Source organism: Dendrobates tinctorius, unplaced genomic scaffold (assembly GCF_039654945.1).
Source record: "Dendrobates tinctorius isolate UK_male_01 unplaced genomic scaffold, ASM3965494v1 ptg000039l, whole genome shotgun sequence".
In the NCBI taxonomy this organism is placed as follows: Eukaryota; Metazoa; Chordata; class Amphibia; order Anura; family Dendrobatidae; genus Dendrobates; species Dendrobates tinctorius.
The window spans coordinates 1,640,813-1,712,901 of NW_027361707.1; the positions used below are offsets into that span (position 1 = coordinate 1,640,813).

At 43.1% G+C, this 72,089-nt stretch overlaps 1 long non-coding RNA gene across 1 annotated transcript; it reads right to left on the reverse strand.

The window, feature by feature from the left end:
- Window positions 1–20,706: 20,706 nt before the first annotated feature.
- On the reverse strand, window positions 20,707–55,247 carry LOC141088390 (uncharacterized). Its single transcript, XR_012231940.1, has 3 exons — window positions 54,971–55,247; window positions 21,729–21,801; window positions 20,707–21,639 (listed from the first exon to the last, which is right to left on the reverse strand). It is a non-coding gene; the product is annotated as an uncharacterized lncRNA (long non-coding RNA).
- Between the last annotated feature and the right edge of the window lie 16,842 nt (window positions 55,248–72,089).

Below are 72,089 nucleotides of genomic sequence, written 5' to 3' on the forward strand. Positions count from 1 at the left end.
CGTGGTCATTCTTTTGATTGGCGAACATCAAAGGAGATAAAACAGACACCCACAGAGAAGTTCTGTGGTAGACGCCCAGTTGGTAGGAGCTAAAATTTCCATCTTTGTTTCTACAGAGTAAAACTTTGGAATGGAGTGGCACAGAAGAAAAATAAAAACTATCCCGGTATCAGTGGCGCAGTACCAATTTGGAGGGAGTGCCATTTTAGAGGAGGTACTCAGTTTACATTTTAAAAAAATCATGTGAAAGGTCCCCTTTGAACAAATTTTGGTTTACCTTCAACAATATAGAGTGAAGGAAATAATTATTTGATCCCTTGCTGATTTTGTAAGTTTGCCCACTGACAAAGACATGAACAGTCTATAATTTTAAGGGTAGGTTAATTTTAACATAGAATATCACAAATAAAATCCAGAAAACCACATTGTATCAATTATATAAATTTATATGCATTTTGCAGTGAGAAATAAGTATTTGATCCCTCTGGCAAACAAGACTTAATACTTGGTGGCAAAACCCTTGTTGGCAAGCACAGCAGTCAGACGTTTTTTGTAGTTGATGTTAAGGTTTGCGCACATGTCAGGAGGAATTTTGGTCCACTCCTCTTTGCAGATCATCTCTAAATCATTAAGATTTTGAGGCTGTCGCTTGGCATCTCGGAGCTTCAACTCCCTCCATAAGTTTTCTATGGGATTAAGGTCTGGAGACTGGCTAGGCCACTCCATGACCTTAATGTGCTTCTTTTAAGCCACTCCTTTGTTGCTTTGGCTGTATGTTTTGGGTCTTTGCCGTGCTGGAAGACCCAGCCATGACCCTTTTTAATGTCCAGCGGAGGGAAGTAGGTTGTCACTCAGGATTTTACGGTAAATTGCTCCATCCATTCTCCCATTGATGTGGCAAAGTAGTTCTGTGCCCTTAGCAGAGAAACACCCCAAAAACATAATATTTCCACCTCCATGCTTGACAGTGGGATGGTGTTCTTTGGGTCATATGCAGCATTTCTCTTTCTGCAAACACAGTCACTTGAGTTAATGCCAAAGAGCTCAATTTTTGTCTCATCTGATCACAGCACCTTCTCCTAATCATTGGCAAACTTCAGATGGGCCTACACATGTGCCTTCTTGAGTAGTGAGACCTTGAGGGCAGGATTTTAAACCTTTACGTCGTAATGTGTTACCAATGGTTTTCTTGGTGACTGAGGTCCCAGCTGCCTTGAGATCATTAACAAGTTCCCTCCCATGTAGTTTTAGGCTGATCTCTTACCTTCCTCATGATCAAGGATACCCCACGAGGTGAGATTTTGCATGGTGGCCCAGATCGATATCGATTGACTGTCATTTTGTATTTCTTCCATTTTCTTACTAGTGCACCAACAGTTGTCTCCTTCTCACCCAGCGCCTTACTTATGGTTTTGTAGCCCATTCCAGCTTTGTGCAGGTCTATGATCTTGTCCCTGACATCCTTAGAAAGCTCTTAGATCTTGCCAGTGTTGTAGAGGTTAGAGTCTGACTGATTAATTTAGTCTGTGGACAGGAGTCTTTTATAAAGGTGACTATGTAAGACAGCTGTCCTTAATGCTGGTAACAAGTTGATTAGGAGCATCTAACTGGTCTGTAGGAGCCAAAACTCTTAATGGTTGGTAGTGGATCAAATACTTATTTCTCACTGCAAAATGAAAATAAATTTATACAATGTGATTTTCTGGATTTTATTTTTGATATTCTATCTCTCAATGTTAAAATTAACCTACCCTTAAAATTATAGACTGTTCATGTCTCTGTCAGTGGGCAAACTTACAAAATCAGCAAGGGATTAAGTAATTATTTCCTTCACTGTACAAGTTTTAGTATGTAGCAGAAAATGGATTATTAAGGTCTTGACATCCTTTCTCTATGTGTGGAGCCATGATGTCCTATAGATCAAGACTGATAACTAGAAAAGTTTTTGAGAGTTTATGATTACTACTGAAGGAAAAGTGGATCCCAGACTAATCCAGTTCAGCTTGCCTTCAAAAAAATTCAAAGGGTTCTGTTAAAATAGAAAATGCCAGCTCTTGGCATACTGAACCGTAGATCCATGGGGAAGCTGGACCTTCTAAGGTCGTAGCTCCAGCCAACTTCTTTTATCTAAAACCTTCACTAACTTTCATCCAGCCCTAAGCACAAATTAATTTGACCAATATACAGTAATTAATTCTTTATATTTTTAGAATTAGGGGGCTAAACCGCCTCATGAACCACCAGTTGTACCTACAAAATTAACAGCACCAAAACTACGCTGACGAGAGGTCCCAAGAGTAACACATCAAATAACCTAAAGAGGTGACTCTTCTCATCATAAAAATGACAATCACAAGGAAGACTCATATTTTACATATCAGGGATTCATGTGAAACAGACATATGCTTAATAGGGGCATGGAAGAACATCCGGTCAACTTTTTATTTATATATTTGGCCCCTTTGAATCCAGGGTTTGGGGGAACCACAGTAGGAGAAGGTGAGATAATATGAATAAATTTTTAGGCTAACTGTATTCTTCATCTGAAAACACCAAAGCCTTCTATATAGAACCTTTACTCATTAGTAGAGATAAGCAAATATTTCAATATTCGGTTCGGATTTCGATCGTATTTGCAATATTTGCCGAACATAGCCGAACGCCATTGGAGTCAATGAGAGATGAGTCAGATGAGCGAATATGTTCGGAAACGATCATCAAACATAACATCGGCACGAATATGGTACAAATATGGCACGAGTATGGCACATTCGGATTTGGCTATCGTTTTCCGAATATATTCGCTCATCTCTGCTCATTAGTAAGATACTATAACTCCGTCATTGCATCTCCCTATGGGAAACGCTCCACTAATACCTATGTAACAGATCTCAAGACAGAGAGATTCCCTCAACTCATAGAACAAGGAGCAATTTTCTATTTATTCCTATTGCAAAGTTAAAAAAAAAACATATTGGAGAAAAAAGTTTCACCAAATTACTACCAAAAGTTCAAAAAGTTTCTGTGATGTCCTCTACTCCCTTGTATGGGGAGAAGATGAGACATTTCCAGAACATGTTACTACTATTTATAGTCCTACATTAGATTATAGGTCAAGAGATGCCTCAAGTAATAACACAAGTATGAATGATAATCTGTAGCGGCGACTAGACAAGTCCAGATATACAAGATGGTAACACTACTCACAGGATGAATCTTACAGGATGCTTAGCTTATATTTATGTCATATGGATTGACATCAATTCAGACCAATGCTGACGGGAAGAAAATACACAAGTCATCATTTCCATCATTCTTTACATGCAGGGACCAGAAGTATGAGCTCTATCACCAAATCTGATAGATATGAAATAGATAAAAATGTATTAGTTAGATAAATTCATCTACATTGCTGTTTCACTGTGAACATGCCATGATAATGTGGACAGCTATGAGTAAGGGTGGTTTCAACCCCAAACGCGTAATTTTATGTATTCTAACCTTTGTTTTAACTTTGTGTATCTTTCCGCAATGTTTTTATTGCTTACAGTAAGTTATGTTTTACATTTTCTTTTCTTTTTGGTGCTGGGTTTTTGTCCTATTGGACCTCTGTATACATTATGACCTAGAAGCCAGGTCGGCGTGTTCTCTTTACTCCTTCCACCAGTGACCATCACACCCAGACCAAAGACTGTCTAGCTTGATGCGAGGGATTGGGTGCTATGAGCATTAAAGTGGTTGTCCAATGAAAACAAGTTATCACCTACCCATAAGGACAGGTGATAATTTGCTGAGCAGTGGCTGTCCCGCTGCTGAGATCCACGCCGATCGGCACATCAGGGAACGTTATCCATGATGGGGAACTTTTTTCCCTATTACAAGAGGGCGCAGCATGTTGGATGACAGACCACTGCATTATTCATTCTCTGTGGGGCTGAAAGAAAAAGCCAAGCATATAGTTCTACAGCCCCATAAGTAATGAATATAGCTTAAGTTGCACGTGTGCAGTGCCGCTCCATTCTAACATGGATTAAAGATCAATATTTTGCCGAACAGTGCATTCTCACCGAGGAACAACAATAGCAACAATCAATAACAAGTTATTACACCATCTTCTCTCCAAATCATACCTCACCACTTGTGCACTCAACCTGTCCCATCCAACCTCCTCCCCAACCTCACCACCAAAGACCTCGCCCTATCCTGTATCTCCTCATACCTCTCCAACCACACATTCAGCGTCTCCCACTCCCACACCACCTCCTCATCCTGCCCTCTCTCTGTTTGAGTCCCCCAAGGCTGTTTTAGGACCCCTACTCTTCTCAATCTATACACTTGGCCTGGGGCAACTCATAAAGTTCCACGGATTCCAGTACCACCTTTATGCTGATGAACTCAGATTTACTTCTCTGGCCCAAATGTCACCTCTCTGCTCTCCAGAATCCCGGAGTGTCTATCAGCCATATTCTCCTTCTTCTCCTCTCGCTTCCTCAAACTGAATGTGGACAAATCTGAACTCATCATCTTTCCCCCATCTCACAGATCTTCCTTACCTGACCTATCTATAACAATTGACGACATCACGCTTTCCCCTGTACCGGAGGTCCACTGCCTTGCAGTAAACCTTGACTCTGCCCTGTCCTTCAAACCGCACATCCAAGCCCTCTCCACCTCCTGCCGCCTCCAGCTCAAAAATATTTCCAGAATCCGTCCCTTCTTCAACCCTCATTCAACGAAATTGCTTGTGCATGTCCTCATCAACTCCCGTCTCGACTACTGCAACATCCTTTTCTTTGGTCTCCCTGCTAACACCCTCGCACCTCTCCAGTCCATCCTTAACTCCGCTGCCCGACTAATTCATCTCTCTCCTCGCTACTCCTCCGCTTCTCCTCTCTGCAAATCTCTTCACTGGCTTCCATTCCCTCAGCGTATCCAGTTCAAATTACTAATGCTGACCTACAAGGCCATCTATAACCTGTCTCCCCATATGTCTCTGAACTAATCTCCCGATACCTTCCCTCACGTAATCTCCAGTCCCCCCAAGACCTCCAGAATATCCCCCATCCTATGGAATTCCTTGCCTCAACACGTCCGAATATCAACCACACTTGGAGCCTTCAGATGGAACCTGAAAACCCATCTCTTCAGGAAAGCTTACAGCCTGCAATGACCCCGCTGCCTCCTAACCACTACTGGAGCTACTGCCTCACCATCACTGGAGCTGCTGCAACCCCCCAACCTACTGTCTCCTTCCCCACCATCCTGTACATGTAAGCCCATGTAAGCCCAAAAGGGCAGGGTCCTCTCCCCTCTGTATCAGTCTGTCATTGTTAGCTTGTTTACTGTAAGTGACATCTGTAATTTGTATGTAACCCCTTCTCATGTACAGCACCATGGAACCAATGGTGCTTTAAAAAGAAATAATAATAATAATTACCTATCCCGTGGTTTGGAAATGACTTGTTTTCACTGAACAATCCCTTTAATACATTTTGTGGGTGGTTACATGCCAAAACAGTATTCCACTCAGTAGCAGTGGGGAAATCTGGAATGTTCAATGCAAAACATAAAGAGGTAACACACTGAGCTTGCAGAGTGTATCTCTTAGACTACGTTCACATTAGCGTCTCTGTGCGTATCATCTGCATGAGCAAACGCATGCCAAAATGCATTTGAACGCATGGTTACGCTGCATTTTTTATCCGCATCAGCTTACACATGACGCCAACAAAAACACTGCATGTGCATGTGTTTTTGCATGCATTTGTGTTTTTTCAGCGCATGCGTTCGAATTTTCAACGAATTTTGTAATGCGGCAAATGATGTTCCAAGAGAATTTCCTTGACAACACCCACACACAAGATTTTGCAGGTGGTGAAATCATTTCCTGCACACGATTAGTGTAAAGAACGCATGCGTATCAAACGCTTGCGTACGCAAGTCCTTGCGTGCCAGTGCATTCCCATAGACAGTAATGCGTTGTTTTGATGCACTCATCCCCATGCGTATGCCTGCGCGAAATTAACGCCTCAAAAAATACAACATGTTGCGTTCACCACACACCACGAAATGACGCATTCGAACGCATATCCCTGCGTACACAATGTTAAAGATATGTACGCAAGACACATGCGGGATCAGTACGCAGGTATACGCTGCGCACACATACGCTAATGTGAACCCGGCCTTAGTCATGGGGAGTTTGAAGCTAGCATAAGCATGTCTGCCCTGCCCCAGCAATGGATTTAATGAGCTACATTCTACTGTGTTACTTTCTCAAAGCAAGCAGACACATGCACACCTACTGTCAAGAAATGGCTGGGAACAGAAACTTAGCAGACAGTGCAACCTTGAAAGCTAGCAAGTCAGGAGTGTGTAACACGTGGCAATTGGTATTATACCCTTCAGCTGACTTAAGGTACTGTCACACTAAGCGATATCGCTAGCAATATTGCTATAACTTGTGACGATATAGCGATATTGCTAGCGATACCGATGTGTCTGATACTTACCTCCGACCGGCTCCCCCGCTGGTTATCGCTGATCGCGCGAGAACGTCCTGGACCATTTCTCGTCGTCAGCTTCCTGCGGCGCTTCCTGTGGAGAGACAAGCGACGAGCGTGGAGCCGGGCGGGAGGACGTCAGGATCGCTTAGTGTGACAGGTAAGTAGCGACCCCCGTCCCCTGCGATGTCGCTGGTGAGATCTGCCTGTGTGGCAGCTCACTAGCGACCACTTAGCGATGTACCAGCGATCCTGACCGCGTCATATCGCTGGTCGGGATCGCTGGTACATCGCTAAGTGTGACAGTACCTTAAGAAAAAAAGAGAAGATCCAACTTTATCAAAGATTTATTCACCAGGCAAGCAACACTTCAAACTCCGGGGTACTTTGTCAAGGCTACGAAGGTTGGAACGATGCAAGCCCAGCGAATAAGCATGCCGCGAGTTTACCATGACATAGAGGGGCCAGAAGATCACGCTAACTAGATTTCCGTGAGCTTAATCGGATCACGGTCCGGGATCCTTTACCTCTCCCTCTCATCCCAGACCTCTTTAAACAGATTGTAGGAGCAAAATGATTTTCTAACCTGGATCTCAGGGGGCGTATAATCTCATTTGTGTTAAAGAGGGGGATGAGTGGAAAACAGCCTTCAATACACCTAAGGGGTACTATAAAAACCTTGTGATGCCATTTGGGTTAACTAACGTGTCCGCCATCTTTCAGCACTTAAAAAATTACATTTTTAGTCATATGGAAGGTAGATTTGCTGTGATCTATCTTGATGACATAATTTATTCGCCCGACCTCGAGTCACATAAGCTACATGTCAGGCAGGTCTTACAGATACTCAGAGGCATTAAATAATTTGTTAAACCAGATAAATGTATGTTATTGGTTCAGGAGATCCCTTTGCTGGGTTATTTCCTATCGTTCACCGGTTTCGTTTGGATCCAGTGAAAGTCCAGGCGATACTGGATTTGGATCGCCCTGAGGACTTAAAGGCATTACAAAAGTTTTTCGGTTTTGCTAACTACTACTGTAAGTTAAACGAAAACTTTTTGGTAGTAGCCAAACTTCTGACTGATATGACCATGAAAGGGATGAAGTTTTCCAAATGGACTATTTGATACTTTGAAAAGTGGTTTGCATCTAAGCCATTTATTGTAGAAGTTGTCAAGACTGAAGAGGGGGTGGGAGCTGTATTGTCGCAGGGTGCATCTCCTGGTAAATGTTGTCCGCTGAAAAAAACTATGACGTTGGTAACAGGGAATTCTTGACAATTAAGTGGGCTAACAAGGCAGTTAAGTGGGTTGTCCCCTCCATAAAATGAGTGGATGAACTGCCCCTCATTTTATGGAGGGGGCAGTTCATCTGTTCATGGTAATGATTGTTCATGAAAAAAAATTTAGAATTTGCGAAGTGTCTGACTTCTAGATAGGCAAGATGATCGTTGTTCGGTAAATTGTTCATGTCTGCGAATCTCCGTCTTAAAGTTTTAAGTGAATATCTTGATTCGGTCTTGGCTGTACATCCTGGCAGTAAAGCCACCACAGATCTTCTTATTCTGCGTTTTTGGTGGTCATGGGTACATCAAGATGTCCAGGAGTATGTAGCTACCTGCAGTTTTTGAGCGCTTTCTAAGACCCCCTCATACTTGTTCATTTGGGTCTCCTCAACCATTGGTGATTCCCAGTAGACCTTGGACTCATTTATCCATCAATTTCATCACTGATCTACCTGTGTCTGCAGGTAATACCGTGATTTTGGTGGTGGTGGACACCTTCAGCAAGATGTCTCATTTCATTGCGCTACTCACTTTTCCTAACGCCAAGATCTTGGCACAAATATTCATCAGAGAGATTGTAAAATTACATGGGATTCCTACTGATATTGCTTCTGACCGGGGGGGGTGTAATTTATTTCCAAATTTAGGAAAGTGTTTTGAGCTCATTTGTGGATCCATCTGTCGTTTTCTTCAGTCTTTCATCCAAAGTCTAATGGGCAAACTGAAAGTGTAAACAGAACCTTTAGACTTATCTTAGGTGTTTTGTGTCCGAGAATTAGGAGGATTGGGTTACTTACTTACCTCTAACTGAATTTGTGGTGAATAACTGTAGTCATGAGTCTACTGGTAAGTCCCCGTTCTTCGGGACATATGGGTTTCCTCCTCAGTTCTCCTAATTTAATATGAATCGTTCTTCAGGAATAATCATCTATTACATCTGCGTAGCAAGGTTTTTTTTAAAATAATTTGAAGAGGATGGTATACAAATATAAGGGTGTGGCTGATCGGAGACGTTTGGTTGGTCTGGACCTGTGTGTTGGTGATTTGGTGTGGTTGTCCTTGAAGAACATTAAGTTGAAGGTTCCTTCTTGGAAACTGGGACCCAGATTCATTGGTCCTTATAAGATTGTGTCCGTCGTCAATGCTGTAGAATTCCGCCTTGCTTTGCCACCCACCTTTAGGATTCATAATGTGTTTCACCAGTCTCTGCTCAAAAACTTCATTGCGCCCTCTGAACCACCTTCTCCATCCTTGGTCATTGTTGATGGGAATTTAGAATTGCTAAGATTGCTGATTTTCGTTTGGGTCATCAGTCGCTTCAGTATCTAGTATAATGGAAGGGTTACGGTCCTGAAAAGAGAATGTGGGTACCAGCATCTGATGTCCATGTGGTTAGTTTGATCAGTTCTTTTCACACAGTACACCATGATAAATGGGTTTCCCACGACAGAGAGGGGCCAGAAGACAGCGCCGTCTGATTTCTCATACTCCTGCACTGATTAGAAGCTCTTCACCTTCATATTAAACAGTGCAGGTTTCTGCTAGCAGTGCAGGGGTTAATCTATTCAGTTGAGAGCTCCTGGAGCTTTCCTGCTTTGATGGCCTCAGCTGTTCAGTGTTGGTGACTCCCCTCTGCTACATATACTTGCCTCTGGCAAGCAGGGACTGCCAGTGTTAGTTTGATGCGGCCTAGTTCTGGAGTTGGAGGTATTGGATGTTTGAGGAGGTGTTTGGAGAGTTGTTCAGGAGACTGTTGCTTGGTAATTTGTCTGTGTGCAAAATCCTCATCCTCTCCGATTTGGTTCTTTCTCCCTTTACTTCCTGGTGTTCTCTCTGCTGTTTGTGAGTGCATATTTGTATGATTCGTAGTTTAATTTATCCCTGTTTGCCTTCCATTTTTAGTCTGGTTTGTGTATTCTTACACTACAACTCCCTTACGTCCCTGGGTAGGGGAGGGGACAGACAAGGGTTGATTAAGGAGCTCAGTAAAGCTCAGGGCCCCAGCATCTTCACCATCAGAGTTAATCCAGTGAGCAGGGATAGCTAGGGCGCCCCAGCTTTAGGGATAGGGAAGCAGCCCCTAGCCGCAGGATATCTTGCTACTGTGCAATGACAAAGCATCTTGAATGAAGTTGGAGTGATGCGGATCTTTCTTTTTTCCTTGGATGCAAGTGTGCCATTGGACCATAATATTTTACTGATTGCAGCCGTCCTGTGGAGATTTAGTAAAAAAAAAATCCTTCCTTTCTCTTTCTTTCCTCTTAAAGGAATGGTTAGGACCAAAAAGGAGCATGTAAGAGACTCCATCCTGCCTTACAGTTGATGAAGTCTGTCCAAGATGGAAGAGATTAGTCAAACTGAATGGGAGAGCTGCCATTACAGAGAGGCAGATAGAGGTAAAAAGAAGAGACGCTTATAGGTTTGGTATGCATGAATGAAGTATTAACACAGCGATAAAAAGAAGAATGGAGTCTCACCTATTGAGGATGTACTGCAGGTACAACAGTATTAAGAACATCAAATATGAAGATGCAGATGAAGGCATGCTAAGAAGGCAGCCAGGTCTCAGTAGTAGATAGAGTTCTAGTTTATAACAAAATTAAACAAAACAGAACAATCACATCGCACTTTTCAAATGATATCACAGCAAAAAATAGAACATGTCAGTATCCAAGTAGAAACAATTAGTATGTTGCTTTATTAAGATCCCATTATGTCACAGTGATAGGTGACATAATGGGATCTCAATAAAGCAATGTACTAATTTTTTCTACTTTGATGCTGACGCGTTCCATTTTTTGCTAATCTATATTGTAGATATAGTTACTCTTAGCAACTAGCACATATTGTAGGACAATCTTCAGGCACAAAAACATCTACAAAGTCCAATCCAGTAGGGTACAATATTCAATATTTTATGGTCTGAGTAGAACACCTTTCTGCGCTCTGGGCCTCCTTTGTCAACTACATGAGACAGCATACAGGGACATAATTTAACATTAAAATTTATGCAAATTGATTTTCAGGATCTAGTCTATCGGCCACGGTCTATCCGTGGCTCCTCTTTTGATTAGCCATCACATGTGCGTCACACCACAATGATGATGTAGCTCCTGTATGGCTAATGAAAAGAGCAGCTGGGGATGCCACCAGCACCAGCCAGATAAGAGTCAGTCACCAGGGTACCACCCATTGGCCACAGATTACTGACACAGCCGATGGTCAAGTCCTTCAAATCGTTTCAAACCATCTCTACTTAACATACTTTAAATAGTGTACAAAATAGCGCTGAAGAAAGGAGATTGAAAGTAGAACCAAATGTAGCAGGGAACTCGGTCATGTTTGTTAACCAGGCACACCAGGTACATGCACAGTTCAACAATGCTTTCAGCGTATGCATGGTGGACTGGGTAGACAGGGTACACAGGGGTATTTCTAATTCTGAGAATTGCCACACATCTGAGTATCGAGTGCTTGTGTGTGAGGACTTGTGATGCGGTAACCGAGTGAATAGGCTGCAAGATGGAGCAAGTTTCCAGACAGATAAGACCTATTGCAGGGTACTGCAGCCAAGAAAGGTCGAGCGAAGCTTGTGACCACCAGCGTTGTCAATGTTTGCTGTGTTGTACTGTGAAGGAGACAAAGAAGCATTCTGAGATAAGGAGGTTCTGCTGAAGTGTTTGCCAGCACACTGATACAAGTACAAACAAATGTTTGCCTGTATTTTTACTAAATTAGCCACCTAACTCTGTTTAAGCCTGTTACTTGTTAAAGTAACCATCAAGCTTGTTGCCTGCCAATGGGTAAAACCCAGGAAAATGTTGTTGGCATTTATATTGTCATCCCTAAATGAGGAAACCAGTCTAATAAAGTCCAGCATATTAATATTACATTTTTATTCACAAAAAAGTTACCTAAATAAATAATCTGGTAACAAAAGGGGTACTTAATAAAAATATCTTTATTGAAAATTAATTTAAAAACAATAATTAAGAAAGAGGTTCTGAAAATACCAAACCAGAGACATAATGCTATAGAATGCCCCCAATGCACAGGCTGTTAAATAAACAGCGGCCCAAGAGGAAGTCAATAATATAACTGCAGGATACACATTTTGTAATTAATAAACATCAACGTGTAATAGGGTATACAATAAAGAGCCAACACATTGCAAAACGCGTGTCGGGGCAGCAGGGACGCCAGGAATTCCACGTGCACTTCATAGGTATTTTTTGGTCCATTAATTGTTCAAATATTAACCGTTTAATATAATCTCATTGTGGTCACATGTCCTTAATAGAAGCACGGCACTTTTGTAGGGAAGTTTTGCCATGTTTATCCTTTATAGATTGTATACATTTTGAGCACTCAGCACTTTATACTTTTTGGTATATTTCTATATAGCAATTATATTTAATGTGTTGGCTCTTTAGTGTATACCCTATTACACGTTGGTGTTTATTAATTACAAAATTTGTATCCTGCGGTTATATTATTGACTTCCTATTGGGCCGCTGAATCTGAATCTCCAGAATCTGACCTTTTCTCACCTTTGAAAACTGGAAAAATTCTAACTGTCGCTCTTATTCATTCTCATCTGGACTATAGCAACTCTCTACTGATTGGTCTCCCTCTAACCAAACTTTCCTCTTTCCAACCTATCCTCAATGCAGCGGCCAGGGTCATATTTCTGACCAGCCACTACACTGATGCCTCCACCTTGTGCCAAACATTGCACTGGTTGCCCATTCACTACAGAATACAATACAAACATATCATTTTCACCCACAAAGCTCTTTACAGTTCTGCACCTAACCAAACTTTCCTCTTTCCAATCTATCCTCAATGCAGCGGCCAGGGTCATATTTCTGTCCAGCCACTACACTGATGCCGCCTCCACCTTGTGCCAATCATTCCACTGGTTGCCCATTCACTACAGAATACAATACAAACATATCATTTTCACCCACAAAGCTCTTTACAGTTCTGCACCACCCTACATCTCTTCTCTCATCTCTGTCTATCACCATACCTGTGCCCTCTGTTCTGAAACTGAACTAAGACTTTCATCCTCCATAATCCGAACCTCGCACCTCCGTCTATAAGACATCTCTCGTGCTGCGCCAGTTTTCTGGAATGCACTACCCCAGAAGATCCAACTAATATCTAGCTTAGGCGTGCTTTAAAAACCCATCTCTTTAGACATTTGTTCTTAGACGGATACTGGTTGGTGACCGGATGACAAAGTGTTATTTGAATTCCCTATTTATTATTTTGATGGCTGGACCATACATGACAAGCACTTTTTACCTTGTGTCCTCCCTATTTCTATATAGATTGTAAGCTTGTGAGCAGGGCCCTCACTCCTGTAACTGGTGGACTTATGATTTACTTTTTATTGTCTTTATTGCCGATACATGTCCCCGCTTAATTGTAAAGTGGTGCAGAATTTGTCGGCACTATATGAATAAAATTATTATTACTTATTAAGACGTGATGTAGCAGAAGACGGATACAAGAAAATTTTGTTTCCTTTGTAGTTTGTAACTACGGAAGGTGAAAAGTGGAGATAAGGAAAGTGAACCACTGGGCACTGCTGATCTACAAGTACAATCACTTTATACAAATGTGTTCAAACAAAGAAAACAGTTTTATAGCCAACTGGTAGAGTAACCGAACCACATCAATATTTAATAGGGGGTCTTAACCTCTCCCTGGCTGGGACCCAAAATATATCTGTAAATCTGCTTTGTGATCCAAGCTTTTAATGAAGGATTTATTGACTTTTAATTAAATGTTTTATTGTCAACAAATTAATGATGATAATAATGTCGGGATTAAATTATAAATGGAAACATCGAATTGGATTACTTGACAATTACTAATTATTTAATGGGTTGGGGCCATTAGGTTTATAAACATAGTTATCGAGAGCCATAAATACCGTACTGTCAAAATCTGGTACTTACAAACAGTTGCCTCTCTCGCCAGACAATAGGGGCAGTCATAAAGCATTTGTTCATCTTTTAAGATTAAAAATTATACAGTACAGTAAATGGGAAAGTGTCCTAAATGGGGTGTCCAGGCTTAACGGTACAGCACAAAACAGGTGGGGGTGCTAGGTGTTACCCCCCCACCAATCAGATGATAATGACCTATTAGAGATTAGTGAATTTTTCAAAGGTGAACTGAATTTGTCTTGAATTTTACAAAAAAAATTTGAAATCCAAATTTTGTGTAATTTGCTTTGTGTCATCTCGTAGCAATTTTGCTGAATTGCAGAGGGCCGAAAAAAGAGTTAAAGGGAATCTGTCACCTATTTTTTCGACTATCGGCTGCCAGCACCGCCATCAGGGGCTTATCTGCAGCATTCTGTAATGCTGTAGAAAAGCCCCCGATGTAACCTGAAAGAGAAGAAAAACAAATTATATTATACTCACCTGGGGGCGGTCCTGGTCCAGTTTTGGTCCGATGGGTGTCGCGGTCCGGTCTGGCGCCTCCCATCTTCTAGCGGTGACAGCCTCTTCTTTGCTTCCCGTCACGGCTCCGGCGCATTGCTCTGCCCTGTTGAGGGCAGAGCAGAGGACTGCAGTGTGCAGGCATCGGGAAAGGTCAGAGAGGTCTGTGTGTCAGAGCCCAAAGGGTTCATTACTGGGCGCATCGTGGTGACAAACTTCCCCGCTCACAAATGTTTGACTTGTTGCATTTGGTCCAGAAATGGTTGCATCCGATGTCCTCCACTCCAGCCCAGATGGTAGAGCAGGTCTTCATGGACAGATCTGTTCACTTGCTCCCCAGACCGGTGCAGACCTGGGTTGCCCAAGGAGACCCCCAAAATGTGGATGACCTGGTGGGCCTCGCAGAAAGGTACCAGGTGATCGAGAAGTCGCTGAGGACGCCAAGGGGTCGTATATCTCTATCCTGGGATACCCAGAGGGAGCCAGAGTCCCAAAAAAGGGGTAACAGAGCCAACACTGGGGGGAGTCCAAGGTCCCAAGGAGCCACTGAGGGGCTACCAACGGCTGCTACTAAAGACCTGATCTGCTGGCGGTGTCACGGTCCAGGACACATAGCGGCCCATTGTCCTATGGCTTCCGAGCAGATGGATTTCAACCTGGGCAGGGGCAACTCGTATTATGCCTACCCAGCCTGCAGTGTGGACTATCAACCCAGAGAGGGGCCGCAGTCATGTCCCATGACCATAAATGGAGTACAAGTGTCAGGAGTCAGGGGCCGCAGTCATGTCCCATGACCATAAATGGAGTACAGGTGTCAAGAGCAAATGTTGTTCCTATCTTCAAAAAGGGGAAGAAGGTGGACCCAGGCAACTATAGGCCGGTGAGTCTGACTTCTATACCAGGAAAGATCTTTGAACAAATTATTAAACAACATGTATGTCAATACCTGGATAAGAATGAAGTGATTAAACAGAGTCAGCATGGGTTTGTAACTAATAAGTCATGTCAGACTAACTTAATTTCCTTCTATGACGGTATCACTGATTGGGTGGATCAAGGAAATGCTGTAGATATAGTATATCTTGACTTCAGCAAAGCATTTGACAAAGTCTCTCATACAATCCTTATTGAAAAAATGACTAAGTATGGAATGGACAAGGCAACTGTTAGGTGGATTCATAACTGGCTTAGTGATCGGACCCAAAGAGTGGTCGTAAATGGCTGCACATCCAGTTGGAAGAATGTCTCAAGTGGGGTACCACAGGGCTCTGTCCTGGGCCCTGTATTGTTCAACATCTTTATCAACGATTTAGATGAAGGAATTGAGGGTAATCTGATTAAATTTGCTGACGACACAAAGCTAGGAGGGATAGCTAATACTAGAGAAGAGAGAGAGAGGATTCAAAAAGATTTAAATAAACTGGAGAAGGGGGCAGCAACTAACAGAATGGTTTTTAACAGGGAGAAATGCAAAGAACTACATCTGGGCAATAAAAATGAAAAAAGCATATATAGAATGGGAGGAATAGGGCTAAGTGACAGCACATGTGAAAAAGACTTGGGTATACTAATAGATCACAGACTGAATATGAGTCAACAGTGTGATGCAGCAGCAAAAAATGCAAATGCAATTCTAGGTATTAACAGAAGCATACATTCTAGATCACATGAAGTCTTTATTTCCCTCTACTCCTCTTTGGTCAGACCTCATCTGGAATATTGTGTCCAGTTATGGGCACCACATTTTAAAAAAGACATCAACAAACTGGAGCAAGTTCAGAAAAGAGCAACCAGAATGGTGACCGGTCTGCAAACCCTGTCTTATGAGGAAAGGTTGCAGGATTTGGGAATGTTTAGTTTGCAAAAGAGAAGACTGAGAGGAGACTTAATAGCTGTCTACAAATATCTAAAGGGCTGTCACATTGTAGAAGGATCAACTTTATTCTCATTTGCACAAGGAAAGACTAGAAGCAATGGGATGAAACTGAATGGGAGGAGACACAGATTAGATATTAGAAAAAACTTTTTCACAGTTAGAGTGATCAATGAGTGGAACAGGCTGCCACGAGAAGTGGTGAGTTCTCCTTCAATGGAAGTCTTCAAACAGAGGCTGGACAGACATCTGACTGGGATGATTTAGCGAATCATGCTTTGAGCAGGGGGTTGGACCAGATGGCCCAGGAGGTCCCTTCCAACTCTACGATTCTATGATTCTATGAGTCTTGGACTCTGGGAGCTTGGTGACCCTTATAAGGGCCACGCTTCCCAACCAGTTTATCACAGGGAAACATGTGGGCATCCGCTGTATCCAAGGTGATGCCAAAGACTACCCTATTGCCAGAGTGTTGATTAAAACGAGCCATGGTACGGGGTTCCACGAGGTCGGGGTAGTCAGAGACGTACTACACTCCATGATAATCGAGCGGGACTTCAGCCTGTTCTGGGACTTGTGGGGGAAAGCAGGAGTTCCCAGTGTCTCAGGAAGGAGCCAGCACAACCCTGAGGCATCCCCATTGCAGTCGGAGGTGGAGGAGTTCCTCTTGTGTGTACTAGCTGGTGATGAAGACGAACCGGTGACCAGAGAGGGGGAGGTAAAATAGTGGAGCAGCTGCTGGTTCCAGGGCCACACCGGCGGACGGTTCTAGACATGGCACATTCACATGTTTTGGGGGAAAATCTGTGAGTGGATAAAACACAGAAGAGAATATTGCAGAGGTTCTATTGGCCGGGGTGTTATCGGGAGATCCGGAACTATTGTAGGCCCTGCCCCACCTGCCAGATAACTACTTCCTCTTCTCACTTCCGAAGTCCTCTACTCCTGTTACCAGTAATAGAGATCCCATTCGAGTGAATTGCCATGGACCTGGTAGGGCCTTTAGTTAAGTCTGCACGAGGGTACCAATATGTTCAAGTGGTCATGGACTACGCGACCCGGTACCCTGAAGCAGTAACCCTAAGGAACTCTTCGGCTAAGAGTATTGCCCAGGAGCTTGGCCATATTTTTGCTAGGACAGGCCTGCCAAACGAGATTTTGAAAGACCAGGGAACCCCCTTCATGAGCAAGGTAATGAAGGAACTGCGTAGGGTTCTCCAGATTGCCCAGCTGCGAACCTCAGTGTACCATTCACAGACCGACAGCCTAGTAGAACGCTTCAATAAAACCTTGAAAGCCATGACGTGTTGACGGAACCACATGTAAGGATGAACCTCAAGCACGGAGAGAGGTGATATCCAATGAGGTGAAGAGGAATGTTGGACCTCGGGGTGATAAAGGAGTCGAAAAGTGGATGGTCGAGTCCCATCGCCCTCGTACCGAAGCCTGAAGGTGAGTGGCGGTTTTGCAACGACTACCGCAAGCTGAATGAAGTCTCTAGTTTTGATGCTAACCTGATGCCTCACGAGGACGAACTCATTGAGAGACTTTGACCCTCGAGATACATTACAACCCTGGACCTGACAAAGGGCTATTGGCAGATCCCCATGTTCCAGAGTGCCAAGTAGAAGACAGCCTTCTCAACACCTGATGGGTGTTTTCAATAGACCAGGATGTCTTTTGGTCTGCAGGGCGCCCCAGCCACCTTCCAGAGGGCGATGGATCGGATCCTAGCTCCGCATAAGAAGTATGCCGCAGCGTACCTTGATGACATAGTGGTCTTTAGCCCTGACTGGGCTAGTCATCTGTCAAAGTTACAGTTGGTTCTAGATGCTTTAAGAAGTGCGGGTTTCCAAATAAATCCAAAGAAGTGTGCCATAGGGAAGGAAGAGGCCAAGTACCTGGGCTATGTCGTCGAAAGGGGCGAAATTAAACCGCAGATAAATAAGATCAAGGCGATTCAGAAGTGGCCACAACCGCTTACCAAGAAGCAAGTGAGGGCTTTTCTTGGAATTGTGGGCTATTAACAGAGGTTCATCCAAAGTTTTGCTATAATCGCCGCACCATTGACGGATCTTCTTAAAGGTACCAAGTCGACCATAGTTAAATGGACTACTGACACAGAGATGGCATTTCAGGAGCTGAAGCAGACTCTGTGTAAACATCCGGTTCTGGTCACACCAGACTTCAGGAAGGAGTTTGTGATCCAGACAGATGCCTCAGAAGTCGGGTTGGGAGCCATACTGTCTCAGGAGATAAGTGGGGAAGAGCATCCCATCCTGTACAGTGGGGAAAAAAAGTATTTAGTCAGTCAGCAATAGTGCAAGTTCCACCACTTAAAAAGATGAGAGGCGTCTGTAATTTACATCATAGGTAGACCTCAACTATGGGAGACAAACTGAGAAAAAAAAATCCAGAAAATCACATTGTCTGGTTTTTTTTTTCATTTTATTTGCATATTATGGTGGAAAATAAGTATTTGGTCAGAAACAAAATTTCATCTCAATACTTTGTGATATATCCTTTGTTGGCAATGACAGAGGTCAAACGTTTTCTGTAAGTCTTCACAAGGTTGCCACACACTGTTGTTGGTATGTTGGCCCATTCCTCCATGCAGATCTCCTCTAGAGCAGTGATGTTTTTGGCTTTTCGCTTGGCAACACGGACTTTCAACTCCCTCCAAAGGTTTTCTATAGGGTTGAGATCTGGAGACTGGCTAGGCTACTCCAGGACCTTGAAATGCTTCTTACGAAGCCACTCCTTCGTTGCCCTGGCGGTGTGCTTTGGATCATTGTCATGTTGAAAGACCCAGCCACGTTTCATCTTCAATGCCCTTGCTGATGGAAGGAGGTTTGCACTCAAAATCTCACGATACATGGCCCCATTCATTCTTTCATGTACCCGGATCAGTCGTCCTGGCCCCTTTGCAGAGAAACAGCCCCAAAGCATGATGTTTCCACCACCATGCTTTACAGTAGGTATGGTGTTTGATGGATGCAACTCAGTATTCTTTTTCCTCCAAACACGACAAGTTGTGTTTCTACCAAACAGTTCCAGTTTGGTTTCATCAGACCATAGGACATTCTCCCAAAACTCCTCTGGATCATCCAAATGCTCTCTAGCAAACTTCAGACGGGCCCGGACATGTACAGGCTTAAGCAGTGGGACACGTCTGGCACTGCAAGATCTGAGTCCATGGTGGCGTAGTGTGTTACTTATGGTAGGCCTTGTTACATTGGTCCCAGCTCTCTGCAGTTCATTCACTAGGTCCCCCCGCGTGGTTCTGGGATTTTTGCTCACCGTTCTTGTGATCATTCTGACCCCACGGGGTGGGATTTTGCGTGGAGCACCAGATCGAGGGAGATTATCAGTGGTCTTGTATGTCTTCCATTTTCTAATTATTGCTCCCACAGTTGATTTCTTCACTCCAAGCTGGTTGGCTATTGCAGATTCAGTCTTCCCAGCCTGGTGCAGGGCTACAATTTTGTTTCTGGTGTCCTTTGACAGCTCTTTGGTCTTCACCATAGTGGAGTTTGGAGTCAGACTGTTTGAGGGTGTGCACAGGTGTCTTTTTATACTGATAACAAGTTTAAACAGGTGCCATTACTACAGGTAATGAGTGGAGGAAAGAGGAGACTCTTAAAGAAGAAGTTACAGGTCTGTGAAAGCCAGAAATCTTGATTGCTTGTTTCTGACCAAATACTTATTTTCCACCATAATATGCAAATTAAATGAAAAAAAAACAGACAATGTGATTTTCTGGATTTTTTTTTCTCAGTTTGTCTCCCATAGTTGAGGTCTACCTATGATGTAAATTACAAACGCCTCTCATCTTTTTAAGTGGTGCAACTTGCACTATTGCTGACTGACTAAATACTTTTTTTCCCCACTGTATCTGAGCCAGAAGCTGTCGTCATGCGAGAAAAATTACACCACTGTGGAGAAGGAGTGTCTGGCCATAATATGGGCAGTGGATACATTGAGGCATTATCTACTAGGCCGGAGGATCAAACTCGTGTCCGATCATGCCCCGCTGAGATGGTTAAGGGAGAAACAGGGTAAGAATTCCTGGGTGACGAGATGGTTCTTAGACCTCCAGAATGTAAAGTTACATGTAGAACATAGGCCCGGGAAGCTACACGTGAATGCAGATGCCCTCTCCCGAATTCCCTGTTTGGTGTCCGAAGGTGCCAAAGCCCCCGGCTTTTGTCAGAGGGGAGGAATATGTCACAGAGTCACTGGTGTCAAACATGAGGGGAGATATCTGTCACAAAGATGCTTTCCTGTGTGATGTGAAAGCCATAAGTGTTTGAGCAATCCAGTTGCTATATGGTTTTCATGGTGGGTAGGCCAGAGATGGGCGGTACGCCTACCCACCATATCTCCACCTCCAGGGTGTGGCTGGAGAGGAGTTAAATGTCCAGCCATTTTTTTTTCTCTATCCATGTGTGTGGAGGAAAACAAGCCTCCGGATTGCTAGCTCCTGTGAGAGCTGCCATATGTGTCGTCCCAGAGGACCTGGGCAGGATGGTGTATGAACTGTTTATTTTTATTTGAGCCAGACAGGCTGTTTTTCTGTTACCATTATTGTTTTTGGTTTATGAAGCAATAAACCACCAAGAGACTTTAACCACCTGTGCGCCTGAGTCTACCTTGAGGAGCAGCAAAGCCTGTCAACCCCTCACACCTTATAAAGAAGAAAGCCACAGTGTCCCTATAAAGACAGCCACAAAGTGCCCCTATAAACAACACAGCCACAAAATGGCCCTACAGCAAAGACAGCCACAGTGTCCCTGCAAAGCCACAGTGTCCCTATAAAGATGACAGCCACAGTGTCTCTATAAAGAAGACAGTCACAGTCTCCCTATAAAGAAGACAGCCACAGTGCCCCTGCAAAGAAGCCAGCCACAAAGTGCCCCTATAAAGATGACAGCCACAGTGTCTCTATAAAGAGGACAACCACAGTGCCCCTGCAAATCCAGTGTCCCTATGAAGAAGACAGTCACAAAGTGCCCCTGCAAAGAAGACAGCCACACTGCCCCTATAAAGAAGACAACCACAGTGTCCCTATGAATAAGACAGTCACAGTGCCCCTATAAAGAAGAAGGTCACGAAACTCTCCCGCAAGGAAGACCGCCAAAGTACCTCTATAAAGATGACAGCTACATTGCCCTGATAAAGACACTCAGAGTGGCGCCATACAGATGTTACCTAAAAATTAATAAAAGTTCTTTATCAACCTTAGCGGGGTCTCCTCTTATTAAATAGGTGACGTTGCAGAGTGTTTGTGAAGAACAACTTTGCAATTTCATAATTATATATCTTTCCGCGCTATACTGAGCAAATGTATGAAACAGGAAAAAAGTCTACAGTGCAAAAAAAGGGGGATTATTTTTGCAGTTATCAATACTTACTTTTAATGAAGGGTTTATGAAATGTTCTTTATAATTTAAGGTGTTTATCTGGCTGATACCTCACAAATGGTATTGTATAGGTAATTTCTTGTAGTGGTCTGTGATGCTGATAAAAAAACCATATATGGATAGAATTAAAATACCAGTAATGTTAATATCCCATGCTACAACTTTTTTTATGTTCACTGTACTCACTAATGTTTTCTAAACGTGGCTATTTCCTTCGGGGTAGTCCCGTGGTGCTTGCTGATAGCCCACTTTCACAGTGCTGTACAGATAAAATTGGATATAGTAAATACTAGTAACCGTGAACTGGATAATAATAATAATAATAATACATTTTATTTTTTATAGCGCCGACATATTCCGCAGCACTTTACATTTCAGAGGGGATTTGTACAGACAATAGACATTACAGCATAACAATAATCACATACAGTAGATTATAACAAATACCAAGAGGAGTGAGGGCCCTGCTCGTAAGCTTACAGTCTATGAGGAAAGAGGGAGACACGAAAGGTGGGTGGTAACAGTTGCCCTGATTGTATGGACCAGCCATAATGTTAAGTGTGTAACAGTACAGACACAGAGGGCTAATGGATGCATAAAGCATGTGGGAACATGATGCTGGGAACCTGGTTATGGTAAAACTTTTGGCTCTGCCACACAGGGATAGGTTAGGTTAATGTGTTGAGGTGATAGGCCAGTCTGAATAAATGCGTTTTCAGGACACGCTTAAAATTGTGGGGATTGGGGACTAATCGTATTGACCTGGGAAGTGCATTCCAAAGAATTGGCGCGGCACGTGTAAAGTCTTGGAGACGGGAGTGGGAGGTTCTGACTATTGAGGATACTAACCTCAGGTCATCAGCAGAACGGAGGGCGCGGGTAGGGTGGTATACTGAAACAAGGGAGGAGATGTAGGGTGGTGCTGAGCCATGGAGGGCTTTGTGGGTGAGGGTAATAAGTTTATACTGAATTCTGGAGTGAATGGGTAGCCAGTGTAATGACTGGCACAAGGTAGAGGTAGAGGATAGTGTGTCACACCTATAAAGGTGCCTCTGCACTTACTTGTACTTGTTTGAAAGAAGTAAACAGGAACAAAATCCTCTCATATAAGCGTTGTAAGGGAGCTTTAGCTCCAAAAAACTCTTTAACTACAAAATAGTAGTGGCCACCAAACCATCAGTGGAGTCTGTTACAGTGCTTGTTGTGATTCCTGCTGGCTAGATGAAGCCGGAGTAAGGTTTGCTGGTTATAGCAAGGCACTAAACAGAAGAAAACACACTTGATATAGTAAAGTTAGAATGGTCAGTAAGTCCTAATAGGACTCATCTGGACTTACTTATACCGCTTGGTTGAGTGCCGCAATAGGCCCAGGTGGTGGCTGTTAGCAAGGCGATAGCTGTACGTGGGGAGGATAAGGCTACACCGCACGTGGCGGGGGAGTGGGTGGCCGCCAGCACCTCGTGTGCTCCGGCCGGAAGCAGCAGCGAGGACGCGGCACGATGAGAAGGCGGAGCTATGTGACGTCACAAGCTAGGCTGTTGTGAGTTCATTTTTCCCTTCACCATTGAGGTCTGATGAACTCCCTCCTCTGTTGAAGGAAGGTAGTGAGACTGATTACCAACCACCTGGGCAGCTACAGTCATGGCCAAAAGTATTGACACCCCTGCAATTCTGTCAGATAATATTCAGTTTCTTCATGAAAATGATTGCAAACACAAATTCTTTGGTATTATTATCTTCATTTAATTTGTCTTAAATGAAAAAACACAAAAGAGAATGAAGCAAAAAGCAAAACATTGATCATTTCACACAAAACTCCAAAAATGGGCCGGACAAAAGTATTGGCACCCTCAGCCTAATACTTGGTTGCACAAACTTTAGCCAAAATAACTGCGACCAACCGCTTCCAGTAACCATCAATGAGTTTCTTACAATGCTCTGCTGGAATTTTAGACCATTCTTCTTTGGCAAACTACTCCAGGTCCCTGATATTTGAAGGGTGCCTTCTCCAAACTGCCATTTTTAGATCTCTCCACAGGTTTTCTATGGGATTCAGGTCTGGACTCATTGCTGGCCACCTTAGAAGTCTCCAGTGCTTTCTCTCAAACCATTTTCTAGTGCTTTTTGAAGTGTGTTTTGGGTTATTGTCCTGCTGGAAGACCCATGACCTCTGAGGTAGACCCAGCTTTCTCACACTGGGCCCTAAATTATGCTGCAAAATTTGTTGGTAGTCTTCTAACTTCATAATGCCATGCACACGGTCAAGCAGTCCAGTGCCAGAGGCAGCAAAGCAACCCCAAAACGTCAGGGAACCTCCGCCATGTTTGACTGTAGGGACCGAGTACTTTTCTTTGAATGCCTCTTTTTTCTCCTGTAAACTCTATGTTGATGCTTTTGCCCTAAAAGCTCTACTTTTGTCTCATCTGACCAAAGAACATTCTTCAAAATGTTTTAGGCTTTTTCAGGTAAGTTTTGGCAAACTCCAGCCTGGCTTTTTTATGTCTTGGGGTAAGAAGTGGGGTCTTCCTGGGTCTCCTACCATACAGTCCCTTTTCATTCAGATGCCGACGGATAGAACGGGTTGACACCATTGTACCCTCGGACTGCAGGGCAGCTTGAACTTGTTTGGATGTTAGTGGAGGTTCTTTATCCAACATCCGCACAGTCTTGCGTTGAAATCTCTTGTCAATTTTTCTTTTCCGGCCACATCTAGGGAGGTTAGCCACAGTGCCATGGGCTTTAAACTTCTTGATGACACTGCGCACGGTAGACACAGGAACATTCAGGTCTTTGGAGATGGACTTGTAGCCTTGAGATTGCTCATGCTTCCTCACAATTTGGTTTCTCAAGTCCTCAGACAGTTCTTTGGTCTTCTTTCTTTTCTCCATGCTCAATGTGGTACACACAAGGACACAGGACAGAGGTTGAGTCAACTTTAATCCATGTCAACTGGCTGCAAGTGTGATTTAGTTATTGCCAACAACTGTTAGGTGCCACAGGTAAGTTACAGGTGCTGTTAATTACACAAATTAGAGAAGCATCACATGATTTTTCGAACAGTGCCAATACTTTTGTCCACCCTCTTTGTTATGTTTGGTGTGGAATTATATCCAATTTGGCTTTAGGACAATTCTTTTTGTGTTTTTTCATTTAAGACAAATTAAATGAAGATAATAATACCAAAGAATTTGTGTTTGCAATCATTTTCAGGAAGAAACTGAGTATTATCTGACAGAATTGCAGGGGTGTCAATACTTTTGGCCATGACTGTAGATGATAACTGGGTGGCTGGAATTGAGGACTGGATATAAGGCTGCCGACGCCCTTCTTCCTGGCTGGTGATTCTGTTATGATGAGTCACCGAAGGAGGAAAAAACAAAATACCAGCTAAGTCCAGAAAAACCAGAGAGGTTGGCAGCTATCGGATTGCAGACCCCTGAACCTATCCACAACAACTAGCAGTAGCCGTGGGGGGTTCCTACGGTGCCCTAGACCCCTCGATCACAGCCGGAGAGCTACATAGCCTAAAGACAGAAAGGGGGAAAAACTAAACTGCCCCAGAGCAGACCCCAAAGCAATAGGCAGCCCCCAACATAAAATGACGGTGAAGCAAGATGAAAACACTAACACAGATAGAAAGATAGGTTGAGCAAATGATGGGGCCCAAGCTAACTACATAGGACAGGATAGGAAAGCTCCTGTCTGCCATCCGCAAAAACCCTATCAAAATGAGCCAACCGACTGATAGGAAAAACAGGCCCTGAAGTCGCTAGGCTTCAAAAGACTATATCAGCACTCAGGTATATTCTGAAGACAGAGCAAAAGATCAACAGATCAGAGACAAAAATGGAATTCAGCTCACCCCCGGCCGGGGATGGCAGAACTCCCAAAAAACAAGGCAAAACAAAAACAAAACTGAAGAGTACAAAGCAGAGCAGAAAAACTTAGCTTTGAGACGCAGGAATCAGACTGGTCTCCAAGAATCCAGCAGGAAAATCACCAGCCAGGAAGAAGGGCGTCGGCAGCCTTATATCCAGTCCTCAATTCCAGCCACCCAGTTATCATCTAGCTGCCCAGGTGGTTGGTAATCAGTCTCACTACCTTCCTTCACCAGAGGAGGGAGTTCATCAGACCTCAATGGTGAAGGGAAAAATGAACTCACAACACTAGGCAAAGCAAAGACGGGTGCGCAGAGGGCACAAACCAACGTGTTTCGAGGGTAGCTTCCCTCTTCGTCAGGGCTGTGATGAATGCCTGACAGCCCGTCCTTATATATTAGCTCACCCAGCTGCAGCCATTTGTCCTTAAACAAGTTGTGGCACTGCAATTTCCTTCTCATTAATAATGTTCTCTGTTCTAAAGAATTTAGGGATCTTTAATTCTATAGTTTACATTTAATTGCCTAGATTACCGGTCACCCCAGAGTTGGCTGGTCTCTTATGCAAGGAGCGCGAGGTTGCAAGCACTGGTCTGGAGCTGGCTGGGTGACTTGATACAACCATCTTCAAAGCTCCTTCATTCCTCCAATGCTGCCGTGGAAAAGCTGCCTCACAGCGTGCACAATTCAATCATCAGAAGTACACCGCTCCTCCACCAAGCAGGAAACCAAGAGGAAGGGGATCGGTGTGCTCCTCAAAACTGTTCATGAACCAACCCACTTAGAATGTCAAAAGTTTTGACTGGTTATTGACATGTGAAAAAGTTCTTAAAACTGAGGGTACATTTTAAACTGCAAAGTTCAATTTGCAATAAATCAGGATACAAATCCAGCTCACCAGACATAGCATTCCAACATCGGAGCACGAGACCGCTGTGTCAAAGCGCACAATCCAAGGCAATGAGAAAAAACTTTGTCCAGCTCCACGATGTAGTGAAAAATATTCTTTATTCACTCAATAGAAATGAGGTTTAAAAGCCAGCATGAGTTACAAGGCATGCGATCGATCTACGCGTTTCGAGTGGCTAAGCACTCTTAATCATGATACCAAAAGTTCAATTTGCACATGATGGTGTTTATAGGTGCAGATGGTATCCCTAAGAGGAAAAAAACAACCCAAAACGCAAAGCTCTGAAACATATCTGCTCTCACGATTACTCGAGTGTAACGGCAATGATAACACCCAGATAACAGAAGGACGGCACAATGTAGTCCTTTATGGAAAAATGCTCCATCATTTTTATTTCATGGGGTATTTACTTGTCAGGAGAACTGATAAGCATTTTTAGAAATGTTAATATAAAAATCAATGCAGTTATGAATATTGCCCGGTTGCGTTGACAGTCTCATCTCTTTTATCATTATCACTTCTTCTTTCATTTATCTCAGAGAAAGCAAAATAATTTCAGATTTTAAAAAAAAAACAAAACCTAGCTGACATTGAGCTGGAATCCGTATTAATGTGCCGCCGAGCAGTTCATCTTCTTTATGTGTTTTAAAGAACAGAAGATCGTTAGATTTTGGCCCAAATACTTGGTGCTTTTGTCCTAATTTGTTACAGAGTTTACAGCTCCAAGAAGATTCATGTCGGCCAAATATTCTGGCCAAAATGTACAGCGTTGAAAGCTGCCCAGGAACATTCTGCAACGAGCGAGATTAAATAGTGTCCAAAAAGCAAATAATATAATGTAATAATATCACGCGGCTTCACATTTCAGTGAGAAAAGATGATTAATGTCCTATAAGATACAAATGGTCGATTTGGAGAAAATGGAAGCAATTCTAAAATTCCGAGGTGTTAGACTTGATTTAGAACTAAATGACAAGGGGTCTCATAGAAAAGATCAAACTGGGGGCCCCCATTATGGTGCTGGGTACCGTATTTATTTCCTCCTCCAACCTTTTTCTAATCCTTGGTCCACTTCCACAATTACAATGATTGCTTACTATCCTGTTTCTCTGAGGGAAGGCTTATATAAGAACTTGCCACCCATTGAGGAAGGGCCAAACCTTTTTGCTCTATGCTATGTAGACCCTCAACTATTAAAGTAGTTGTCCAGTTTTTAAAAAAATCATATAGAAATATGAATAAAATTATCAGTTTCACAATTTACAAAGATGCTTTCATTATCACAGGTATCCCCGGCCATCGTCCCGGGTTTCGGCACCACTTCCAGCTCATCACAGGACAGCTTTTCCTATGTTAGCATGTGACTAGTGCTGTGTGTGAGTGATGAAGCTGGCTTACTGGCTCACTTTAATAGCTAGGCCATTACATTTATCTTGTCTTTGCTTTGGCCCAGACAGATAAGGAGGCTGGCTTAAAGGGATTCTGCTTCCCATACTGACAGCACATAAAAATCTTTACTCCAGTTCTCAGTACCTAATTGGGCTTCTTGCATTATTTTTGATAAAAAAAATATGAGCTGATAACTAATGTTATTGACAGCTATCTGCCTACACTGTGCATAGGCAGATAGCTGCTGGAGATAAAATATTGATTTAGCAAAACTACAAGAAGACCATTAAATGACTTACAACTGGAATTAGGGTCTCTTACAGCATTCTGTTCTCAGATGGGACAGCAAAAATCTGATGACAGATTCTCTTTAATTATTGAAATGACCAGTCAGTGAGCCCTTTTAACTCGCTGGTCACATGCCGACATAGCAAACACTCAAGACATCTTCATACCCGTTCTATTTTCAGCACATGATCGTGAGGTTGTCTATCTTGTCTGAGCTTTATCTAACAGCAATCAGAGATACAGTGGCATGTAAAAGCTTCGGCATCCCTTAAATTACTGTTATTGTAACAGTTAAGTGTTGTGAATTCTCTTGCTCGGAGTTCTGAGCCGAAGCTCCCTCTGCTCCCTCTGGTGGTTGCTGAGAGTAGTGGAGCTGACCAGGTGGATGGAAGTTCCCCACCTGACGACGATAATTGGAAATCTGGGATTACTGGCTGGGAGCATATAATTGAGCTGGCTGCTCTTGGAGGTTGCTGGTGATTTCCTCAGTGTGCATTGGAGCTCTTTTGTCCCCTGCCTGATCTGCATGGTTCAGCTAAGCAGGGGCGGACCTACCACCTGTGCAGCCCATGCATTGCACAGGGCCCCTGGGGAGAGGGGGCCCCTCCAGCCTCCAGCACCGCATGGCTAATTATTCAAATTAGCCATGTGGAGCGCCAGGCGCAAGGAGGAGAGGAGCCAGCCCTGAGTTGAGACGATATCAGTGTCAGTCACGCTGTGCTGCTGCTGTGGGGGAGGAGAGGAGGAGACAGACTGTCTCACTCACTGTGCCTTTGGCGCAGGCTGGATGGTGGCTGCAGCCGCAGGTCAGTCAGTCACTTGTGAGTCTTTATGTATGTGTGTGTGTCTGTGCGTATGTATGTGTGTATGTCTGTGTGTATGTTTGTGTATGTGTGTGTATGTCTTGGTGTATGTTTGTTTGTGTATGTCTGTGTGTATGTATGTCTGTGTGTGTATGTGTGTATGTATGTGTGTCTGTATGTATGTACAGTATGTGTGTCTGTGTGTGTGTATGTCTGTGTGTGTATGTATGTGTGTATGTGTGTGTGTATGTCTGTGTGTATGTATGTATGTGTACGTGTGTATGTATGTGTGTATGTCTGTATGTTTGTGTGTCTGTCTGTAAGTGTGTGTATGTCTCCGTGTGTGTGTGTATGTGTATGTTTGTGTATGTGTATGTCTTTGTGTATGTGTGTATGTTTGTATGTGTGTGTATGTCTGTGTGTATGTATGTATGTGTGTATGTCTGTGTGTATGTGTGTATGTATGTATGTATGTGTGTCTGTGTGTGTGTATGTCTGTGTGTTTTTGAATTTGTGTGTATGTCTGTGTGTATGTGTGTATGTATGTGTGTGTGTACATGTGTGTATGTATGTGTGTATGTCTGTGTGTGTATGTCTGTATGTGTGTGTGTATGTCTGTGTGTATGTGTATGTTTGTGTATGTGTGTGTATGTCTGTGTATGTATGTATGTGTGTATGTCTGTGTGTATGTATGTGTGCATGTATGTATGTGTGTATGTCTGTATGGGTGTATGTATGTGTGTGTATGTCTGTGTGTATGTATGTGAGTGTGTATGTATGTGTGTATGTATGTGTGTCTGTATGTATGGTGTATATCTGTGTGTTTTTGTATTTGTGTGTATGTCTGTGTGTATGTCTGTCTGTGTGTATGTATGTGTGTATGTCTGTGTGTATGTCTGTATGTATGTGTGTATGTCTGTGTGTGTATGTGTATGTCTGTGTGTGTACGTGTGTATGTATGTGTGTATGTCTGTATGTGTGTATGTATGTGTGTGTCTGTGTGTGTGTGTGTGTATGTATGTATGTCTGTGTGTGTGAATGTGTATGTGTGTGTATGTCTGTGTGTATGTATGTGTGTGTATGTATGTGTGTATGTCTGTGTGTATGTATGTGTGTGTATGTGTATGTATGTGTGTGTCTGTGTGTATGTATGTGTGTATGTATGTATATATGTATGTCTGTGTGTGTATGTCTGTGTGTATGTATGCATGTGTGTGTCTGTATGTCTGTGTGTGTCTGTGTGTATGTATGTGTGTATGTGTGTGTATGTATGTGTGTATGTCTGTGTGTGTATGTATGTATGTGTGTGTGTCTGTGTGTGTGTATGTCTGTGTGTGTATGTATATGTGTATGTCTGTGTGTATGTTTGTGTGTGTATATATCTGTGTGTATGTCTGTGTGTGTATGTATGTCTGTGTGTATGTATGTATGTATGTATGTATGTATGTATGTGTGTGTGTGTGTGTCTGTCTGTGTGTAGGTGAAGCCTGGCCCTGGAGGAGATGCGGACATGAGGAGAGAAGGTCATGATGCCAGGGGTGATGGGAGAAGGCCATGAGGGGTAATGGAAGAAGGCCATGATGGGTGATGGAAAGAAGGCATTGATGGGATCATGGGAGTGATGGGGAGAAGGCAATGATGGGAGTGATGGGGAGAAGGGAGTGATGGGGAGAAGGCAATGATGGAAGTGATGGAGAGAAGGGAGTGATGGTAAGAAGGCAATGAGGGGAGTGCTGGGGTGATGGAGCAGGCAATGATGGGGAGAAGGCAATGATGGGAGTGATGGGGTGATGGAGCAGGCAATGATGGGCGTGATGGAGCAGGCAATGATGGAAGTGATGGAGAGAAGGCAATGATAGTAGTGATGGGGTGATGGAGCAGGCAATGATGGGAGTAGGCAATGATGGGAGTGATGGGGAGAAGGCAGTGATGGGGTGATGGAGAAGGCAATGATGGGAGTGATGGGGAGAAGGCAATGATGGGAGTGATGGGGTGATGGAGCAGGCAATGATGGGAGTGATGGGGAGAAGGCAATGATGGGAGTGATGGGGAGAAGGCAGTGATGGGGTGATGGAGAAGGCAATGATGGGAGTGATGGGGAGAAGGCAATGATGCGGGTGATGGAGAGAAGGCAATGATGGGGGTGATGGAGGGCAATGATGGGGTGGTGGGGGAAAAAGAAATGATGATGGGGTGGTGGGGGAGAATGCACTGGTGGTGGTGGAAAGGGCAATAATGGGGGTGGTAGAGGAAGAGGAGGAAATTATGGAGGTGGTGGAATGGGCAATGATGGGAGTGGTGGGAAAAACAAAGATAGTGGTGGGGGAGAAGAAAATGATGGAGGTGGTGAAGAGGGCAATGATGGGGTGGGGGAGAGGACAATAATGGGATGCGAGGGGAGGAGGACAATGAGGGGTGTAGGGGATTGGGATGTTAGGAAGGGGGACTTATAATGGCCTTAGGAACAGGGGGAGGTGGAGGAAGACGTTATCGCTTATTATGTCTAACACAGTCCCTTAGTATATAGTATACTCACTATGTCTAACACAGTCCCTTAGTATATAGTGGACTCACTAATTCTGTATAACACCACCCTTAGTTACATAGTTTCCTCTTTTATTATGTATAACACGTCCCTTATTACGTACCACCCTCTCTATAGATATATGGTGCCGTCACTTATTATATAGCTTCATATAGCTTCCTCTGCTGTTATGTATAGTGCTGTCTCTTACATGGTGTATTCTTGTTAATTTTGTTATTTACAGTGCCCTCTTTTATTACATAGTCCCCTCTCTTGTTAGATATAAAATGACTGCTGATCGAGGAGCCGGTGACCAAACTACCAGTCCATCAGCTCCTCCATTAGAAAGGAAGCTTTCCCATGCTTCATCAGCCATCATTGCATTATACAGCTAACAAGACAGGACAGTATGTAATAAAAAACAGGGCTCTATATAATTCAATATGTAAGGGACGGTACTGTACATAAGAGAGGGCACTGTGTAAGGGACAGCAATATACATAATAAAGGAGACTATGTAATATATATACATGTATGTGTGTGTGGCTATATAATATCAATAAATATATATATATATATACACATGTAGCTTTGACGCCATAAAAGGAGCTGTCAGTGTCCGCCCCTGCAGCTAAGTATTCTTTTGCTAATCCTTTGCATCTAATCTGGTTGTCTTTTTTTTTTGCTTTCTGTCTTGCTGCTAGGGTTCAGCATGATCCCTGCTGGGGGCAGCGCTGGGCCCTGGTTCATATGTTGCAGCTTGTTCAGTCCCCTGTTATGTTAGTATCTTTTTGCTTTCCTGCCAGTTTATACCAGAGTGCTGATCTAGCGGGGGTGAGATCGTATGATCTCAGGTTTTTTGTATATCAGTAGTGTTGGACTTTTTCAGGGTTTTGTGCGTGATTGCAGACAGTATCTTTTCTATCCTGTCCTGTCTAGACAGCTTTGGCCCCACCGTTTGCTAGGTCTGCTCTCTGCCTGTGTTTGTGTCTCATCTTGTCTCACCAACAATATATGTTTGGGGGCTGTCTATTCCTTTGGGGATCTGCTCCGGGGCAGTTTAGATTTCATCTTTCTGTCTTTAGGCTCAGTTAGTCCTCCGGCTGTGACAAGGTGTCTAGGGCATCGTTGGAACGCTCCACGGCTACTGCTAGTTGTGCGGATAGGATCAGGGGTCTGCAATCCGCTTAGTTACCAACCTCTCTGGTCTTCTGGTGGCCCAGCCTGTTCCTGCCATCCTCCTCAGTGACCCATCCATAACAGTTAAGCAAGTTTAGGATAACATGATCTATAAATGGCCTAAATTTATAAAGATGTCACATTTCCTTTGTAAACTAGGTAAAAAAAAGTATATATATATATATACATTTTACATTTTAAAAATTACAATAAGGAAAACTGACCAATGCAAAAGTTTGGCCATACTGCATGGTTTGTACCTAGGAAGAAGCATCAGCGAAACGCGCGTCGAGGTCAGGAGTGTTAGCGGGCCACTTGGCATTCATTTCATACAAAGAGCTGGGAAAAGGGTAATATGTATTATACATGTATTTATTGGGAATTGGAATTTGGAATAGTTTACCATGATTATATGCAGTTCTGAAGGATATAACACATAGAAGTATCTGGAGCTTGGTAAGGTGGCAACATGCTTGCATGAAGACTTATGCATATGCACTTTATGAGGCCACGTGGCATAATGCAATATATTGATTCTCTAATGTTATTATAAGCTTATGGGTAATTGTTTTATCTCATTCATATGGGTAGCTTTGATTGTGGTATGTGGCTATTTGTACTAGGATCTCTCCTGCATATCTAATAGATGCAATTTAAATTCACAACCACAATGGACATATCCCCATTTTGTTATTCTGCTTAAAGCAGATAATATTTATGTTTTCCCTGCATATTTGTACACGCTAAACTCTGGTTGTTTTTTGATGGTTTGAGGTATCTTGTCTTATGTTATGTCTATATTTGTGTCTTTGAAATGAAATAAAATTGTAATTTTTAGATATTTGCTTAACCCCTTCACCCCCAAGGGTGGTTTGCACGTTAATGACCGGGCCAATTTTTACAATTCTGACCACTGTACCTTTATGAGGTCATAACTCTGGAACGCTTCCATGGATCCCGGTGATTCTGACAATGTTTTCTCATGACATATTGTCCTTCATGTTAGTGGTAAAATTTCATTCAAATAACTTGCGTTTATTTGTGAGAAAAACGGAAATTTGGCGAAAATTTTGAAAATTTCGCAATTTTCCAACTTTGAATTTTTATGCCCTTAAATCACAGAGATACAGCACACAAAAAACTTGATAACTAACATTTCCCACATGTTTACTTTACATCAGCACAATTTTGGAACCAAAATTTTTTCTTGTTAGGAAGTTATAAGGGTTAAAAGTTGACCAGCGATTTCTCATTTTTACAACACCATTTTATTTTTAGGGACCACATCACATTTGAAGCCACTTTGAGGGGTCTATATGATAGAAAATACCCAAAAGTGACACCATTCTAAAAACTGCACCCTTAAGGTGCTCAAAACCACATTCAAGAAGTTTATTAACCCTTTAGGTGCGTCACAGGAATTTTTTTGAATATTTAAAAAAAAATGAACATCTAACTTTTTTTCACAAAAAAAAATACTTCAGGTTCAATTTTTTTCATTTTACCAAGGGTAACAGGAGAAATTGGACTGCAAAAGTTATTGTGCAATTTGTCCTGAGTACGTTGATACCTGATATGTGGGGGGGAACGACTGTTTCGGCGCATGGCAGAGCTCAGAATGAAAGGAGCGCCGTTTGACTTTTTCAATGCAAAACTGGCTGGAATTCAGATCTGACGCCATGTCACATTTGGAGAGTCCCTGATGTACCTAAACAGTGGAAACCCCCTACAAGTGACCCCATTTTGGAAACTAGACCCCCCAAGGAACTTATCTAGATATGTGGTGAGAACTTTGAACCCACAAGGGCTTTACAGAAGTTTATAACGTACCGCGGTACAATTAAAAAATCATATTTTTTCCACAAAAATGATCTTTTGACCCCAATTTTTATTTTCCCAAGGGTAACAGGACCCTAAAAGTTATTGTGCAATTTGTCCTGAGTACGCTGATACCTGATATGTGGGGGGGAACGACTGTTTCGGCGCATGGCAGAGCTCAGAATGGAAGGAGCGCCGTTTGACTTTTTCAATGCAAAATTGGCTGGAATTCAGATCGGACGCCATGTCACGTTTGGAGAGTCCCTGATGTACCTAAACAGTGGAAACCCCCTACAAGTGACCCCATTTTGGAAACTAGACCCCCCAAGGAACTTATCTAGATATGTGGTGAGAACTTTGAACCCACAAGGGCTTTACAGAAGTTTATAACGTACAGCGGTACAATTAAAAAATCACATTTTTTCCACAAAAATGATCTTTTCACCCCAATTTTTATTTTCCCAAGGGTAACAGGACCCTAAAAGTTATTGTGCAATTTGTCCTGAGTACGCTGATACCCCACATGTTGGGGTAAACCACTATTTGGGCGCATGGCAGAGCTCGGAAGGGAAGCAGCGCCATTTGACGTTTTTGGCTGGAATTGAGATCGGACACCATGTCGCGATTGGAAAACCCCTGATGTACCTAAACAGTGGAAACCCCCCACAAATGACACCATTTTGTAAACTAGACCCCCCAAGGAACTTATCTAGATGTGTGGTGAGCACTTTGAACCCCCCAGTGCTTCACAGAAGTTTATAACGCCCGGGCGTGAAAATAAAAAATTCGTATTTTTTCCACAAACATGATATTTTAGTCACCATTTTTTTATTTTCCCAAGGGTACCAGGAGAAATTGGACCCCAAAAGTTGTTGTCCAATTTGTCCTGAGTACGCTGATACCCCATATGTGGGAGAAAACTACTGTATGGACACACGTCGGGGCTCGGAAGGGAAGTAGTGACGTTTTGGAATGCAGACTTTGATGGAATGGTCTGCGGGTGTCATGTGCGTTTGGAGAGCCCCTAATGTACCTAAACTATTGAAACTCCCCACAAGTGACCCCATTTTGGACACTAGACCCCCCACGGAACTTATCTAGATGTGTGGTGAGCACTTTGAACCCCCAAGGGCTTCACAGAAGTTTATAATGCCCGGGCATGAAAATAAAAAAATCGTATTTTTTCCACAAACATGATCATTTAGTCCCCAATTTTTTCATTTTCCCAAGGATAACAGGAGAAATTGGACCCCAAAAGTTGTTGTCCAATTTGTCATGAGTACGCTGACACCCCATATGTGGGAGAAAACTACTGTATGGACACACGTCGGGGCTCGGAAGGGAAGCAGTGACGTTTTGGAATGCAGACTTTGATGGAATGGTCTGCGGGTGTCATGTGCGTTTGGAGAGCCCCTGATGTACCTAAACTATTGAAACTCCCCACAAGTGACCCCATTTTGGACACTAGACCCCCCCACGGAACTTATCTAGATGTGTGGTGAGCACTTTGAACCCCCAAGTGCTTTACAGAAGTTTATAACGCTCGGACCTGAAAATAAAAAAATCATTTTTTTCCACAAAAATGATATTTTTGCCCCCAATTTTTTATTTTCCTAAGGGTAGCAGGAGAAATTGGACCCCAAAAATTGTTTTGCAATTTGACCTGAGTAGGCTGATACCCTACATGTGGGGGTAAAACACTGTTTGGGCGCATGGCAGAGCTTGGAAGGGAAGGAGCATCATTTGACTTTTTCAACTCAGAATTGGCTGGAATTGAGATCAGACGCCATGTTGCATTTGGAGAGCCCCTGATGTGCCCAAACAGTGGAAACCCCCAATTCTAACTCCAACCCGAACCCCAACACACCCCTAACCCTAATCTCAGCCCTAACCCTAACCCTAGCCCTAACCCTAGCCCTAACCCTGCCCTAAGCCTAACCCTAACCCTAATGGAAAAATGGAAATAAATACATTTTTTTTATTTTATTATTTTTCCCTAACTAAGGGGGTGATAACGGGGGGTTTGATTTACTATTTATGGCGGTTTTTATATTTGGCAGCTGTCGCACGCTAAAAGACGCTTTTTATTGTAAAAATAGTTTTTGCATCACCACATATTGAGAGCTATAATTTTTCCGTATTTTGACCCACCGAGTCATGTGAGGTCTTATTTTTGCGGGACGAGTTGACGTTTTTATTGGTACCATTTTCGGGCACGTGACATTTTTTGATCGCTTTTTATTCCGATTTTTGGGACGCAGAATGAACAAAAACCAGCGTTTCATGAATTTCTTTTGGGGGGGTGCGTTTACACCGTTTCGCGTGCGGGAAAATTGATAAAGCGGTATTATTCTTTGGGTCAGTACGGTTACAGCGATACCTCATTTAGGTCGTTTTTTTATGTTTTGTCGGTTTTATGCGATGAAAACTATTTTATATAAAAAATAATTATTTTGCATCGCTTTATTCTGCGAGCTATAACTTTTTTATTTTTTCGCTGATGATGCTGTGTGGCAGCTCGTTTTTTGCGGGACAAGATGACGTTTTCAGCGGTTCCATGGATATTTATATGCGTCTTTTTGATCACGCGTTATTACACTTTTTGTTTGGCGGTATGATAATAAATCATTATTTTTTGCTTTGTTTTTTATTTTTATTTTTTAAGGGGTTCGCTAAAGGGGTTAACTAATGGGACAGTTTTATAGGGCGGGTCATTACGGACGCGGCGATACCTAATATGTGTACTTTTATTGTTTGTTTTTTTATTTCCAAAAAATGGATTTATTTGGGGGAATATTTTTTTTTTCTAATTTATTTGGCGATTTTTTTAAATTTATTCTAACACTTTTTTTTATTTTTTTTTTAACTTTATTAAATAGTCCCAGGGGGGACATCACTGTCCTGTGACAGATCGCTGATCTGTCACATCACAGATCACTGTGACCGATCAGCGATCCGTCACAGGCAGTGCAGAAGGCTTCCTCATGCCTGCGCTTTGCAGGCACTGAGGAAGTCAGCTGCCTACAGGCCCCCGAAGGCCCCCGTCGCCATCTTGGATTCGGGGGCCTGCAGGAAAGGAGCCCCCCGCAGCAGCGCTGCACATTGCGCTGCCGTGGGGGGCTCAGGGAAGCACGGAGGGAGCCCCCTCCCTGCCGATGCTTCCCTTTAACCCCCGGTACACCGCGATCATGTTTGATCACGGTGTGCAAGGGGTTAACGTGTCGGGGGCGGTCCGTGACCGCCCCTGACACATTGTGCCGGGTGTCAGCTGTGATAACCACGTGGGCGCCGCTGATCGCATTAGACGTACTATCCCGTCCCTGGGAATTAAGTCCCAGGGCACATGGACGGGATAGTACGTCTAATGGCAGAAAGGGGTTAATATCACACTTTTTGATCTATATATAGTTAATTTCTATAATGATCAGTGTGTTTCAATGGTTTGTACGAAATTGCAGACAAAAAAAGAAACCAAGGAGTGCAAAGCACCTTCAGTATAAAACGTATTAATCTTATTTAATATATTCATGAATAATATTACATAATAAAATGTTATATAGACACTAACAATGTAAAGGACATAGGACATAAAGTCCTACACAATTACATTAAAGTATGGATCGGGGATATTGAGATCATGTAAAATATAATATCAAATGACAATTACTCTTGCAATATTACCAAAATATTAGACAAAAGGTAAAAAGATATCAATGCCACTCTGGGTGCACTAAAAAAACTTTTAACATATTGCCATTACAGCGTGTATACACAAAATGGACCTCAGAATAAAAGTCTAATACTAAGGAAAAAAAAAATCTCACCCAAATAGATCCTCGTAACTGGTCACACCATGCAGCCCCAACGCACGTTTCGCGTGGGCTTCCTCAGGGGCTGTGCATAAGTTTGTGTGTTTGTCCCTATTTATATATCCCATACAGCTGTACCCATTCAGGGTATAATGAGCGGCGCATGTAAGTGAGTCACACAGGACCGGACGTAACATCACCCCTGTCTCTTGTATAATGTGCATACACAAAACCGCCACCATGGTAACCAGAATTTTACTCCCATATACCGGGCACCAGGAACAACGTTCCCGCCTCTATGTGTCATGGACTAGGTAATCGGCGCATGCATATGAGTCACGCAGGGCCGGATGTGACGTCCCTTCCGGCCTCCAATGCGGCATGTGAGCACTCAGGCCACCTCCATGGCAACCAAAGCCCCACACACTGCGGACGCCAGGAACAACGCTCCCACCCATACACGTCATGGACATGCGCACATGTCCACGGAGTATCTGGATCCACAACAAACATCTCCCAGCATTGTGGGTCCCCGCTGATAGCTGTCAAAGAACTTCCATTTTTTTTGTGCCTAAAATACAAATGATATGTGTCATCTGTAACTTCAGCCCTTTAAGAGCTCATTTCATCTTGAACTTGGTTAACTGTTCACAATAAAAGTAATTCTGACCCAGCGTGCCCAAACTTTTACATGCCACTGCAACTCCATGGATCATAGGAACCTGTAATCTGGAGATGTTAAATTGACTTTTAAGCACGAGTGTTATGTTCATGCTCTGTGTCCTGTGCAGGAGTCACTATACAGGGAGGAGGAGGAAGTGAGCTGTGACGAACTAATATTTTGATTGGTGGATTTTGTTTTATCTACTGGGTATAGTAGAGATGAGATAATTGATTTTCAGGACCTTGGTCCAGTGGCCAGATCAGTATTCCACCTTCTCTGTCTTTAGTTGTAGTGGGGGCTGACTAGAGCTTACCCCGTTCCATCCTTATCCAGGGCCTATCGCTAGGATTAGGCAGGGCTGAGGTTCCTGCTCGGCGGTAGGTGCGAAACCTATTTAGGGACGTTTAGGGCAGACAGGGTGTTGTTAGATGTACCTAGGGGCCTTCACTCCCCCCTTCCCTAGTGTTTGGGTTTCTCCCTCCCTCTTCCCGTTGTTGTGCACCTTACATCTCCCTCACCCATCGTGACAGATCTCTACAGAGCAGAAAAACTGCAAAATTTCAGAATTTCTTTGTAACATATAGACAGAAACCCGTGAAAACTAGAAAAAGACATCACCAAAAGTTTTTAAATAATATCTCTAAAATAAAAACGATGGCTTATTTCCCACTGATACATTTCCTATAAGCGCCAATTGCTGATAATAACTGACATCCATGCGCTAGACGATGATGATGAGAGTTCGTACGATGGGCAGCGACTTTACAAAACAATGACCGGACACACTGATTGTTCTCCTACTTTGGCTGCCGTTACATCGTGAGGATATAACGACTCATAGTCTATTAAACGCTATCACACCGTTCCCCTCGCGGCTTTATTAGAATCAGGCCTTCTGGAATATAGCTATGATCTTCTATGAATGTGACAGGTCTTATGTTCTAATATTAATTCTTCTGGAAGCCCCAAAGCCTAATTAGTTCCTTGCAAATATTGAAATACTATAAATAGTTTCCAGGACAACACATTTTGTAAGTGCAAATTTGGCAAATAAAATGTGCCACTGGCAATTCCTTCTCTTGGGAACACAGAATTAGAGAAGTATTTTTAGAGTTTAGGAGCTTATTTATACTTTCATATATTACATTTTTTGTTGTTTTTTTTAAAGCCTTGGTATCCACATACCCGGACGGTATCTGGGATGATACCTGAACACCGGTGATAAAAATTAATTCTAGGTTTGGTTTATTAGCAAAATTTACCAAAATTTGAAATAAACCAATCACGCAAGAACAATGCAAGAAGCTCAAGACAACTAATACAGCAAGTGCTTTCTCCAAATCCACCAAAAGATGTCACTTATACTGACTACTACAGTCTCGGAATGATTGACCCTCTTCGTGACCAGTGCTTAGTAGAGCTCCTCTGGCTGTTATAACCTGCTACAAACCTCTGATGCATAGCCAGACTCCAGCTTCAGATGTCCTTCTGGGGAAATCTAAGGCACACACTTTTTATTTTCTTACTGAATTGAGAGGGGTTTTTTTTAATTTGCAGGAAGTCATGTCTTTCAATGTTTTTCCAGTGTTTTTTTTCACCCATAGAAAGCAATGTGCAAGTGCAAAAATGCTGCAAAAAACCTCAACAGCAAAAGGGTTTTGCAGCTTTTTTTGCTTTTGCTGGTGAATAAAATTAATTTTATTAAACATGTTAATTTATACAAGTCGCACAAAAAAAAAATAAGGAAGCAAAAAAAAAAAGCATAAAAAAGCAGCAAAATCTGCTTTTTTTTATTAATGCAGCTTTTTTTATTGTCAGGAGTGCAGATTTTGACTGCAAAACAAAAAAAAAAAATGCTGCGTGCAGTTTTACATCATCGCATTCCAAGGATCATAAAATTTTTATTTTTAAGAATACATTATGGTTTTGTGTCACAAGCTGTATATATTTAGTAGCACCATTTCGGGGAACAAACTATGTATACGGTAGATTCTATATGTACAGACAATGGACAATGTTTGTATAGCTGCTATCATTTTTTTTTACATTCTTTTTAAATTAATGAATAAAAAGCAACTCTGCCTTTGCTTTTTTTTATTTTCTTTTTTAAAGGGAGCCGGTCACCATGAAAAGGCCGTCCAATCTGCAGGCATTATGTTATAGAGCCGGCGGAGCTGAGAAGATTGGATGAACACAGAACTTAAGCATATGCTAAAAAGGAAGAAAAAAATGTTTATAAAATGGAAAGAGGGAGGCATATCTAAAGAAGAATATAATGCTGTCTGCAGAACCTGCAGGGCACAAATCAGATTATCTAAAGCTGACAATGAATTGAGGCTTGCAAGAGATGTCAAAAGCAATAATAAAGGATTTTGGGGATATGTCAAAAGTAAAGGAAAAGTCAAAGATGCTATAGGATTTTTACAGGATGAAAATGATGAAATGGTAAGACAGGATGTTGAGAAGGCCGAACTTTTAAATTCCTATTTTGCATCTGTTTTCTCTCAGAAAGGAAATGTAACATCACCTGTTCTTCACTGTCCTATTAAGGGAATAGAAGAATCCAGGATATCTATAAACAGAAAGATAGTGAGGAAACACTTAGCTAACCTAAATGAATTCAAGTCTCCAGGTCCAGATGAATTACACCCCAGAGTGCTGAAGGAGATAGCAGAAGAAATTTTTGAACCCCTCCCCATAATCTTTGAAAATTCTTGTAGAACAGGAGAAGTGCCAGAAGACTGGAGAAGAGCAAATCTTGTTCCTCTCTTCAAAAAGGGGAAGAAGGTGGACCCAGGCAACTATAGGCCGGTGAGTCTGACTTCTATACCAGGAAAGATCTTTGAACAAATTATTAAACAACATGTATGTCAGTACCTGGATAAGAATGAGGTGATTAAACAGAGTCAGCATGGGTTTGTAACTAATAAGTCATGTCAGACTAACTTAATTTCCTTCTATGACGGAATCACTGATTGGGTGGATCAAGGAAATGCTGTAGATATAGTATATCTTGACTTCAGCAAAGCATTTGACAAAGTATATCATACAATCCTTATTGAAAAAAGGACTAAGTATGGAATGGACAAGGCAACAGTTAGGTGGATTCATAACTGGCTTTGTGATCGGACCCAAAGAGTGGTCGTAAATGGCTGCACATCCAGTTGGAAGAATGTCTCAAGTGGGGTACCACAGGGCTCTGTCCTGGGCCCTGTATTGTTCAACATCTTTATCAACGATTTAGATGAAGGAATTGAGGGTAAACTGATTACATTTGCTGATGACACAAAGCTAGGAGGGATAGCTAATACTAGAGAAGAGAGAGAGAGGATTCAAAAAGATATAAATAAACTGGAGCAGTGGGCAGCAACTAACAGAATGTTTTTTAACAAGGAAAAATGCAAAGTACTACATCTGGGCAATAAAAATGAAAAAGCATATACAGAATGGGAGGAATAGGGCTAAGCAACAGCACATGTGAAAAAGACTTGGGTATACTAATAGATCACAGAGTGAATATGAGTCAACAGTGTGATGCAGCAGCAAAAAAGGCAAATGCAATTCTAGGATGTATTAACAGAAGCATACAGTCTAGATCACGTGAAGTCATTATTTCCCTCTACTCCTCTCTGGTCAGACCTCATCTGGAATATTGTGTCCAGTTTTGGGCACCACATTTTAAAAAAGACATCAACAAACTGGAGCAAGTTCAGAAAAGAGCGACCAGAATGGTGACCGGTCTGCAAACTCTGTCTTATGAGGAAAGGTTGCAGGATTTCGGAATGTTTAGTTTGCAAAAGAGAAGACAGAGAGGAGACTTAATAGCTGTCTACAAATATCTAAAGGGCTGTCACATTGTAGAAGGATCAACTTTATTCTCATTTGCACAAGGAAAGACTAGAAGCAATGGGATGAAACTGAATGGGAGGAGACACAGATTAGATATTAGAAAAAACTTTTTGACAGAGTGATCAATGAGTGGAACAGGCTGCCACGAGAAGTGGTGAGTTCTCCTTCAATAGAAGTCTTCAAACAGAGGCTGGACAGACATCTGACTGGGATGATTTAGCGAATCCTGCTTTGAGCAGGGGGTTGGACCAGATGGCCCAGGAGGTCCCTTCCAACTCTATGATTCAATGATTCTATGATTCTATGATATATAGTTTTGTATTAAAAGATTCAATTTATTCTGTGTTGTCGGCATTTAGTTCTCTGCACTTTCTGGGGTATTCGGTCCAGTGGGCGGTCCTATCAGTGACTGACAGCCACCTCTGTATGCACAGTTATAGAAAGAAAGCTGTCAGTCATGGATAGGACCGCCCACTGGACCGAATACCCCAGAAAGTGCAGAGAACTAAATGCCAAAAACACAGAATAAATTGAATCTTTTCCTACAAAGCTATATATCATTCTTCTCAGCTCCGCTGGCTCTATAACACAGTGCCTGCAGATTGGACGGCCTTTTCACGCTGACTCGCTCACTCAGGGTCCCGGCATGGGTGCTGACGCCGGCCCTGCCTACACTGCTCAACAACCAGTGCTACCTGGCTTTTAATATCTCACCCAGCTTAAATTTCTGGGACAGATATACACTCCGTCCAGTATCCTCCCTGTTGGCCGTCTGCAGCCAAAACACCAGGGCTTGGCCAAATGTAGAGAGACAACACTGGACCCAGGGGGATTGGAATTTGCTGAATTTGTTATTTTGGGTATATTACAGTTTAGGGGTCAACTTTCCTGAAAGCGGACAACCCCTTTAATAGCAAGGATTGCTCTCCTTGGTATTTTGTATTATCTGCTCTCCTTCTCGTCTATTTGATATGTTGACTTAAGTCATGGAGAAGAAAAACTATTCCATTAATTTAGTGTTTTCTTGTAAAGCTCAGGAGCTCGCACTAAGGTGAACTAATGTGTCGGCACATCAATGCCATCGCCATTTATTAGCCTCATTCTCTGTTACTTCAAAGCAAATTTAATGTGGGTTTTTTTTTCACAAACTTTCTCCAAATAAAGGTCCGAGAGTCTGATAAATACAATTAACATGGAGCGCGCTCCTAAGGCTGCCACATAGAGATAAGTGTGGGCAAATGGTCATCTCAAGGACCTCAGGGTGCTATTGGACCTGGGTTTGACAAATACGAGTATACCGCCCATATTAACTACAGGTGGTGTAGTCCCAGTGGAAAGGTTGGGGAGTGTTCACACTGAGTATTTTTTGCTGACTTTTTTTAAAGCAAAAACTCTTCAGAAACCATGAGTTTTAAATGTCGAGTTGGAGAATTTCTGCAATGAAAATGCTGTAAAAAGAAAATGAGTGTGATCACACCCTTACGCACACAGAATTTGTTTGAGACAGTCAAATACAACGAGTTTTCTAGTGGAAAAACATATATTTTTTCTAATTAAAGTCTAAAATTCTCTGCATAGACATAACAAAAAAGAAGTACAATTGCAACCACCTACAGTCACCACTAGAGGGAGCTAACAGCATACTGTAATTACGTTAAACTCGATTCTAGAACAGTATGCGGTAAGCTCCCCCTCGTGGTGGTCGCAGGTAGCCAAGTTTATCATTTGATGCTTTGCAAGGGATTTGGAGTTCTATCTTAGAAACGTTGAATTCAACTGCTTTAGACAGGGACATAACAATCGTGGTCACAGTGTTTGTGACCGCGGCCATGCGGGAGGGGCTCCCGCTGATCCCAGTGCCTATTTCAGTTGCATGTACGTCTGAGGACTCACATTCAGCTGAAATATATTGCATTGCTGAGGCCCGCTGGCTCCATGCACTGCAATAAGCGCAGCCAGCCGACAGCTGGCAGCTGACATCGTTGTCACAGTGGGTGCATGGCAGAGATATCATGCACTGCCAATGGATGGCACGCTGTAGTAAGCTGCTAGAACACTGCGCATTGTGGGAGTGGAGAAAGATAAGAATAATTTATTTTTATTTAACAGCAGCAGAACGAGGGATATTATACCAGGAAGGGGCCCAATATTTGGGATATTATACCAGGAGGAGGCCCAGGCTTGGGAACATTATACCAGGAAGGGGCCAGGATGGGGGACATTATACCAAGAAGGGGCCTAGGATAGAGGACATTATATCAGGAAGGGCCCCAAGATACAGAACATTATACCAGGAAGGGGCCCAGGATATAGGACATTATATCACATAGGGGCCCAGGATGTGGAGAATTATTACTGGAAAGGGCCAGGATAGGAGACATTATACAAAGATGGGAGACATTATAACTGGAAGAAGCTTAGGATGGGAAGACATTCTAACAGGAAGGAAGGGGTACAGAATGGGGGATATTATTACTGAAAGGGGCTCAGGATGGGCGGACATTATAACAGGATATGGAAATTGTTACAGGAAGGGGCCAGGATCAGGGACATGATTACTGGAAGGGGTGAGGATAGGAGACATTAAACCAAGATGGGGGACATCATTACAGGAAGAACCTCAGGATGGGAAGACATTATACAAAGAAGGGGCATAGGATATGGGACATTATTCCAGGAAGGGACCCAGGATAGAGGACATTATACCAGGAAGGGGACCAGGATATAGGACATTATATCACGTAGGGGCCCAGGATGTGGGGAATTATTACTGGAAAGGGCCAGGATAGGAGACATTATACAAGGATAGGAGACATTATATCTGGAAGAAGCTTAGGATTGGAAGACATTCTAACAGGAAGTGACACAGAATGAGGGAAATTATTACTGGAAGGGGCTCAGGATGGGCGGACATTATAACAGGATATGGAAATTGTTACAGGAAGGGGCCAGGATCAGGGACATGATAACTGGAAGGGGCCAGGATAGGAGACATTATACCAAGATGGGGGACATCATTACAGGAAGAACCTCAGGATAGGAAGACATTATACAAAGAAGGGGCACAGGATAGGGGACATTATTCCAGGAAGGGACCCAGGAAAGAGGTCATTATACCAGGAAGGGGTCCCGGATATAGGACATTATATCACGTAGGGGCCCAGGATGTGGGGAATTATTACTGGAAAGGGCCAGGATAGGAGATACTATACAAGGATAGGAGACATTATATCTGGAAGAAGCTTAGGATGGGAAGACATTCTAACAGGAAGTGGAGGGAAATTATTACTGGAAGGGGCTCAGGATGGGCGGACATTATAACAGGATATGGAAATTGTTACAGGAAGGGGCCAGGATCAGGGACATGATTACTGGAAGGGGCCAGGATAGGAGACATTATACCAAGATGGGGGACATCAGTACTGGTAGAACCTCAGGATGGGAAGACATTATAACAAGAAGGGGCACAGAATAGGGGATATTATTACTGGAACCAGTTCAGGATGGGGGACATTATAAGAGGAAGAGGCCGAGGATGAGGGACATTATACCAGGATAGGGAAATTGTTACAGGAAGGGGCCAAAATCAGGGACATGATTACTGGAAGGGGCCAGGATAGGAGACATTATACCAGGATGGGGGACATTATTACTGGAAGAAGTTCAGGATGGGAGACATTATTACAGAGATGGGCAGAGAAAAAGGGGTTATTATTACTAGAAGTGGCACAGGATGGGGGGAAATTATAACAGGAAGAGGACCAGCATGGGACATTATACCAGGATAGGGAAATTGATATAGGAAGGGGCGAGGATCAGGGACATAATTACTGGAAGGGACCAGGATAGGAGACATTATACTAGGATTGGGGACATAATTACTGGAAGAAGCTCAGGATGTGAAGACATTATAAATGGAAGGGGCACAGAAAGGAGGATATTATCACTGGAAGGGACTCAGGGTGGGGGGATATTATAACAGGATGAGGCTCAGGATGGAGGACATTATATCAGGATAGGGAAATTGTTACAGGAAGGGGCAAGGATCAGGGACATTATTACAGGATGGGGAACATTATTACATGCACGGTGGCTTAGTGGTTAGCACTGCAGCCTTGCAGTGCTGGGTCCTGGGTTCGAATACCACCAAGGACAACATCTGCAAGGAGTTTGTATGTTCTCCCCGTGTTTGCGTGGGTTTCCTCCGGGTACTCTGGTTTCCTCCCACATTCTAAAGACATACTGATAGGGAATTTAGATTGTGAGCTCCATCGGGGACAGTGATGATAATGTGTACAAACTGTAAAGCGCTGCGGAATATGTTAGCGCTATATAAAAAATAAATAAATAAACATGGGGGTGAAGAGCGAACACGTATGACCTTCATAGGATCTACATCACGAAACAATCACTGACCTCAGGGAGACCAGACAAAGAAAACACTGCGGCAGCCGGCGAAGGCACCTAATCAGTGAAATCCTAGGTGCAATGCTCCCTGGGAAATACGAATATGCAAATAAAGTCCGTGGAGCCTCATTTAAGAGTCTCAAACATGGGACTGGCAAGATCTTCCTCCAGGGAAGGACCCAGCCAAGGGGTGGCTCCTTTTGGAAACCACCATTACCACCATATTAAGTGGCCCTTTAAGTCAATATCCAGCTCTGTACGAGTTTACAGATATGACAAGGGAAATACCAAGGCCAGGTATTTGTCCAGACAAAGAGGACAAAAAGGACCAGGGAGCATTGCACCTAGGATTTCACTGATTAGGTGCCTTTGCCGGCTGCAGCAGTGTTTTCTTTGTCTGGTCTCCCTGAGGTCAGTGATTGCTTCGTGATGTTGGTCTACTAGGCATTGCTCCCACCTAGCCAGAATCCTACTCCACACTGATGAGGGGCAACACCCCGAAACAGCTGTCTGTGGATGGATACCTGGCCTTGGTATTTCCCTTGTCATATCTGTAAACTCGTACAGAGCTGGATATTGACTTAAAGGGCCACTTAATATGGTGGTAATGATGGTTTCCGAAAGGAGCCACTCCTTGGCTGGGTCCTTCCCTGGAGGAAGATCTGGCTAGTCCCGTGTTTGAGGCTCTTCAATGAGGCTCCACGGACTTTATTTGCACCTTCATAGGATCTAGAATGCTGCAAGGGCCAATGTTTCAGACCAACATGTAGCTGGGGGACAAGGTTCAAATTTTGCACTGGGGCCCATCGAACTCTAGTTACGCCACTGGTTTTAGATATATATTAGGAAGTGGATCAGCCCAGAATATTGAAGCCAAATAATTCTGTTCTTTGATTTTCCTAACTTCTAGTTCGTGACAATCCAAACTGCTAAGTATATGTGCTAGACAATATTCTCAAGCTACTCTGTACAATTGGGAACACTTTGGATCTCAAAAAGTTAAAGACCCCCTTTCTAAAGTGATAGGTTAGAATAAATCATGGAATTTGAATACTCCCAGGTTCTGGCCTACAGCTTCGCGCCTATTCTTCCCTGTATCACCCATATATTGTATAACATTTACTGTGTGTCCCAAATAAAACGGTGAATTCTCCCACAATGGCTGGATGATTCTGCTGAAAGCTGAAATCCGCAACAGGATCAACAGTCTAGAAAGGAGCCGCACAAAGAGGACAATTATTGGTAAGCTGTCGATTTCTTGGGTCAGCTAATACCTACGATTACTGTCATCAGCAAAGTGGAGAAGTAAGGGCAATGTGTAAAAAAAAAACACAGAAGAAAAGCTCAAGAGTTGATAGAAATCTGCCCCGAAATACATCTGGGTCACATGAAGATTCTGCAGCTGATTTCACCCATTAGGAAGCAAGTAAAGGAAGACAGACTGATCTAAAGATCCATGTTATTATACAGAGGCTCTGTCATTGCTTATAAAATACGCTGCAAGATTTTATGTTATTGCACAGTTTTAACATTGGTTTACTAGAATGATACCAGCAGCACAGAGGACTTCAGAGCAGATATTTCGTGGGTAACGATACATTAGTTTAGAAACAAATAATAACACATCTAGGCAGTACAATGACATTAAATTAACATACATGTATGCAAAATCAAATTAAGGAGGTCTCTAGACCTTTCCCCTTTCCTTAAAGGGATATTAGCAACTGTTTGTGCTCCAGAGCTGCTCTTCCTATTGTTTGTGCTCCAGAGCTGCTTTCCCTGCTGTAATCAAGAAAGGCAATTGCAACCAGAGTCGTCCACTTTGGAGGCTGCCACTGGTCACAAGGTCACCCAACCTATGAAATCATTTATGCAAACAATGTCCAGCGCTCTACGACTTCTCCGTAACATTTTTTTTTAGCATTTTGCAAATAGATGGCAATCAATATAAAGGTAGGAATTCTCACATAGCCCAAATGTCAGACGTTAACCACAAAAACAACTTATTCAGAACTTCCATTCATTGAAACAGAGCATTCAGGCACAACTGACATAATAATACAGCAAGACGATCCACTTATATGTAAAAGCATAGCATCCAACAATGTACCCTAAAGCAGAACTCTGCGGGAAAAAAATAGTTAAGAAGCAGCTGAAAGCAACATTTAAAGAGAGAACCTGAGGAAAAAATTATAAAGAAGCAGCTAAAAGCAACCTTTAAAGGGAAATCTGATGAAAAAATGATAAAGAAGCAGCTGAAAGCAACATTTAAAGGGGGAATCTGCAGAAAAAATGGTAAATAAGCAGCTGAAAGCAACATTTAAAGGGGGAATCTGAAGAAAAAAATGATAAAGAAGCATCTGAAAGCAACATTTAAAGGGGAATCTGATGAAAAAATGATAAAGCAGCTGAAAGCAACATTTAAAGGGAGAATCTGCAGAAAAATGGTAAAGAAGCAGCTGAAATCAACATTTAAAGGGGGAATCTGCAGAAAAAATGGTAAATACGCAGCTGAAAGCAACATTTAAAGGGGGAATCTGAGGAAAATTTTATAAAGAAGCAGCTGAAAGCAACATTTAAAGGGGGAATCTGCAGAAAATTTAATAAAATAGCAGCTGAAAGCAACATTTAAAGTCTGCAAAAAAAACGGTAAAGAAGAAGCTGAAAGTAACATTTAAAGGGGTCTGCAGAAAAATGGTAAAGAAGCAGCTGAAAAGAACATTTAAAGGAGGGATCTGCAGAAAAAAATTATAAAGAAGCAGCTGAAAGCAACATTTAAAGGGGGATCTGCAGAAAAAAAATGAAGAAACCGCTGAAACCAACATTTAAAGGGGGAATCTGCAGAAAAATACGGCAAAGCAGCACCTGAAAGCAACATTTAAAGGGGGGATACCACTTCAAAGTGTCGTCCCAATAAATACAGGATAAGTGATAATTGTACAATCGCTCATGGTCCAACTACTGGGAGCACCACTGACCTAGAGACCGCGGGTCCCAAAGCTTCCTGTAGGAATGGAGTGGCAATGCCAATGCTCAACCATTAACCACCGCTCCATTGACTTCTATGGCATGGAAGGATATAGCCTTGCAGTCATCAGCCCCATAGAGGTGAATGGGCACTACTGCTCAATTCACACAGGGCACTGGACTTTGGGACCCCCATTTTTTGGATTAGTGAGGATCTCAATAGTTGGGACCCCAGAGATCATGCATTTATGAGCTATCCTATGGGTCCCTTTAAGACACTTACAGCTTTCTCAAGACATGCTAAAAAATATAAAACAAGTAGTAATCCCACCTCTTATGGAGAACATACTCTACTAGGAAAGATAGAAATCAGCAAGTCAATGTGCAAACTTCTGTAACATCTTCTAGAGTATCAGTGTTCAGATTCTAAAGCCCATCGCACCTTTGGGGTCATCATGGACCCAATATTCACATTGTCTGCAGAATATACATGTAGCAGAGCTGCGATGGGCAGATAGAGCAGAGTCGAGTTTGTCACTGGCACATTTCTTTGCATATTATATAATGTGTGGTTTTGCATAGGACTGCAGCTAAAACAGCGAAGTGTGATCGCCGCACGACTAATCCCATAGAAGTGAATGGAGCAGTGATTACACAGGGGCACTTTGGCTCCATTCACTGGCACTTTGTGACCTCCATCCTCGGGATCGGTGGGGGCTCAGCAGTCAGACCTCCATTGATCATACATTTATCCCCTATGGACTGGTTGAACACCCGATAACCCCCTTTAGGTTTCCCAGTCCAGGTCATGTCGCTCATAAAGGATTTTCTAGACTGGATACAACTGTAACAAACTTCCAGCTGTGAAGTATATCAGATACGATACTGATTTCCTATTCAGTGACAGCAAGCAGACTATGTGAAAATGGGAAATAACCCGCGGAGGGTGAGTACTATCCGTATCCGCATCTGTATTTGTTTTTTTGTAACTAATGGATGATTGTTTGAGGATCGCTTATTTAAAAGTGGGTGTGTTCACACGCTGCTGTTTTCCTGATTTTGCAGAAAGTAACAATTCCATCTCTGCTACATCTGTATGTTGCATTTATCCTATAAACCAATTCCATCTTAATTGTTTCCAAAACTACCACTCCCAGGCTGTCAGAGCAATGCTGGGAGTTGCACTTTTTTTGGCAGCTGGAGAGTCACAAGTTGAGGAGCAGATATCAATAAAGAAGCCTGGCGCTAAGAGCCAGCCCTAAATCGCCGCTATCTCACCACTACAACCCCCATCATTGCAACAATCATCATTACCAACATCCCCAAAAAAATCCGTCTAATCCCATTGTCGTCAGGGTAATCCAATGCATAAAATCCCCGATCTCCCACCGATCGCCCCCCACGAGACAAAAGCGAATCCCCTCTGATTAAAAGGCAAAGGGCAGGAGGTAAGAAAATGCTGCATTACTCCAGACCCCGCCGCCGGTGCTTGATGCCTTCACACTTCTGCTTTCCATGAACACCACAACCATCAGACATCTGTCCAAGCTCCTCCGGCGAGAACGGACGCCGGGGCTGAGAAAATGAAGGAGCAGCTCGCCGGCTATAGGATCCGGCAAGACGTGCGGCTTATGTCCTCCACCTCCTGACCACCGGTAGACATCGCTGAAGACTCTCCATGTTCTTTCCAGCGACATCTCCGACCCTCCACCTCGCTGCCTAATGAACTCACCTCTCGGGAAATCCTATAAGAAATCCCTTTATTACGGTTCGCGCTGACACCCGGCACAAACCCCTGTCAGCTTCTCCGCAGCCCCGACCATCAGGAGACGATGTGGAGTTATTTTGACCGTAATGTTTTTTTTTTTTTCTTCTCCCTTTCCTATAGTCACCTCTCCACCCCTCTACTCTTATAGATTAACCCCTTCTGCAAGCCAAGCCATCCCAGTTCCCTAGCAACAGAGGGGGTTAATCTTCAACTAAATGAACCATCAGCTGCTGGCCCCAAGAGCTTGCAATCAATCCGGTCTGGAATGAAGTGAGGAAGTCCCTATTCATGCCTGTTAGATGACAATAGCGGACTGACAAGAGGATTAGAATGGATTAAGGGCTAGAGAAGATGGGGGGGTGTAATAAAGACCCCCTCCGCTCATTATCTTCCTTTTTGCATCTCTATTCATTGAAAGGTTGCTTAGGAGTAAAATCTGAGCTGCGTTTAACCCCCTCTGACAACCCAACTTCCTTCATCGATAGGGTGACAGCCCAGATTGAAGATCTACCTAAGCTTCAAAGAAGGGGATCTGTTGACCCTGACCCTCAACACGGTGGGAGCTCGCCCTAAACTTCAGGAAAGGGAATCCATTGACTCCCATCCTTGGACAGGTTAGCAGCTCAATTTGAAGCTCACCCTAAGCTTTGGAGAAAGGAATCCATCGATCTCTGACCCTTGACAAGATGGCAGCCCAAGTGGAAGCTTGCTCTAAGCTTCTAAAAAGGGGATCCATTGATTCTGACTCTCAACATGTTCCAAGTCAAAGCTCATTCTAAGCTTTGAAGAAGGGAATCCATTGATGCCGAACCTCAACATGGTGGTAGCCCAGGTGGAAGCTTATCCTAAGCTTTGAAGAAGAGGATCCATCTACCCCGAAACTTGATATAGTGGTAGCCCAGATGGAAGGTCTTCCTAAACTTCAAAGAAGGTCATCTATTGACCAGTCAATACAATGGCAGCCCAAGTGGAAGCTCACCCTAATCTTCATAGATGGGGATCCATTGACCCTGATGCTCTACATGGTAGTAGCCCAAGTGGAAGCTTACGCTAAGCTTTTAAAAAGGGGATCTATCAACGTTCGAAAAGATGACAGCCAAGGTGGGAGATCACTCTAAACGTTTAAAAAGGAGATCAATCGATCCTCGACATGATGGTAGAAGGAGAAGGGGTTTTATTAACCCCGAACCTTGACACGATGGCAGCCCAAGTGGAAGCTCATCCTAATCTATTTGACACCAATACTAAACATGGTGGCATCTCAGGTGGAAGCCCTCCTTAAAGTTTGAAGGTGCGGATTCATTAACCCAGAGTCTTGACTTGGCGTCAGTCCTAGTGGAATCTCTCCCTAAGTGTCATATAAGGGGATCCAATGACCCCAACCACCGACAGAGTAAAAGCCCTGGTGGAACCTCTCCCTAAACTTTGGAGAAAGGGATCAATCTCTGACCCTTGACACAGGGTGGAAGCCCATGTGGACGCTCACCCTAAACTTCAAAAAAGGAGATCCAATGACGCCTGACTCCTCTATTTTAGCCGGCTGACGAAGGTGTGTAGGGGGGCCTTATTCTTTTGGAGGAGTCGTTCCATAAACTGCATCTTTGAGCTAAGCATCCCTAAGCTTCGGAGAATGGTATCCATCTGAGTGGACCTTCAATAAGAAGGCAATCCAAATTAAAGATTACCCTAAACAAATGAGAAGAGGATTCAGTCCAGATGAAAGATTACCCTACACTATGGAAAAGGGGATCCATCCATCCCTGGTGGAAGAAGGATCCAATGACCCCTGACTCCTCTAGCTTGGAGGGTGGAGGAAGGTTTGTAGGGGGTTCTTCTTCTTTTGGAGGGGGCTTCCCATCCTAGAGCACTTTTTTTTTAGTAGCACCCAGGTATAAAAATCACGCTGTCGTCTTACAATTAAAAAAAAAAAAAATCAGCATTTTTGTAAAAAAAAATTCTTGTACACGGAAACTCTGCTCCCCCATCATCTCCTGGAGCGAGACCCCTCATCATCACCACCATCATCATCATCATCACAATGATGGGGGTGATCGACAGGAGGAATGCGGAAGAAAAAAAGGAAATAATTGCAAAGCAGGGGACTGAAGCGTGAAAGCAGAAGAGAAAGAGAGGAGAGGAGAAGAAAGGAGAAGACAGGAGAAGAGAAGAGAGAGAAGAGAGGAGAAGAGAAGAGAAAAGAGAGAAGAGAGGAGAAGAGAGGAGAAGAGAGGAGAAGAGAAAAGAGAGGAGAGGAGAGACGAGAAGAAAGGAGAAGAGAGAAGAGAAGAGAAGAGAGGAGAGGAGAAGAGAGAGAAAGAGGAGAGGAGAAGAGAGGAGAAGAGAGGAGAGAAGAGAAGAGAAGAGAAGAGAGGAGAGGAGAAGAAAGGAGAAGAGAGAAGAGAAAAGAGGAGAGGAGAAGAGAGGAGGAGAGGAGAAGAGAAGAGAGAAGAGAAGAGAGGAGGAGAGGAGAAGAGAGGAGGAGAGAGGAGAAGAGAGAAGAGAGGAGGCGAGAAGAGAAAAGAGGAGAGGAGAAGAGAGGAGGAGAGGAGAAGAGAAGAGAGAAGAGAAGAGAGGAGGAGAGGAGAAGAGAGGAGGAGAGAGGAGAAGAGAGAAGAGAGGAGGAGAGAAGAGAAAAGAGGAGAGGAGAAGAGAGGAGGAGAGAAGAAGAGAGGAGAGGAGAAGAAAGGAGAAGAGAAGAGAGGAGAGGAGAAGAAAGGAGAAGAGAGAAGAGAAAAGAGGAGAGGAGAAGAGAGGAGGAGAGGAGAAGAGAAGAGAGAAGAGAAGAGAGGAGGAGAGGAGAAGAGAGGAGGAGAGAGGAGAAGAGAGAAGAGAGGAGGAGAGAAGAGAAAAGAGGAGAGGAGAAGAAAGGAGAAGAGAGGAGAGAAGAGGGGAAGAGAAAGAGAGGAGAGGAGAAGAGAAAAGAGAGGAGAGGAGCATGAATAAACAGAATATGGCGAGTGGCCGCGGGTGGTGACTGAGGCTTTCTCCTCGCAGCCTTTTGTTACGGCGGAGCGGTCATTTGCATGAAGAAAGCGCCGCGGCTTCTGCTTCTCCCCACCTCCCCTCACTGTACACAGTCACTCCACGGACACGCAGGAGGGGGCGAAACACGCCGATTATCACAGGGATGGGAGGCAGCGCGGGGGTACGAGGAGGAATAATAAGGAGATGCCAACCTGCTGGTGATCGCGGAGGATCGCTGCCCGGCCGGACGCGTGGCCGCCTCTGCTGTGCGCGGGTGACAGGCGCTGCTGCCTCAGCCTCCCCAGTCCTGGCCGCTACGCACCGGCAGCCGCCACAGGCGCACACGGGGGCGCACGCGGGGGGCGCGGACACTCCGCCGAAGTTTCATCGCTGATCACTCATTATTATTAGGGATTGGGAGGGGGCTGGTGTCCCCCCTCTGTGAGCCGCTGCTGGTGGTGGGTTTGGCTGCAATATTGTTGGTGGGCAGAAGAGGGGATTGTGATTATAACCCCAGGGGAGAGAGAGAGGCTGCGGAAACTGACAGGGACGCTGGGACTCTACATGGGGGGGAGAGGGGGCAGCCTGGGCGCTCAGGGGTTAATAGAAATCCGGCTTTTACCTGCAGAAAAGAGAAATTATCTATTCATCACATATCTGTGTCTCCTATCTATCACAATAACCTTTATTTTTTATATAGCGCTAACATATTCCGCAGCGCTTTACAGTTTGCATACATTATCATCACTGTCCCTGATGGGGCTCACAATCTAAATTCCCTATCACTATGTCTTTGGAATGTGGGAGGAAACCGGAGAACCCGGAGGAAACCCACGCAAACATGGGGAGAACATACAAACTTCTTGCAGATGTTGTCTTTGGTGGGATTCGAAACCAGGACTCCAGCGCTGCAAGGCTGCAGTGCTAACCACTGAGTCACCGTGCTGCTATTATCTATCTATCTATCTATCTATCTATCTATCTATCATCTATCTATTATCTATCTATTATCTCTTTCTATCTATCTATCTATCCATCTATTATCGATCTATCATCTATCTATTATCTCTTTCTATCTATCTATCTATCATCTATTATCTATCCATCTCTCTATTATCTATCATCTATCTATCTATCTATCTATTATCTATCTATCCATCTTTCTATCATCTATCTATCTGGAAGCAGGCGACACTCCCAATATTTAACAAAACAAAAGAGGGCTTACTATAGCCCCAATATACCGTGGGGATAATAAGTATTTGACACGCTGCCGATTTTGCAGTTTTCCCAGCTACACAGAATGGAGCGGTCTGTAATCTTTATCGGAGGTACACATCACCTGTGAGAGACAGAATCTAAAAATAAATCCAGAAATTCACATTGTAGGATTTTTACATAATAAATTTCCATTTTATTGCATGAAATAAGTATTTGAAACAACAGAAAAACAGTTAACCCCTTAACGACCGCTGATACACCTTTTAACCACGGTAGTTAAGGGTACTTAAACCACAGCTCCGTTAATTCACGGTGCTGTGGAAAAAGTGTATAGCGCCACCCAGAGTCGGATTTTCCGGGGGTAGCTGAGACCCCCAGTGATCATGATTCGGGTCGGTTTCTACCGACCCCGCTTTTGCGATCGCTGTTATTAACCGCATAACGGCGACCGCAAAAAAATCCAGGATTGTGCACCTACCAGTGGTCCTCGGGCCCTCCTACCTCCTCCAGTGGGCACCGCCATCTTGGTCCGGGAAGAAAATGGGCGCATGCACAGTGCACCCACCGAATCTGCCAGCTGGCAGATTCCATTCATTCATTCAATGTACATTTTGATCACTGTGATAAACTCTATCACAGTGATCAAAATAAAAAAACAGTAAATAATCCCCCCCCCTTATCACCCCCTTAGTTAGGGAAATATAATGCGCCCAAACAGTAGTTGCCCCCCACATATGAGGTGTCAGCGTACTCAGGACAATTTGCACAACAACTTTTGGGGTCTAATTTCTCCTGTTACCCTTGGGAAAATAAAAAATAGAGGGCTAAAAAATCATTTTTGAGGAAAAAAATGATTTTTTATTTTCACTGCTCTGCGTTATAAACTTCTGTGAAGCACTTGGGGGTTCAAAGTTCTCACTACAAATCTAGATAAGTTCCTTAAGGGGTCTAGTTTCCAAAATGGTGTCACTTGGGGATTTTCACTGTTTAGGCACATCAAGGGGTCTCCAAACACGACATAGCGTCCGATCTCAATTCCAGTCAATTCTGCATTGAAAAAGTCAAACAGTGCTCCTTCCCTTACGAGCTCTGCTGTGCGCCCAGAAAAGTGATTTACCCCAGATATCAGGTATCAGTGTACTCAGGACAAATTGCACAATAACATTAGGTGCCTAATTTCTCCAGTTAGCCTTGTAAAAATAAAAATTTGGGGGAGAAAAGATCATTTTTGTGGAAAAAAAAATTGTTTTTAATTTTCACGGCTCTACGTTATAAACTTCTGTGAAGCACTTGGAGGTTCAAAGTGCTCACCACAGATCTAGATAAGTTTCTTAAGGGGTCTAGTTTCCAAAATGGGGTCACTTGTTGGGGGTTTCCACTGTTTAGGCACACCAGGGGCTCTGCAAATGCAACATGGCGTCCGATCTCAATTCCAGCCAGTTATGCGTTGAAAAAATCAAACGGCGCTCCTTCCCTTCCGAGCTATACAGTGTGCCCAAACAGTGGTTTACCCCCACATATGGGGTATTGGCGTATTCAGGAGAAATTGCACAACAAATTTTGTGGTTCATTTTCTCTTTTAACACTTGTGAAAATAAAAAAATTGGTTCTGAATTAAATTTTTTGCAAAAAAAGTTAAATGTTAATTTTTTCCTTCCACATTGCTTCAGTTCCTGTGAAGCACATAAAGGGTTAATAAACTTCTTGAATGTGGTTTTGAGCACCTTGAGGGGCCCAGTTTTTAGAATGGTGTCACTTTTGGGTATTTTCTGCCATGTACACCCCTCAAAATGACATTAAATATGATGTGGTCCCGAAAAAAAATGGTTTTGTATATTTTGTTGTAAAAATGAGAAATCACTGGTCAACTTTTAACCCTTATAACTTCCTGAAAAAAAAAAATTTGTTTCCAAAATTGTGCTGATGTAAAGCAGACATGTGGGAAATGTTATTTATTAAGAAATTTGTGTGACATATCTTCTCTGATTTAAGGGCATAAAAATTAAAAGTTTGAAAATTGCAAAATTTTCAAAATTTTCGCCATATTTCCGTTTTTTTATAAATAAAAACAAGTCATATCGAAGAAATTTTACCAACAACATGAAGTAAAATTTGTCACAAAAAAAAATCTCAATCAGCAGGATCCGTTAAAGCGTTCTAGAGTTATAACCTCGTAAAGTGACAGTGGTCAGAATTGTAAAAATTGGCCCGGTCATTAAGCTGCAAAATGGCTCTGTCACTAAGGGTTAATATTTGGTACAGAAACATTTGTTTGTGATTACAGATGTCAGACGTTTCCTGTAGTTCTTGACCAGGTTTGCACACACTGCAGCAGGGATTTTGGCCCCCTCCTCCATAAAGATTTTCTCCAGACTAGCTTGGCCCGTGCAAAATTTTCGCACATTGGTCGTCGGGGGCGCAGGCAATTTCAGAAAAAGCAAGCTGGTCAAATGTAAATGTATTTCATGAGCTCATGAACACAGACAGGTATTTATATATGTAGATTGGTAATACAATAAATTGGTTTGATAAGTAGAGGCCAAAAAATGTCTCCCGATTGAGGCGCCACCTGCAGGTCATTGTGCCTTTTTGCAGGTTTATGAAAATGAATGTTTAACTGTATTTAGCGAAAAAATCATGAATATGTGGTTTGTTTGGCTCTTTTCTTGCTGAAGGGAGCAAGTTTACCTTTGAAATGGTGTATCATTTGTGTGTGGGGCGAAGTCATCTGCGAAAAAGCAGTGCATGTGTACAAATGTGTTTGCATATGTGACTCACCTGCAGTGAAGTATGCAATCCTCCAATGTGCCTGAAAAAGGCTGGGCAAGAATTAACCAAAGCTGGAAAGACCCCAAGGCAAATGTTTGGATTTGTTTGTGATGTCTGTAAGCAGCTTTGAAGAAGCTAAAGAAGACTCAAAGGCTCCAAAAATTCATTTTAAACAGCAGGCAAAAAGGCAGTAACACTTACCTGCCCAGATCTGGGAACAAATGCTCTACAGGGTGCAGCCAGCCCATAAAGCAAGATGTCAGCAACACAGGTGCAACATACCAGGTCAACAGCCACTCTCCACCTACCCATTTCTGGAGGGGGTGACTGCCCAGTATACAACTGCACAATAAAAGCCCGCATAGGGCGTTGTTCACACAAGGGTACCGCACAGTTCCTGGTTCACAGCCTATTAGTCACGCCCGTCCTTTTCGATTAGGTGGGCTGGCCAGCATACTCTCAATGCATACCAGGGTGAACACCCCTCATGTGAGACCAGACATGTTTGGGTTTGGCTGCACCCCGAAAAATATAGTGCAAAAAAATACAGAAAAAGTGAGGTATTAGCTGATATTTTGGCCAAAATACGTGAGCTTGTAACCCGTGCCAAGGATCCCCACACTTACAAGACCCTACACTAAACTAATTAGCAAAGCCACTAAAGATGAGTCAAGGTCTCCAAAAATTCATTTTAAACAGCAGATAAAAAGGCAGCAACACTTACCTGCCCAGATCTTGGAACAAATGCACTAAATGGCCCAAACAAGTCTCGTCTCATATGAGGGATGTTCACGCGCATTGAGAGTGTGCTGGCCAGCCCACCTAATAGAAAAGTAGGGGCGTGACTAAAAGGCTGTATACTGGGCAGTCACTCCCCTCCAGGAATGGGTAGGTGGAGAGTAGCTGTTGATCTGGTATGTTGCTCCTGTGTTGCTAACATCTTGCTTTATGGGCTGGCTGCACCCTGTAGAGCATTTGTTACAAAATCTGGGCAGGTAAGTGTTGCTGCCTTTTTGTCTGCTGTTTAAAATGGAGTATGAATGGAGCAAGTGTGCAATTCAATAGGCAGTGTATGTTTACAAATGTGTTTGCATATGTGCCTCACCTGCAGTGAAGTGTGTAATCCTCCAATTTGGATAAAATAGGCTGGGCAAGCAGTTCGGCAAGCTGGAAAGCCCCCAAGGCAAATGTTTGGATTTGTTTGTGATGTCTGTAAGCAGCTTTGTGGTAGTGTGCTTTGGGGTACTGTGGTGCCTCCTGCAGGTCATTTTTCCTTACTGCAGGTTTATGAAAATTAATGTTTAAATTGTATTTTGTGATCAAATCGTGGATGTGTGGTTTGTTTGGCTAGTTTCTTGCTGAAGGGGGCAAGTTTACTTTTGAAATGGTGTATCATTTGTGTGTATAGGTGCAGTATGAACGGAGATACAAAGTAATCACCGAAAAACAGTGTTTAGAAATAACAGAATAGATCTTTCAGGTTTCTGAGCTCTCACTGGGCAACATTGAGTTTCAGCTTCCTCCAAAGATTTTCTATTGGCTTCAAGCCTGGAGACTGGCTAGGTCACTCCAGGACCTTGAAATGCTTCTTACGGAGCCACTTCTTAGTTGTCCTGGCTCTGTTGCCATGCTGGAAGACCCAACCACATCCCTTCTTCAATGTTCTTGCTGAGAGAAGTAAATTGTTGACCAAAGTCTCGCAATACCCCCTTCCATCCTCCCTTCAATATGATGCAGCTGTCCGGTCCCCTTCGCAGAGAAGCACCCCAAAGTATGATGCTTCCCCCACCATGCTTCATAGTTGGGATGGTGTTTTTGGGATTGTACTCATCCTTCTTCCACCAAACACGAGTGGAGTTGATACCAAAAAGTTCTATTTTGGGCCCCTCTGACCCCATGACCTTCTCCCATGCCTCCTCTGGATCATCCGGATGGTCACTGGTGAACATCAAATGAGCCTGGATATGTGTTGGCACTAGCAGGGGGACTTTGCATGTCCTGCAGGATTTTAGTCCATGACGGTGAAGTGTGTTACAGTAATGTTTGAGACTGTGGTCCCAGCTCTCTTTAGGTCATTGACCAGGTCCTCCTGTGTAGTTCTGGGTTGACTCCTAAGCTTTCTCAGAATCATTCTTACCCCACAAGGTGAGATCTTGCATGGAGCCCCAGAATGAGGAAGATTGACAGTCATCTTGCTGTAACCGTACTGACCCGAAGAATAAAACCGCCTTATAAATTTTACCGCACCCGGAACGGCGTAAACGCACCACCCAAAAGAAATTCATGACACGCTGGTTTTTGTAAATTCTGCGTCCCAAAAAGCAAAATAAAAAGTGATCAAAAAATGTCACGTGCCCGAAAATGGTACCAATAAAAACGTCAACTCGTCCCGCAAAAAATAAGACCTCACATGACTCGGTGGGTCAAAATATGGAAATATTATAGCTCTCAATATGTGGTGATGCAAAAACTATTTTTACAATAAAAAGTGTCTTTTAGCGTGTGACAGCTGCCAAACATAAAAACCGCCATAAATAGTAAATCAAACCCCCCGTTATCACCCCCTTAGTTAGCAGCAGCAAAAAAGGCAAATGCAATTCTAGGATGTATTAACAGAAGCATACAGTCAAGATCACGTGAAGTCATTATTTCCCTCTACTCCTCTTTGGTCAGACCTCATCTGGAATACTGTGTCCAGTTTTGGGCACCACATTTTAAAAAAGACATCAACAAACTGGAGCAAGTTCAGAGAAGAACGACCAGAATGGTGACCGGTCTGCAAAACATGTCCTATGAGGAACGGTTGCAGGATTTGGGAATGTTTAGTTTGCAAAAGAGAAGACTGAGAGGAGACTTAATAGCTGTCTACAAATATCTAAAGGGCTGTCACATTGTAGAAGGATCATCTTTATTCTCATTTGCACAAGGAAAGACTAGAAGCAATGGGATGAAACTGAATGGGAAGAGACACAGATTAGATATTAGAAAAAACTTTTTGACAGTTAGAGTGATCAATGAGTGGAACAGGCTGCCACGAGAAGTGGTAAGTTCTCCTTCAATGGATGTCTTCAAACAGAGGCTGGACAGACATCTGACTGGGATGATTTAGCGAATCCTGCTTTGAGCAGGGGGTTGGACCAGATGGCCCAGGAGGTCCCTTCCAACTCTACGATTCTATGATTCTATGAAAAATAATAAAATTAAAAGAAAATGTATTTATTTCCATTTTCCCATTAGGGCTAGGGTTAGGGCTAGGGTTAGGGTTAGGGCTAGGGTTAGGGCTAGGGTTAGGATTAGGGCTAGGATTAGGGCTAGGATTAGGGTTAGGGGTGTGTTGGGGTTAGGGTTGGAGTTAGAATTAGGGGTTTCCACTGTTTGGGCACATCAGGTGCTCTCCAAATGCAACATGGCGTCTGATCTCAATTCCGGCCAATTCTGCGTTGAAAAAGTCAAATGGTGCTCCTTCCAAACTCTGCCATGCGTCCAAACAGTGTTTTACCCTCACATATGGGGTATCAGCCTACTCAGGACAAATTGCAAAACAATTTTTGGGGTCCAATTTCTCCTGTTACCCTTAGGAAAATAAAAAATTGGGGGCAAAAATATCATTTTTGTGGAAAAAAATGATTTTTTTATTTTCACGCCCGGGCGTTATAAACGTCTGTGAAGCACTTGGGGGTTCAACGTGCTCACCACACATCTAGATAAGTTCCTTGGGGGGTCTAGTTTCCAAAATGGGGTCACTTGTGGGGAGTTTCAATAGTTTAGGTACATCAGGGGCTCTTCAAACGCACACGACACCCGCAGACCATTCCATCAAAGTCTGCATTCCAAAACATCACTACTTCCCTTCCGAGCCCCAATGTGTGCCCATACAGTAGTTTTCTCCCACATATGGGGTATCAGCATACTCAGGACAAATTGGACAACAACTTTTGGGGTCCAATTTCTCCTGTTACCCTTGGGAAAATAAAAAAATTGGGGACTAATTGATCATGTTTGTGGAAAAAATACGATTTTTTTATTTTCATGCCCGGGCATTATAAACTTCTGTGAAGCCCTTGGGGGTTCACAGTGCTCACCACACATCTAGATAAGTTTCTTAGGGGGTCTAGTTTCCAAAATGGGGTCACTTGTGGGGAGTTTCCACTGTTTAGGTACATCAGGGGCTCTCCAAAAGCAACATGACACCCGCAGACCATTCCATCAAAGTCTGCATTCCAAAACATATGGGGTGTCAGCATACTCAGGACAAATTGGACAACAACTTTTGGGGTCCAATTTCTCCTGGTACCATTGGGAAAATAAAAAAGTTGGTGACTAAACAATCATGTTTGTGGAAAGAATACAATTTTTTCACGCCCAGGCATTATAAACTTCTGTGAAGCACTGGGGGGTTCAAAGTTCTCACCACACATCTAGATAAGTTCCTTGGGGGGTCTAGTTTCCAAAATTGTGTCATTTGTGGGGGGTTTCCACTGTTTTGGTACATCAGGGGCTTTCCAAACGCGACATGGTGTCCGATCTCAATTCCAGCCAAAAACGTCAAATGGCGCTGCTTCCCTTCCGAGCTCTGCCATGCGCCCAAATAGTGGTTTACCCCCACATGTGGGGTATCAGCGTACTCAGGACAAATTGCACAATAACTTTTAGGGTCCTGTTACCCTTGGTAAAATGAAAATTGGGGGTGAAAAGATCATTTTTGTGGAAAAAATATGATTTTTAATTGTACCGCTGTACGTTATAAACTTCTGTGAAGCACTTGTGGGTTCAAAGTTCTCACCAAATATCAAGATAAGTTCCTTGGGGGGTCTAGTATCCAAAATGGTGTCATTTGTGGGAGGTTTCCACTGTTTTGGTACATCAGGGGTTTTCCAATCGCGACATGGTGTCCGATCTCAATTCCAGCCAAAAACGTCAAATGGCGCTCCTTCCCTTCCAAGCTCTGCCTTGCGCCCAAATAGTGGTTTACCCCAACATGTGGGGTATCAGCGTACTCAGGACAAATTGCACAATAACTTTTAGGGTCCTGTTACCCTTGGTAAAATGAAAATTGGGGGTGAAAAGATCATTTTTGTGGAAAAAATATGATTTTTTAATTGTACCGCTGTACGTTATCAACTTCTGTGGGTTCAAAGTTCTCACCACACATCTAGATAAGTTCCTTGGGGGGTCTAGTTTCCAAAATTGTGTCATTTGTGGGGGGTTTCCACTGTTTTGGTACATCAGGGGCTTTCCAAACGCGACATGGTGTCCGATCTCAATTCCAGCCAAAAACGTCAAATGGCGCTGCTTCCCTTCCGAGCTCTGCCATGCGCCCAAATAGTGGTTTACCCCCACATGTGGGGTATCAGCGTACTCAGGACAAATTGCACAATAACTTTTAGGGTCCTGTTACCCTTGGTAAAATGAAAATTGGGGGTGAAAAGATCATTTTTGTGGAAAAAATATGATTTTTAATTGTACCGCTGTACGTTATAAACTTCTGTGAAGCACTTGTGGGTTCAAAGTTCTCACCAAATATCAAGATAAGTTCCTTGGGGGGTCTAGTATCCAAAATGGTGTCATTTGTGGGAGGTTTCCACTGTTTTGGTACATCAGGGGTTTTCCAATCGCGACATGGTGTCCGATCTCAATTCCAGCCAAAAACGTCAAATGGCGCTCCTTCCCTTCCAAGCTCTGCCTTGCGCCCAAATAGTGGTTTACCCCAACATGTGGGGTATCAGCGTACTCAGGACAAATTGCACAATAACTTTTAGGGTCCTGTTACCCTTGGTAAAATGAAAATTGGGGGTGAAAAGATCATTTTTGTGGAAAAAATATGATTTTTTAATTGTACCGCTGTACGTTATCAACTTCTGTGGGTTCAAAGTTCTCACCACATATCTAGATAAGTTCCTTGGGGGGTCTAGTTTCCAAAATGGGGTCACTTGTGGGGGGTTTCCACTGTTTAGGCACATCAGGGGCTCTCCAAACGCGACATGGCGTTCGATCTGAATTCCAGCCACTTTTGCATTGAAAAAGTCAAACGGCGCTCCTTCCCTTCTGAGCTCTGCCATGCGCCGAAACAGTGATTCCCCCCACATATCAGGTATCAGCGTACTCAGGACAAATTGCACAATAACTTTTGCAGTCCAATTTCTCCTGTCACCCTTGGTAAAATAAAAAAAATTGAACCTGAAGTATTTTTTTTGTGAAAAAAAGTTAAATGTTAATTTTTTTTTTAAATATTCAAAAAATTCCTGTGACGCACCTAAAGGGTTAATAAACTTCTTGTATGTGGTTTTGAGCACCTTAAGGGGTGCAGTTTTTAGAATGGTGTCACTTTTGGGTATTTTCTATCATATAGACCCCTCAAAGTGGCTTCAAATGTGATGTGGTCCGTAAAAATAAAATGGTGTTGCAAAAATGAGAAATCGCTGGTCAACTTTTAACCCATATAACTTCCTAAGAAAAACAAATTTTGGTTCCAAAATTGTGCTGATGTAAAGTAAACATGTGGGAAATGTTACTTATCAAGTTTTTTGTGTGCCATATCTCTGTGATTTAAGGGCATAAAAATTCAAATTTGGAATATTGCGAAATTTTAAACATTTTCGCCAAATTTCCGTTTTTTTCACAAATAAACGCAAGTTATTTGAATGAAATTTTACCACTAACATGAAGTACAATATGTCACGAGAAAACAATGTCAGAGTCACCGGGATCCATGGAAGCGTTCCAGAGTTATTACCTCATAAAGGGACAATGGTCAGAATTGTAAAAATTGGCCCGGGCGTTAACGTGCAAACCACCCTTGGTAGTGAAGGGGTTAAAGACAAACTAACAGGTCTGTGAGAGCCAGAATTCTTGCTGGTTGGTAGGTGATCAAATACTTATTTCATGTAATAAAATGCAATTTCATTATTTAAAAATCATATAATGTGATTTTCTGGTTTTAATTTTTAGATTCTGTCTCCCACAGGTGAAGTGTACCTATGATAAAAATTACAGACCTCTCCATTCTTTGTGGCTGGGAATACTTGCATACTTGTTCCCCACGGTATATATAAATCAAAAATAAGTTATAAGTTATAGCCCTGACATCCTCAGTACAAAAGAAGTCCCAGAATGTGAACAGCCCTCAATACCAGATTCTGTGCAAAAAAAAAAAGAGAATGCTTTATTGGCCCTTATGACTAGTGTTGAGCTTTCCGATACCGCAAGTATCGGGTATCGGCCGATATTTGCCGTATCGGAATTCCGATACCGAGTACCGATACTTTTTTCGTATCGGATACCGGAATCGGAAGTCCAAAATGCAATGAGCCACTTTTGTGGCTCTGATTGGCTGCCGAAATGACGTCATCATGATGCGCTGTCTGTGCGCATCATGATGCGCCGTCAGTTCGTGCCTTCGGGGGGTCTGTGCTGACTGTCCGGGGGTCTGTACCGGCCTGCCGGGGGGCTGTGCCGACTGTCCGGGGGTCTGTACCGGTCTGCCGGTGGTCTGTGCCGACTGTCCGGGGGTCTGTGCAGGCTCCGGGGGTCTGTGCCGACTGCCCGGGGGTCTGTGCGGCCTGCCAGGGGTCTGTACCGGCCTGCCAGGGGGCTGTGCCGGCCTGCCGGTGGTCTGTGCAGGCTCCGGGGGTCTGTGCAGGCATCGTCCGATGGGACTACAAGTCCCATCGGGCGATGCCTGCTGCTACCATGACAGTGATTGACACATTAGCCAATGATGGGACAGTAGTAGTCCCATCATCCGGCTAATGTGTTGAATGTAAAAAAAAAAAATGTACATGCTACATACATGCTACATACATGCTACATACATACAACATGCATACTACATATATACTACATGTAACATACATACTACATATATACTACATACATGCTACATACTACATGTATACTACATACATACTACATACATACTACATACATAATACATACATAATACATATATACTACATGCATGCAACATGCATACTACATATATACTATATATACTACATGTAACATACATACTACATATATACTACATGCTACATACATGCAACATACATACTACATACATAATACATATATACTACATGCATGCAACATACATACAACATATATACTACATGCATGCAACATGCATACTACATATATACTACATATATACTACATGTAACATACATACTACATATATACTACATGCAACATACATGCTACATACTACATACATGCTACATACATACTACATGCAACATACATACTACATATATACTACATACATGCTACATACTACATGTATACTACATACATACTACATACATACTACATACATAATACATACATAATACATATATACTACATGCATGCAACATACATACATCATATATACTACATGCATGCAACATGCATACTACATATATACTATATATACTACATGTAACATACATACTACATATATACTACATGCTACATACATGCAACATACATACTACATACATAATACATATATACTACATGCATGCAACATACATACAACATATATACTACATGCATGCAACATGCATACTACATATATACTATATATACTACATGTAACATACATACTACATATATACTACATGCTACATACATGCAACATACATACTACATACATAATACATATATACTACATGCATGCAACATACATACAACATATATACTACATGCATGCAACATGCATACTACATATATACTACATATATACTACATGCTACATACATACTACATACTTGCTACATACATACTTGCTACATACATACTACATACATGCTACATACATACTACATACAACATATATACTACATGCATGCTACATACATGCAACATACTTACTACATACCTGCTACATACTACATGCATACTACATACATACTACATACATACAACATATATACTACATGCATGCAACATACATACAACATATAGGCTGTGTGCACACGCTGCGGATTTTGCTGCGGTTCCGCAGCGGTTTTGGCCGCTGCGGACCCGCAGCAGTTTCTGCTGCGGTGTACAGTACCATGATTCCCTATGGGAATCAAAAACCGCAATGCAGACGGTGCGGAATTTTCCGCGCGGATTATCTGCGGTTTTCAATCCGCAGAAAGAATTGACATGTCAATTCTTTCTGCGGATTCTCCTGCGGTTTGCCATCTCCTCCATTTGAGGAGATGATAAATGGCAGGGCAAAACCGCAGAGCAATCCGCAGGTAAAACCGCGGAACCGTTTTACAAAATCCGCGCGGATGAATCCGCACCTAATCCGCAGCGTGTGCACACAGCCATATACTACATGCACTTGTCACTTTGATCCCCGAAGCCATTGTCGCCTGAGGAATAAATATCAAAATAAAAAAACACCAATATACTTACCCCGATCCGCAGAAGTCCACGAATTTCCCACGCAGCAATGGCATAAAGTGAGACTAGGGACTTTTTTTTTACAGTGGTGGAGGAATACAGTGTGGAAGGATACCTACCTTCTGTCATTGTATTCCTGGAGCAGGTAGAGAACGGAAGCATCAGCTGATGCTGCTGTTCTCCACGCAAGATCGACGTGGGACCCTCGTGGACTTCTGCGGATCGGGGTAAGTATATTGGTGTTTTTTTATTTTGATATTTATTCCTCAGGCGACAATGGCTTCGGGGATCAAAGTGACAAGTGACGGTGAGTATGTACTCTATGTTATATGTACTGTATGTCTATATGTATGAATTGTATGTAGTATATATGTATGTTGCATGCATGTAGTATATATGTTGTATGTATGTTGCATGCATGTAGTATATATGTTGTATGTATGTGGTATGTATGTAGTATGTATGTAGTATGTATGTAGTATGCATGTAGTATGTAGCATGTATGTAGTATGTATGTTGCATGTATGTAGCATGCATGTAGTATATATGTTGTATGTAGTATGTATGTAGCATGTATGTAGTATGTATGTATCAAGTATGTAGTATGTATGTTGCATGTATGTAGCATGTAGTATATATGTAGTATGTATGTTACATGTAGTATATATGTAGTATATATGTAGTTGTAGTATATATGTAGTATATATGTAGTATGCATGTTGCATGCATGTAGTATATATGTTGTATGTATGTTGCATGCATATAGTATATATGTATTATGTATGTAGTATGTATGTTGCATGTATGTAGTATGTAGTATGTATGTAGCATGTATGTAGTATGTAGCATGTATGTTGCATGTAGTATATATGTAGTATGTATGTTACATGTAGTATATATGTAGTATATATGTAGTATGCATGTTGCATGCATGTAGTATATATGTTGTTTGTATGTTGCATGCATGTAGTATATATGTATTATGTATGTAGTATGTATGTTGCATGTATGTAGCATGTAGTATGTATGTAGCATGTATGTAGTATGTAGCATGTATGTTGCATGTAGTATATATGTAGTATGTATGTTACATGTAGTATATATGTAGTATATATGTAGTATGCATGTTGCATGCATGTAGTATATATGTTGTTTGTATGTTGCATGCATGTAGTATATATGTATTATGTATGTAGTATGTATGTTGCATGTATGTAGCATGTAGTATGTATGTAGCATGTATGTAGTATGTAGCATGTATGTTGCATGTAGTATATATGTAGTATGCATGTTGCATGCATGTAGTATATATGTTGTATGTATGTTGCATGCATGTAGTATATATGTATTATGTATGTAGTATGTATGTTGCATGTATGTAGCATGTAGTATATATGTAGTATGTAGCATGTATGTTACATGTAGTATATATGTAGTATGCATGTTGCATGTATTTTTTTTTTTTTTTTTACATTCAACACATTAGCCGGATGATGGGACTACTACTGTCCCATCATTGGCTAATGTGTCAATCACTGTCATGGTAGCAGGCATCGCCCGATGGGACTTATAGTCCCATCGGACGATGCCTGCACAGACCCCCGGAGCCTGCACAGACCACCGGCAGGCCGCACAGACCCCCGGGCAGTCGGCACAGACCCCCGGAGCCTGCACAGACCCCCGGGCAGTCGGCACAGACCCCCGGCAGGCCGGCACAGACCCCCGGCAGGCCGCACAGACCCCCGGGCAGTCGGCACAGACCCCCGCAGCCTGCACAGACCCCCGGGCAGTCGGCACAGACCCCCGGCAGGCCGGCACAGCCCCCCGAAAGGCCCGTACAGACCCCAGAGAGGCTGTACAAGGCAAAAATAGGGTTTTTCTTATTCCGATACCGGAAGTCCCATAGACTTGAATGGGACTTCCGGTATCGGAATCGGCGATACCCGATATTTTTTTTAGATCGGCCGATCCATTCCAATCCGATACTTTTAAGTATCGGACGGTATCGCTCAACACTACTTATGACCTGTTTTACCCATTATACTGAATTAAGCAATATATGGGACCATAATACTGTATGGAGCACTATATGGGGCCTATAATATTGTATGGAGAACTAAATGGAGCCCATAATACTGTATGGAGGACTATATAGGTGTAGCACCAGCGTCCCTGCACGCTGCCCCTCTCCCGTGGCAGGGACACCAACTAACTCACCGTCACACTCCTCCTTCTCCTTCCTGCTCTGACGCTGCCCGGGGTACATGCATGGCGCAGAGATCCCCGGGCACTGTGCATAGAGTGAGCACCTTCTTAAAGGGGCCACACACACACCGTCCTAAAGTGTCCCCAGCCAATGGCTGAGAGACACTATTTAAGGCACCTGCACCTGTATGGAGGTGCCTGTGCAAGGTTATTAGTCTGTTACTTTAACACTCTTCCTAGTTCTCAGGTCCCAGTGCTCCTATAACAGTATACCTGACCTGTACATCAGCCATGCACACATGCCTACCTGTCTATCAGCCGTGCCCGCCTGACTGTCTGTCAGCCACGCCCGCCTGCCTGTATACAAGTTGTGCACACCAATACCTGCCTACCTGTGTATTTGTCATGCCAGTCAGTACTTGCCAAATCTGCAATTCCTGATTGTTCCTGCCTCCTGTCCATTGGGGGTCAGCTGCCATCCACCCAAGGTCAGTCCTGGTGTAGCACCTGGTTCCGCCTCCCTCGTCACTCCTCGGATAGTGGTATTGTCAGCCGATCTGCATCCGAGGTCAGACTTGGTGAGACACCTATTCATGCCCTTCCAATAGCCACCTTCTGGAAAGGCCTATCTGGGCGAATGAACGATGAGCTGGCTGGTCATGATATACCCACCACACTGGATGATCTGGTGTCTCTAGCAACACGGATAGACATCAGGTTTCAGGAGCGTTCCAAGTAGGTGAACAGCGAGAGAAAAACTGTACACCTGGCTCTAACCTTTTAAAAATTGGTCATGCAGCAAACCTCAGCTTAGGCATCCTCTCCTGAATCCATGGAGGTTGACCAGGTGAAGATGACCAAGCATCGTCAGGAGGTCTGCCGGTCTGAGGGTAGATGTTTTTATTGTGGCAGTCCTGAGCATGTGTGGCGCCCCTGAGGCTTCAGTCGCCACAGAGGTACTGCACCTTCTCCTAAGGTGTGGTACCCCACCATCCAGGTAGGGTGGGAACTCCCTTTCACATTCCAACACCTGCACCCCACACACAGGATAGTTCAGCAGGGTCCCTGGCTTCGTAACACGGGAGGTGCTGGGGAGGCGGGTGGAGTTAGATATAAAAGAGAGGGAAGGTGTAGGATTTCAGGTCAGTCTGGGGTGAGCCCCAGAGAAAGGAAGTCACTCAGACAGGAGTGAGGATCCCTGGAAGAGGGATGGAGGAAGGAGTGCTGCAGCTGCCTCAGTGACCTGAGCCAGCTGGCACGGGAAAGGAACAGAAGGAAGGAGACGTAGACTGGAGACTACAGATTTCATAAGAGGGATAGAACAGATTGGAACGAGGGAGAATAGAAGGACAGTGGGAAGCAGGTTGAGAAAGAGAAAGAGAGAGAATCCTTCCAGTCCAGAGCGCAAAGGTCGGGGCCCGGTCCCCGAGGTTAATTGGATCTTTATGTCTGGCAACAGACACCGGAGGAGTAGTGAGCCACTAATGCCTTGCTCCCATCATAGACTTGGGACACAACAGCAACTGAATAGAGAGCCGGGATGCAGTGAGGAGTCCCCGAAGCAGGCTACAGCTGTCTGTCATACAAGTAGAGACTAGGAACACCTAGAGAGAGGCATTCCAGGGTAACTAAGTACTGTAGTGCTTTGCACCTAAAGGCGCATTGAAGGAGTCGTTCAGTAAGGTACATATTGGCGGAGTGTGGAAGGGAGAATCCTATCCTGCCTGGAGGTTGGCTGGGGCCCTGACCTGAAGAACA